The sequence below is a fragment of the Hordeum vulgare genome, chromosome 4H (genome assembly GCF_904849725.1).
Source record: "Hordeum vulgare subsp. vulgare chromosome 4H, MorexV3_pseudomolecules_assembly, whole genome shotgun sequence".
Lineage (NCBI taxonomy): Eukaryota > Viridiplantae > Streptophyta > Magnoliopsida > Poales > Poaceae > Hordeum > Hordeum vulgare.
This window is the reverse complement of record NC_058521.1, coordinates 165859483-165931571: the sequence shown is the minus strand read 5'-3', so window position 1 is coordinate 165931571 and position 72089 is coordinate 165859483.

Genomic DNA, 72089 nt, shown 5'->3' with positions numbered 1-72089 from the left:
GGTCAAATTCCTCAACCTCTAATTTTTTTCAATTTCTTCAAATCTGAGAACGCATATGACCTCTCCAAATTCTTCGCACCTATACTCTGTTCACAGGTACAAAATGTCAGCTAATGAATCTCTAGGTTCTCATCAACTTAACTCATTCGCATCATTCCTCGAAGAAACTTTACCTGTGTCATCACAATCATCAAGAGTTCAGATTCCTCAGCAAAAGCCTCAGTTGAAGAAAATGGAGGATGACCGGAAGCAGAAGGGAGGAAAGAAGCTTGAACAGAACACAACATTTGAAATACAAGACATATATGCTGACTATTGCACTCCGTATTAGGAAACTCATGGTAAAGAAACCATGGCGAAGCGCAAAATAAGGCTTCAGAAAATTGAGCGTAGGTGGGATAAGGAGTGCAAGGAGTACAAATATGTGACTCCAAAATATGCGAAGAAATTCGCCCTCAAGCCACCTTACAAGAGGACTCCACAGGGTGATCAACAAGTTGCTCATCGCTCAAGTGTTGAAACTATTGAGGATTACCCACATGAGAAAGACAAATATTTGTCTAAGTTACAGAAGAAGGTAGAAGCAGTTGTGAAGAAATTCAATGAGGATTCTGCTAGTGCAGCCACTGCTGCCACTTCTTCAGCTGCTGACGCCTCTGCTATAGCAATTCCTGAGAAGAAGACTTTGCTGAAGAAACCCAAAGCCTCAGTGCCAAAAGAACAATTGCCTCAGAAGGCTGCAACGGCAGCAAAATCTTCAACAACACCACAATCTTCACCCCCACAACAGAAGCAGCTCAGTAAGCTTCAACCTGCTCAACCAAGTTCCTCATTACCATCTGCCACTAGCTCTGCTGCAAAGTCTTCACCCACTCTTTTGAAGACTGAAATGACTGCTGGGAGAGGCATCAGGCCAAGTCCTAGCAAAGTCATCAACTTTCCTTCTGTATTAGAAGGAAGTGGAGAATTTGACGAGGAAACACTCCAAGCAATCATCAGAAACAAACAGGAACGTGTTGCACAAGCCTCCGGCAGCTCCATTCCTCTAGCCATGGACCCGCAGGTTTTGCTGGATTTCATCGACCTCTGGTATGAAGATCCAAACACACCGGTTGATGACTTAAAGATTCCCCTTGGTGTCAGCCATATGGTGGCCACTTTTATAAATGAGGCAAAGTAGAAAGACCAGCAAACCAAGCAAGCAAAGGTTACCAAACTCAAGAAGGAGAAATCCCTCAAGCAGAATCTCCTCAAGCTGACGCCTGAAGCACTTGTATCAACTCAGGCTGAACTTAAAACCTTGAAGATAAGTATACAAGTCTTCACTCTGATCGTCAAGGTGTCAAGGTGAATTTCATCAAGGCTGCAACAGCTGTTGTTGATGTATACAACAAGAGAACTGCTCCTCCAAAGCAGCAACCACCACCTCAGTCTAGCTACATTGTTCAGCTGCCTGAGGAAGATGAAACTGATGAACCAACTGCTGAGAAAATTCCTCAAGATATTCCAGCTGAAGACACTGCTCCAACTGAAGAAACTGCCAGGCGTGACACTGAACCAGTGCCTGATGAAATTGTTCCTTCACCACAACCCACAAAGGTGAAGAAAGTGATTCCGTCTGCATCAGACATGAAGAAGACCAAAGCGGCTGAGAATGAAGCCAAAAAGAGAAAAGCTTCAATGGCCTCAGAAACCTGAGAGGCCAAATGCCTGAAGGTTACTTAGTCACAATCTTCATCAGCCCCGGTGGATGCTACCCCTCTGAATGTAGCGCCATCATACATGACCGTTCCCTTCGGAGTTGACTATGTCATCCCTGAAGAAGATGAAGAAATGGATGATGTTGCTGATGATGAAATAATGGATGAGGAAATACAGATAGATGATATTCCTCAGTCCACCACTCCTCCAAAGTCCGCTGAAGAACAAGCGGGTGATGATGACATTGGGTGCAGCACTCCAGTAATCCATGATGATTTCTGGGAAGAAACTCATCCTCGCTCACCAAGGTCAACTCAAATCCCTCCAACTCCTGGTACAATTAAGATCCTCACCGGCTCTGACGGAAGAAGAATTCGTGAGGAGTCTGCTCAAGAATCAGCTGCAGCAGCTGAAGACCATGCAACGACGAATACTGCAACTGCCTCCTCCAACAAGCAAATTCCTCAAGCTGAGGAAAATCCTCAATCCGAGGAAAATGCTCAGACTGAAGAAAATGCTACTGCGCCCAACACTGAAACCGCTATTGTTGTGGTAAACACAGAAACATCAATGGTAGTGGCTACTCCTCAAGAACAGCAGCACAATCTTCAACCGCAGCAAAATCAACCTTTCTCCAAAAGGCCAAAGTTTCAGAAATAGGCATTCTATGAAAAATGCATGTACTTCACTAGAGAAAATCCATATTACAAGCTTCGCATCAGACACAAGAAGTTTTGGACAAGAAATCAGCTTACCTATTATGCTTCTGTGCTTTGTGGGAGAAACAAGATAGTTCAGCATACCCATATTCCTCACTGTGATATGGAGGAAATACCTTGCTTTTTTCCAGCCCTCAACTTTCTTCACGAAGCTGGACTACTGCCTTTCCATACTGACATCGGAGATTGTAACACTGACATCATTCTTCAATTCTACGCCACATTGCACATCTCTGGCGAACCAAAGGATGTCAACACTTGGGTTTTGGATTGGATGACTCAGCACACGCACTACAAAGCGCCTGCCACTGAATTACTTCTAGCTCTTCCAATTTCAATTCCCTCAGAGTGTGCAGCTATGGTGTATGATGGACGTGAACTGCCCAACAGGTTGATGGAAGTCCTCATGAAGCCTTTGGCCAAGGACCAACCCCAAGGACTCAATTTCTGGTACATGACTTGAAGTATGAACCAAGAATAGTGTACAAAATCCCGTCGTATAGCATTGCACCTATCAAAGGGCATGGTGATGAAGAAGATGTCGTAGGCACCATGAAGAATATCATCTTCAATGTCATCCATGGCATACCTATGAATCTTCATGATTTATTTTTGAGGACTTTGACTGACAATGCCTTGTCGCCATTTGAATTGAACATTTATGCGCCTGGGATTATGAGATTCATTAGAAACAGGTCAGACATCAACTATCAAGCTGATTTTCAGAATCACCTTGGATATCTGCCGCCGATCAAAGTCATCAAGAAATCATTTGAACATGTTGAAGGCAAAGGAAAGTCTGTTATCGATGAAGGAAATCGGCCCCATGATGGCCAATTTCGCAAGGCATACTCTTATTCTTCATACGATGACACTGCTACCCAAGATCCTCCAAGCCCAAGTGCCCCTAGAGTTATGAATAACAGAGAGCTACTCCTCAGTCTTCATCAACAGGTCGATCGCAATCACAAGTGGGTGAACCGCCAGTTTGGTGCCATTGTGAAAACCCTCAACGAAACTTAGAATGCAGTGAAGAAAAATCACTATTATCTTCATGAGGTGTTTGATCGCACCTGGACCACCTTGGCTCATCTGAAGACTCAAGAGGAACTTGAGGAATTGGAATTTACTGACTAGTCATGGCCTCCAAAGAAGATATTCAAGCCAATTCCAGTTCCTGACTTGGAGGACAGTTCATTTTCTTCATTTCGCACTGCTGAGTCAGATGAAGAACCAGAAGACACTGCTACTAGTCCACGGAAGAAGCCTGTCTCCAAGAATCCTCACGCCTCTACATCAACCAAGAAGTGAATTTCTTCAAAGGGCGTTAATCCTTAGTTTTGTCCCTTTTGGTCACTTGATGACAAACGGGCAGAAGTATGAGAGTTAGTCTTCAAGCAGGATCTATTTTGGGGCTTATAAACATCATTAAGTTAAAAATCTTGGTTCTTCTGAAGTCTTTTGATGTAGTGAGTTGTAACTTAAGCCCGATGGTGCTCTGACTCTTTTGAACGTTTTTGTTCGCATGCTTATTCCTCAAAGTCTATTCATGCAGGCATGCTAAAATTCGTCAGACACCATTTTTGATCATGCATTTTCAAATTCCTCATATTATATGTCAAATGTATGCATGATTTACAAGATACAGGGGGAGATCTCCATGATATAAATAATCAATGTGCATCTGCTGTACAAAGCAAATTCCTCAAAATATGCACATCTTCAGGGGGAGTCTCTCGGTATCTTGATTTCAAATTCCTCAAACTCAGTACTTACATTTCATATTTTTTCCCCGTTGAAAACTTAACCTAATTGTCATCAACCACAAAAAAGGGGGAGATTGTAAGTGCATCTAGTGCCCTTGGTAATTTTGGTGGTTTGAAGACTTATAGGTTAAGAGACTAATGTGTTTGTAAGTGTACACATGCTCTATAAGTCGCCGAGGAGTTTTAATTATACGATGAATATCGACCCCTAAAAATGTATGTCTTCGGCTGAAGACTTTGCTCTCACCTTGAAGAATTTGATCGCGAAGAATTTGCGATGAAATTGATATTCCTCATGAAGATATTGAAGATGAGGAATTCGGTGGTTCCTGAAGAAAAACTGTCTGAAGACTTTGAAGCATGAAGATTTATTCTTTCCGTTTCATTTTCTTTACTCTTGAGTCATAGGAACACTATACTGTTAAAGGGGGTCGAAGTAATACTACGGAATGAATTTCCTCATGATGCTCAACCTAAACCTAAACCTACCAAAGCCTCAACGTGAGGAATATGAGAGACATGAGGACTTTCACAGTTGAAAGTTCCGACCGTTGCCGCGACACGTGCCACCCCACCGATATTATCCACCCAACGGTCACAATATTTAAGGGCATTTATGTCAAATCATATCGGGATGCTCCCAGGCTATAAACAGCCGCCCCCACAAACACTAGCTGGTCGGCTGCTCCGAGAGAAACTGACACTTGTCATTTAGAGCAACCCAAATTCCTCAAAGTCTTCAAGCGAAAATCATCAAGTGAGGAAATACCCCAAACACCAAACCCCAAACCAAAAACCAACTGATTGAGAATCACTGAAGAAGTTGTTCCTGTGTCAAACTGAAGCCTTTTACCTTTGAGGATTGTGCATCCTCCAGACGGTTAGGCGTCATGGTCTAGAGCATCCAGCAGTCAATTGTGGATTGCCGGGTGACCGAGTGTGTGAGGGTTTGGAAGTCTCCCCTGAAGACTTACCACGAGTGTTGGGCGAGGATTGTGTGTCCTTAGCTCAAGGATAATACGGTAGGGACTGTGTGTCCCGGGTATGTGTGTCCTTTGGTTTTAATACCAAGCCTCTCCAAACTAGACGTACAACTATCACAGCAGTTGGAACTGGGTCATCGACCACTGTCTTCATCGTGATACGGGTTCTATTTCTTCAACTCTTTCATTTCCTCAGAACTGTATGTTGAAGACTTTCATCTGTGTTGTTTGAAGAATTTATCTGAAGACTTTCTCTGAATTTCGTCAACCTCAAATTCTTCATTCGAGATAATTTTCACCTGCGTTCTGTGTACCTGCGTACTGTGCAAACCGATTCTCATAATCTTCACCAAGTAATCTGTTGTAGTAGTCTTTGCACTTCTGATCCTGCGCTATTTCCGTTGCACGTAATTCATCATTGAGGAATTTCCTCACAAGGAATTTCCTCAGCGATGAAATTCTAAAAATCGCATATTCACCTCCTCTAGTCGATATAATGCACTTTCACCATTTCACATGCTTGTCTGCAAAAAATAAAATAAAATAAAAGTTGCAAAAGCAATAAGTCCAATACAAAAAACAATAACAACAATAACAAACAAAATTTTGGTATGCTTACACAAATATGGAAGGGGACAACCATCGTCGGAGATCCCTCAAACTTATCTATCAGCAAAGAAACCCCAAAATTTACAAGGCGAGTCGTGAGCATCCTCTTCACCCAAAATGATTGACCAACTTTGCCAATTGGAATATCACCAAGCTCATTTCAAAAGCAATCACATCCATGTTTTTTTCAAAAGGTGAAACATAAGATACTACCAACATACCAAGAACGAAAAAGGACAAATACTGCGATTGAAAACTGATATTGACATAACAATTCACAAGTTTTTAAAAACATCATACTTCTTCTTTCTATCCCTACGAGCCATGGTAACAACGTCGTACAACTCATTGTTTCTTCGTAGAAGAGCTCGATCAATGCTTGACGGTGGCACAACAGAAAGATCATCATCTGCAATGCAAATATAAGACAAAGAAGCAAAGATGAAGTTCAATATCCAAGAATAAATAATTACATACAACTAGCAATTTAAAAAAGAGTTTAACATAATATGAAGTTCCCTTCACCAAAAAAGGAAATGTACTACCTAACAACCAATTTCCAAGGAAGAAGTTCACTTAACATAAAACATGTGAAGTATATACCATAGTGATTAAAAAATGTGTGAAATAAAAAATGAAGTTCACCTTTCAAAACAAAAAAAAATGCTTATCCTTAGCGTAAGAGTCTTCCTCCTGTTGCTTTTCAAAGACACCCAAAATAGTTTCACTAGTAAATTGCACCGAAAGCATAGTAAACTCACTCGACTACACTCCCGCATAAACATCAACAATGTCTGGAATTTCAAAAGTCTGCAAATCCGCAACGTCCCAAGATGATTCATCGACACGAGGATTCACACTCAAATCATTAGGAAAATCTTCGGTGACATGACAAACATGAGAAATAGCAACACCCTCAATGGAAACAACGTTCTACTCCAACTTTTCAATATCAACATCAACATCCTCGTGTCGTCTAGGAACATAAACATCCTCGTGACGTCCAGGAACATCAACATCCTCATGCCGACCAAGAACATCAACATCCTCGTGCCGGTCGGAAACACCAACACCCTCGTGCCGGCCAGGAGCAACATCAAGATCATATTCTTGAGCCGCAGAAGCTTCTGCACTGCAACTAGCTGCTAATACAGTCAACTTTGCACTCTCATCACCACCAACAACACGGCCCTCATGCATGTCATCATCACGAATAACGGTAACCGGTTCATGCACTCCTTCACCTTTATCTCTAGCCTGCCAAAGAAGTCAAAAAAGTCATCAGAAAAATAATGAAAACAACAACATGCAACTCAGTTAAGCAAAACAATGTAGCTCACTTACAAACAATATGTAGCTCACTTATATGAAAGATCGATGGCTACTTATGATAGACACTGTAGGTCACTTATGTAAAACGATGCAGTCCAGTGACATACAACACGAAGCTCACCAATGTTACAAACCAAAGCTCACATATGTTGAGTAAAAAATTGTGTTTCGGTAAACACAACAACATGAATCTATTTTATACTACCAAAAAATATAGATTACAAAAAACCAATACAAAAATTCATTGCGCCGTACCGTATTAGCTACAACACCAAGAGGGGACGACACATTAGCTAAGTGCTCATCCTTATCAACACACTCGCTCGAGTTCTGGGGTGCATCACAACCTTCAACTCTAGCAGCCTACAACACAATAGACCACACCACAGAGTAATATGGCAAAAAACAAAGGACAAACAAAACTTCAGCTACTAACAATAAGTCCACATATTACAGTTACGAGGTACACAACAAGAAAGGAAAACATAACACAGGAGACACAAGTGATGGGACAAGAATTTGTACATCATTAAAGCCATCGTGCCGAGATGCAACGATATCAGAACTTTGCACTCCACCCTACAACAACAACAACAACAACAAAAATCATTGTCACAAAATAAGAAAGAAATATTAACCGGGAAAAACTACAAATTATGAAGTGGTGAACATGAAAAAAAGGAGGTACAAAAAGGGAAACATACCGTATTAGCGTTAGCACAAGTGTCCTCTTGGTCCATTTGATTGATAATGTGCTCATCATCCTTCTCAAACCGACTACACTTCTCATCCCATGACTCCTTCAACTAAGAGAACGAAGACTGAATATTCATCAATGAAAACTTCAAGCCCTCACGCACACCATGATAAAAGTTGTGACCGACCACAATTTCTTATTGAGGTGGGCCATGGCCAACAGGGAAAAATCCAGCAACTATCCTCAACAAAACACCGGAAGTTGGCAAATCTTCAGTTAATTTGATAACCTTCTAAAGAAGGTCATCGATATCCTCGTGTTTTCTACTGCCAACAAATGTCTAGTTAGAAGACCTTTTAGCATTGAAATTCCGACCAACCGTGAAACCCCGAGTAGGTAGCGTATCACCGAAACCAAGCTGGCTACATATATGCTCATGGAACCTAGCAGGACTGCTAGGACCTGCACCAAAGTTGCCACATGGAAGTGCAATAGGGCAACCATAGACAATATCACCCGACTCCTTCCACCATAAAAAAGATGAAAGGAAAAAAGCAAAAAAGTCCACATGTTAATATGGACTGTTACAAAATATGAAGGCTTAGACAATTATGAGAGGAAAAAACAATTATGACAAACGGATCCACTAACTAACAACTTCCCAAATCTGTAACTTTTCAAATAAATCTTTCCCTTATCAAGAATATACTGACTGTATATCTTCAAAAGGACTTCATTTGTAAGGAAAGATGCACATGGCGTCAACGTGTGCAACACTGAAACTTTGCGAAGGTGCAAGGAATCCAGATACACAATCAGGGGAACAATGGCAGAGCCCTCAGTGCAATTCTGCTTGCTACCTTCTGACAACCACTTCACCGCACCTAATTGTAGCTCATCAACAAGCTGGCAAAAGTCCATCTCTCCCATAGAAAAATAATCCATCTTCTCGACCATGGTCGCAACCTTGCCCAAACGTACTGTAGGCCCGGTTTAGGGCATATTTATCCCTAAGTGGTTTTAGTGATTGATCACAATTCATGTGTGGACTAATCATGTGCATTGAGAATTTTAGATAATTAATATCTAGGCACAAGATAATTCGATGCCCCTCGGAATCTCTCGAAGATGGTTGCTTTCTACGTTTCTCTTTGGTGGTTTTGAGTCGTAGGAAAGCCGTACTATTAAGAGGGGGTCCGCGTCGGAAAGGTGTGGGTGGAATCATCACGTACACTTAGTGCACCACCTTTTCTTTGGCCAGCGGTATTTGCTGTCTATGCAAAAGGGCCAGCGGTAGTATCGCTCTCAGAGCGATAGTAATGTTTTACTACTGCTCCAAGAGCGGTACTACCGCCCTTAGTGCGGTAGTAATTTTTTACTATCGCTCCGACGGACTTTTTCGCATACTTTTCCTCCCGCAGTAGTAGGCACGATAGGAATTTATTACTACCGTGGTTGGTGAGGTACAGAGAGGTAGTACCACTCTTAGGATCGGTAGTACAGCTCATAGAACCGGTAGTACCGCTCCAGAGCGGTAGTACCGCTTGACTATTGTTGTGGTTGGTGGGTAATGGTTGGATCTGAGCCCCCCACTATATAAAGGTATCTTCTTCTTCGAGGAGCTCACCTTTAACCTCTCCAACCTCCATTGTTGCTCCATAAGCTTACTTTTGCCCGATCTCTCTCCTAGCCAATCAAACTTGTTGATTTTCTAGGGATTGCTTGAGAGGGCCTTGATCTACACTTCCACCAAGAGATATTTGATTCCCCCCACTAATCCCTTGCGGATCTTGTTACTCTTGGGTGTTTGAGCACCCTAGACGGTTGACATCACCTCGGAGTCACATGCCATTTTGGTGAAGCTTCGTGGTCTAGTTGGGAGCCTCCAAGCTTTGTGTGTAGATAGCCCCAACCTTGTTTGTAAAGGTCCGGTCGCCGCCTTCAAGGGAACCAATAGTGGAATCACGGCAACTCGCATTGTGTGAGGGCGTGAGGGGAATACGGTGACCCTAGTGGCTTCTTGGGGAGCATTGTGCCTCCACACCGCTCCAAGAGAGATGTACTTCCTGTCAAAGGGAAGGAACTTCGGTAACACATACTCATCTCCACCGGTTCCACCTGCGGTTATCTCTTACCTTTACTTTGACTTGTTGTAGTTGTGGTGTATACTTTGCTTGCACTTATTATTGTTGTAGTTAGCATCATATAGGTTGCTCTCCTACTCGTTCGTATAGAGAACATTTTGTTGCTAACACCAATTTGTTAAGACAAGCTAAAAATTGGTAGTTGTCTATTCACCCCCTCTAGTCAACCATATCGATCCTTTCAATTGGTATCAGAGCTATGTTTCTTTATTAAGGATTTCACCACCTGAAGAGTATGGTTGACGATGGTGGGGATCGGGCCGAAGGGTTAGAGGCCGTGGAGGAGGTTTCGGTCACACGAGACGACTTGAATGAGGCCATGTCTTCACTCAAGACGTCTATGACTACCGAAGTCAAATCCATGATTAAAGAATAACTTGAGGGGATAAAAAATTCTCCCGACCCGGTGCTTGTGGTTAAACCCACCTCATAGGTGTCGGAGGCCAACTCCGATAAGGAAGCGACTATGAGATCCCTCCTCGTCATCACATTCATCGGATTCTGAAAATGCGTTATATCGACTAGAGGGGGGGTTAATAGGAGATTTTTAGAATTTCATCACTGAGGAAATTCCTCACTGATGACTAACTTGTAGCATAAATAGAAAAGGATGAGGAGTGCAAAGTTTCACTACAGCAGTTTTCAAGGTGATGAATATGAAAAAGCAGTTTGCACAGTATGCATGCACAGAAACAACAGGTGAAGAATAACTCGCAAATGAAGAATTTGGGGTTGAGGGATTTCAAAGAAAGTCTTCAGCAAATTCTTCAAACAGTAACAATGAAAATCTTCAACATACAATATGAGGAATTAAAATAGTTTAAGAAATAGAACCCGTTTCACAGTGAAGACAGTGGTTGATGACCCAGTTCCAACTGTTGTGATAGTTGTACATCTAGTTTGGAGCGGCTTGGTATTGAAACCAAAAGACACACAGTCTCGGGACACACAGTCCCGGGACACACAGTCCCTGCCATATTCTCCTAGGGCTAAGAACACACAGTCCTCGCCCAACACTCGTGGTAAGTCTTCAGGGAAGACTTCCAAACCCTCACAAACTTGGTCACCTGGCGATCCACAATTGACTGCTGGATTGCTCTAGACCATGACGCCTAACCGTCTGGAGGATGCAGAGTCCTCAAAGGTAAAAGGCTTCAGTCCCACACAAGAACAACTTCGTCAGTGATGCTCAATCACTTGGTTTTGGTTTGTGGTTTGGTGTTTTGGGGTACTTCCTCACTGATGAATTACTCTCGAAGACTCTGAGGAATTTGGGTTGCTCTTATGACAAGTGTCAGTTTCCAACGGAGCAGCCAACCAGCTAATGGTTGTGGGGGCGGCTATTTATAGCCTGGGAGCATCCCAACATGATTTGACATTAATGCCCTTAAATAGTATGACCGTTGGAGTGGATAAGAACGATGATGTGGCACGAATTACGGCAACGATCGGGACCCTCAACTGTGAGAGTCCTCATGTCTCTCATATTCCTCACTTGAGGCTTTTGGTAAGATTAGGCTTGGGTTGAGCATCATGAGGAAATTCATTCCGAAGTGTTACCTCGACCCCCTTTAACAGTACGGTGTTCCTATTACTTAAGTGTGAAGAAAATAAAACAGAAAGGATAAATCTTCATGCTTCAAAGTCTTCAGATTGATTTTCTTCAGGACACACCGAATTCCTCATCTTCAATATCTTCATGAGGAATATCAATTTCATCGCAATTTCTTCGCGATCATAGTCTTCAGCAGAAGACCAATTTCTTCAGTCGAAGATATACATTTTTATGGGTTGATATTCATCGAATATTTCAAACTCCTCAGGGACTTATATATCATATGTACACTTACGAACACATTAGATACTTAACCTATAAGTCTTCAAACCACCAAAATCACTAAGGGGCACTAGATGCACTTACAATCTCCCCCTTTTTGGTGGTTGATGACAATTAGGTTAAGTCTTCAACGGGGATAAAAATATGAAGTGTAAATACTCATTTGAGAAATTTGAAATCAAGATACAAAGAGACTCCGCCTGAAGATGTGCATATCTTGAGGATTTTGCTTTTCACAGCAAATGCACATTGATGATTTATATCATGGAGATCTCCCCCTAAGTCTTGTATATCATGCATACATATGACATATAGTACGAAGAATTTGAGAATGCATGATGAGAAATGGTATCTGACGAATTCCAGCATGCGTGCATTAATATTTTGAGGAATTAGCATGCGAAGAAAAACGTTCAAAAGCGTCAGAGTACCATCGGGCTTAAGTTACAACTCATTACATAAAACACTTTAGAAGAACCAAGAGTTTGTAACTTAATAAAGTTCATAAGCCCCAAAATATATCCCGTGTGAAGACTAACTCTCAGATTTCTCCCCCTTTGTCATCAAGTGACAAAAAGGGACAAAACTGAGTACTAACGCCCCTTGAAGACGGTCACTTCTTGGCAGTTGAGGAAGACGCGTGAGGATTCTTGGGAGCAGGCTTTCTCCTTGGACCAGTGGCAGTGTCTTGTTGTTCTTCATCAGATTCTGCAGTGCGGAATGAAGAGAAAGAACTGTCCTCAAGGTCTGGAACTGGAATGGGCCTGAATTTCTTCTTTGGTGGCCATGACCAGTCGAAGTCCTGTGTAAACTCCAATTCTTCAAGTTCAGCTGGAGTCTTCAAATGAGCCAGTGTGGCCCAGGTGTGATCAAAAACCTCATGAAGATAGTGATGATTAATCTTCACTGCATTCTGAGTCTAATTGAGGGTTTTCACAATGGTGCCGAACTGGCGTTTGACCCACTTGTGATTGCGATCGACCTTTTGATGAAGACTGAGGAGTAGCTCTCTGTTATTCATCACCCTTGGAGCAACGGGACTTGGCGGCTGTGTTTCAGTATCAACCCATGAAGAATATGCATCTGGTTCACGAAACTGGCCATTAAGGGGCTGACTGCCTTCATCGATCACATACTTGCCCTTTCCTTCAACTGGCTCGAATTTCTTCTTGTTGACTCTGATCGGAGGCATATATCCAAGGTGATTATTGAAATCAGCATGATAGTTGATGTCTGACCTGCGTCTGATGAATCTCATGATCCATGGAGCATAAATCTTCAGGTAAAAAGGTGACATAGCATTGTCCGCCAGAGTCCTCAACAAGAAATCATGAATGTTTATGGGAATGCCATGGATGATGTTGAAGAGGATATTCTTCATGATGCCTACAACATCTTCTTCTTCATCATCATGGCCCTTGATTGGCGCAAGAACACTGCAGAGGATTTTGTAAATAGTCTTGGGTTCATACTTCATTTCATGGACCAGAAAAGTTGTTCTTGGTGGTTGGTCCTTCGCCAAAGGCTTCATGAGGACTTCCATCAACTTATTTCGCAGCTCTGGTTCATCATACATCTTTACAGCCTGTTCTGAAGGAATTGACCCAGGAAGTTCTCGCAGCAGCTCATTTGCAGGGGCTTTGAAGTGTGTGTGCTGCGTCATCCAATCCAGCACCCAAGTGTTGATATCAGTTGGATCTCCAGAGATATGCAGAGTTGCATAGAATTGAAGAATGATGTCGTCGTTCCAATCGCAGATATCAGAGCAATGTGGGAGCAGTCCTCCTTCATGAAGGACGTTGAGGACTAGGGCAAAACAAGGAATTTCTTCAAGCTCAACATGAGGAATATGCCTGTGCTGAAATTTTTTGTTTCTTCCACAAAGCACAGATGCATAATAGTTGAGCTGAGTCCTTGTCAAAACTTCATGTGTCTAATGCGAGGCTTGTCATAAAGATTTTCTCCGATGAAATACATGCATTCTTCATAGAACGCTTCCTTCTGAAACTTTGGCCGCTTGGACAAGCGCTAACGCTGCGTGAGCTGAAGGTTTTGCTGCTTTCCTTGAGGAGAGACAATCATGGCAGTCTCAGGATTGACAACCACAATAGCAGTTTCTGTATTTGGCGTGGGGGCATTTTCTTCAGCATGTTCCTCAGGATGAGGAATTTCATCGGCCTGTGCTTCGGGTTGAGGATTCTGCTCCGGGTGAGGATTTTCTTTTTCCTGAGCATGTGGTTGAGGATGTTGCTCAGGAGGAGGAATCTCTTCATCCCGAGCCTCAGGTTGAGGGTTTTGCTCAGGATTTGGATTTTCTTCAGGATGAGGATCTTCTCCTTGGTTTTCCTCAGCTTGAGGAGCTTTCTTGGTGGAGGAGCCAAATTCTTCAGCTGGTGCAGCTGATCCTTGAGCAGGTTCTTCGAGAGGAATGAAGGTTTGAGGACTTTCATCAATTTGACTTTCCTCGTCTGTGTGTTCCTCAGACTCAGCAGTCTTCATTTCCTGATCAGTCATATGCTCCTTGTCTTCGCTCTCGAAGGGAATCATTTCATAGGAAGGAGCAATCTTGAGAGGCACAGGATCCAACACAGCATTTTCATCAAGAGATTTGAGGCGCTTGGCCTAGTTGATTCTTCTGTTGAGGAAGCTTTTCTTTTCTTAGCTTCCTTTTCTGCAGCCCTGGTTTTCTTCATGTCTGATGCAGACGGAGTCATTTTCTTCACCTTTGAAGATTTTGCTGAAGGCATTTTCTCTTCAGGAGGCGGAGTCGTATCCGTCCTGGCAATTTCCTCAGCTGAAGCATTTTCTTCAACTGGAGCAGATTCATCAGCTAGCTTAGATGCATCAGCTGGAGCAGTTTCATCAGCTAGCTTAGATGCATCAGCTAGAATTTCCTTGGCTATTTCCTCAATAGCCGGTGCATCAACACGGCTTTCTTGAGGCATTTCCTCAGTAGGGGCAGGTTGTTCTTCCTCAACCTCAGGCTGCTGTGGTGTTACTGGAGGGGCAGCCTTTTTGTTGTAATCATCAACTGCGTTGGTGGCGAACTTGATGAAATTGTTCTTGAGACTTTGGCGATCAGATAGCTTGGTGTACTTGTCTGTCAAAGTCTTCAATTCTTCCTGGGTTGACACAAGAGCATCAGGCGTCAGGCTGAGGAGATTTTGTCTAAGGAATTTCTCCTTCTTCAGCTTCGTAGCCTTTGATTGTTTGGCTTGCGTCTCCTTCCACTTGGCCTCGTTGATGAAAGTGGCCACCATGTGGTTGATGCCTGGGGGAAGCTTCAAGTCATCAATAGGTGTGTTGGGGTCATCATACCAGACATTGATGTAGTCCAAAAGGACTTTTGGGTCCATGGCTAGAGGAATGGCACTGCCTGAAGCTTGAGCAACCCTCTCCTGCTTGTTTTTGATGATTGCCTGAAGAGTCTCATCATCATATTCATCACCTTTCTTCTGATGCAGAAGGGACTTTGATGACTTTGCCTGGCTTGGGTCTGGTTCCTCTTCCAGCAGTTACTTTAGTCTTCATTGGTGTTGGTGAAGACTTTGTCTCTGAGCTCGTTGCAGAAGGAACAGAGGAGCTGGAGACAGTAGGCAGTTGCTTCACAATCTGCTTGTGTTCAGGCTTTGAAGCCTTTGGTGTTGCCGAGGGTTTTGGTGCAGATGCAGGTGCATCCTTCTGAAGCAATTCCTCCTGAGGCTTTGAAGCCTTTGGTTTCTGCGGCATAGGCTTCACTTGAGGAATGGTCGTGCCAGAAGTCTCAGCGGCAAAGGAGGTGGCTGCGGTAGCAGCAACAACAAATTCTTCATTAAATTTCCTCACAACGGCTTCTGCTTGCTTCTGAAGCTTTGACAAGTGTTTTGTCTTTTCCTCAGGATAGTCATCAATCGTCTTGAGGCTAGAAGGATGGGCATCCTGATAATCCTCGAGAGGAGGCCGTTTGCCAGGTGGCTTAAGAGCAAATTTCTTCGCGTACTTTGGAGTGACGAATCTGTATTCTTTCCACTCCTTAGCCCACTGGCGTTCTATCTCTTGAAGCCTTATTTTCCTCTTGGGCATTGTTTCTTGCTCATATGGTGTGCAGTATTTCAAGTTTATATCATCAGGGATATCGATGGCAGTGTTCTGTTCGAGCTTCTTGCCACCCTTTTGCTTCCTTTCATCTTCCATTTTCTTCAGCTGAGGCTTTTGCTAAGGAAATTGAACTCTTGAGGATTCTGATGACACTTGCAGATTTTCTTCAAGAAACGGTGCAAATGAGTTAAGTTGATGAGAACCTACAGATTCATCAGCTGACATTTTTGTACCTGTGAACAGAGTATAGTTGTGAAGAATTTGGAGAGGTCATATGCGTTCTCAGATTTGAAGAAATTGAAAATTTTAAAGTTGAGGAATTTGACTAGTGGGTTGAGGAATTAGTCTAAGCACTCTGATCTTGGGTTCCAGAGTTGTACAGATTCGAAAATTTGCACAATTGAGGAGTCTCATGAAGACTTTTAGATGCTTAGTGAAATTCATCAACAGTTGAGGAATAAGCAGTGTTTGCGGAATGGAGACTGATAGACACTTGAGGAAAAACAGATTTCACGAATCTAAGGTAAAATAGTAGATTGAAAGGGATTGTAAAAATAGGGTTTTATTTACCCTATATAGTGCGCACGAAGAACAGAGGAAGAAGCAGCAGTAGATGCTCTTCGGTGCGAGTCCACTACACCCTAACTTGGCAACAGAGAACAGCTACGGCGGCAGCGGACGAAGACGTTCCGATTCCATTGTGATTTCGGCGACGGAGAGGTCGAGGCAGTAAATATTTCCTTGCCGACGACGATACTTCTAGCGATGGCGCTAGGGCTTTGCTGTAGCGGAGAGGAGGTCAAGAGAGAACGAAGAGTTTTGACCGGAGGGGGGTAAGAACATATTTATAGCTCAGGTGAAAACTGTCCGGTTGATTTTTTCGGACCGAACTACCCCTGCCCTTTACGTCTCCGCAGGACACGTGTAGCAACCGTTTAAAGCAGTGGAGATCGTGCTTATCTGATCGTGGGAAGTGGGGTTCACTTACTGTGTAACAATATAAAAATCATTTTTTGAGGATTTGAGGATTTTGTTACACAATCATCAGCTCACAAGGACGCAATGAGGATTTTGAACAAAGTTTCAAGTAGAACGCGTATGAAGAATTGAATAGAATGGGTGAGTATAGCATAGAGGGGAAGTAGGGTCCGATCACATTCACTTAGATGAAATATCAAGTTGAAGAAATAGCTATAAGTGAATACTGTTGAGGACTTTGAAATCAGAGTCTATATATATATATATCTAGGCAAATGAAAATCATCAAGTGTTTTTGAAGATTTTGATAAACTTGAGGATTTTGTGACAAAGCATCATGTTGATGAATTATATCTTTGAAGAAAACATTTTTGAAGAACAACTTTGAAGAAATTCAACTTGAGGAATTTCGAGTTGGGTGGTGGCGTGACCCACCGTATAAGAATGTTTATTTCAGACGCCGCATACAATTGTCATAGGGCCCTGAGAATCAATTTCTTCGTTAATTTATTCACACTAAGAGTGATATTATTCATTGGTTGAAGAAAATCGATTCTTCGTGTGTTGCACATCTAAGTCATCAATTTTGCATAAGTGTTAGGATGTGTCCATGTTTTTACAAAACATTTGAAGATTCTAAGATATTTAGCTCACACCGCAACTTGCAAAACCTTTTCTCATCCAAGGGCTTAGTGAAGATATCTGCTAGTTGATCGTCAGTCTTCACATGGTCGATGAGGATATTGCCCTTGAGGACATGGTCCCGAAGAAAATGATGATGAATCTGGATGTGCTTATTCTTTGAGTGCTGTACCGGGTTGTATGCAATCTTGATTGCACTCTCATTGTCGCAGTAGATAGGCACATTCTTCATGTTGATGACGTAGTCCTTGAGGGTTTGCTTCATCCATAGCAATTGAGCACAACATGAAACAGCAGCAATGTACTCAGCTTCAGAAGTGGAGAGAGAAACACAGTTCTGCTTCTTTGAGGACCAGCACACTAGCGATCTTCCGAGGAAATGACATGTGACACAGGTTGACTTGTGATCCACATGGTCACCAACATAGTCAGAATCAGAATATCCCACAACATGAAGATTTGAGCCCTTGGGGTACCATAATCCTAGTGTTGGTGTGTGAGCTAAGTATCGAAGAATATGCTTCACAGCCTTATGGTGTGATTCCTTCGGTTTCGCTTGAAAACATGCACACATGCAAACACTAAGCATTATATCTGGCCTAGATGCACACAAATATAGTAAAGAGCCAATCATGGAGCGATATACCCGCTGATCGAATTCTTTACCATTTTCGTCATTGCAGAGGTGGCCGTTGGTAGGCATGGGAGTCTTGGCACCTTTGTATTCATGCATGTCAAATTTCCTCAGAACATCCTTGCGGTATTTCTCCTGTGATATGAAGATCCCATTGCGTTGTTGACGAATTTGAAGACCTAAGAAGAATTTTAGCTCCCCCATCATAGACATCTGATATTCTTCACTCATCATGTAAGCAAATTCATCACTGTATCGTTTGTCAGTACAACCAAATATGATGTCATTGACATATATCTGGCACACAAATAGTTCATTAGCATAGGATTTAGTGAAAAGAGTTGGATCGAGTGAACCAGGTTTGAAGCCTTTCTTCATGAGCAATTCCTTCAATGTATCGTACCATGCCCGAGGGGCTTGCTTGAGACCATAGAGCGCCTTTTTTAGTCTGAAGACTTTGTCTGGATTCTTTGGATCCTCAAAACCTGGGGGCTGAGCAACATATACTTCTTCCTAAAGCTTACCATTGAGGAATGCACTTTTCACATCCATTTGATATAAGATAATGTTATGATGATTAGCATAAGCAAGCAGTATCCGAATAGCTTCAAGTCTAGCAACAAGTGCAAAAGTTTCATCGAAATCAATTCCTTCAACCTATGCGTAGCCTTGGGCTACAAGTCGTGCCTTATTCCTCACCACTTGACCATCCTCATCTTGCTTGTTTCAGAAAATCCACTTGGTGCCGATGATATAGTGCTTGCGAGGATCTCGTCGTTTGACGAGCTCCCATACGTCATTCAGCTTGAATTGAAGAAGTTCGTCTTGCATGGCTTGGATCCGCTCCGGTTCCATGAAAGCCTCGGCAACTTTTGAAGGTTCTGTGATAGACACAAAGGAAAAATGCCCACAAAAGTTAACCAAGTGTGAAGCTTTTGAGCGAGTGAGAAGACCTGGCGCGTTGATGTCATCGAGGATTTTGTCAAGTTCTACTTCATTTGCAATCCTCGGATGAGCTGGTTGAGGATTTCGTCTGGGCTGAGGAATTGGTTCTGGAGCAATTTCCCCAGGAGCATCTTCTTGATTTTCATCAGTGTTGTAAATGATTTCTTCATCAATTTCCTCAGTGGGAACAATGTCTTCAGTAGCTTTGAGCTTTATTGCTTCCTCAGGAGACAACTTATCTAGATCAGGAGGCAATTGCTCTCTTTGCGAGCCATTAGTTTCATCGGACTGCACATCTACAGTTTCAACAACCTTGTTGTGATAGGTGTTGAAGACTCTATAGGTGTGCGAGTCCTTTCCATAACCAAGCATAAAACCCTCATGTGCCTTAGGTTCAAACTTTGAGCTATGGTGAGGATCTCTAATCCAGCATTTTGCACCGAAGACTTTGAAATAACTTACATTGGGTTTCTTGTCAGTGAGGAGTTCATATGAGGTTTTCTTGAGGAATTTGTGAAGATATACCCTGTTGATGATATGGTATGCAGTATTGATTGCTTTAGGCCAGAAACAACGAGGAGTCTGATATTCTTCAAGCATGGTTCTTGCCATCTCAACCAGAGTCCTGTTCTTTCATTCGACGACACCATTCTGTTGAGGAGTATAAGGAGCAGACAATTCATGAGTAATACCAAGTTCATCACGATAATTATCAAGACCGGTGTTTTTGAATTCTGTTCCATTATCACTCCTGATGTGTTTGATCTTGATGCCGAAGTTCATCGAGGCCCTTGAGGAAAATCGTTTGAAGACTTCCTGCACTTCAGTTTTATACAAAATGATATGCACCCAAGTGTATCTGGAATAATCATCAACTATGACAAAGCCATATAAAGATGTTGCATTTGTTAGAGTGGCATAATGAGTATGTCCAAATAGATCCATGTGAAGCAATTCAAATGGACGAGTAGTGGTCATGATGGTCTTCGAGGGGTGCTTGGATCTGGTCATTTTCCCAGACTCACAAGCACCGCAGAGGTGGTGCTTGAGGAATTTGACTGATTTGATGCCGATGACATGCTTCTTCTTCGCGGGCGTGTGCAAATTCCTCATGCCTGCATGACCAAGTCTTCGATGCCACAGCCACCCTTCTGAGGTTTTTGCTAGTAAGCAAGTGGGTGGTTGAGGACCTGTAGAGAAATCAACAATGTACAAATCCCCTCTTCTAACACCTTCGAAGACTTTGGATCTGTCAGATTCCATGATGACAACACATCTATATCTTCCAAAGATAACAATCATATCAAGATCACAAAGCATTAAGACTGACATGAGGTTAAACCCAAGGGATTCAACAATCATCACTTTGTCCATGTGCCTCTCCTTGGAAATAACCACTTTGCCAAGTCCCAATACCTTGCTTTTACCTTTGTCAGCATAAGTGATTTGCTTCAGGGGTGATGGAGTTAGTGGCATATTCATCAGCAAGCTTTTTTCACCAGTCATGTGATGTGTGCAGCCACTATCAAGAACCCACTCGGTACTCTTGGGTTTGTCATCCTGCACATGAATTAGTACAGCTTACCATCTCATATGCTTCAGACTTGAAGAATATGATATCAATTTCATCAGACAGGAATTTCATCATAAACAGTAATTATAAGGATGTGTGAAATATTTTTATTTCATCAATATTAGCTTGCGTTCCATCAAGCATTTTCCTTAGGTCTCCAGCAAATTCTTCAGATGATGATTTTCATCTGGAGACCTGACCTGCAGAAGTGATTAGTTCAATTTCTTCACCACCCACATCTTAAGGGGTGGTAAAGCATTCATCATCCTGCGAGCACCATATGAGAAAGGGGCATTGAAGCTAATGCACTTTTCTTAATAGTAGGGTGGTTAAAGTATTCAAATGAGTATGCAGAAAATTTGTTTTAGGATTTATGAACATAATGATTTGAAGAATAACACTCAAATTCATGTTCCTTGTAATTTCCGTGCATGTTAGAAGTATTAGCACGAGTACGAGCATAGTTTTGACAGTTGAGAATTTTAATCCTCTTGAAGACTTTGGTCCTCCTGAGGAAGTTGTTCTGGGGTTCAAATTCTTCAAAAGTGGTGTCATGACGACATTCACCTGAAGATTTTCAAGGCAACTTTTGGGAACCTAGATTTTCCTCAGGGGAGGCCCATTCCTGCAGTTAGTTCCAACATATCGAGCAAATACTTCACCAGGTTGATTTTTGAACAGTTTATAGTTGGAGTCAAATGACTCATCTGAGGAATAGGATAATTCACATGCAAAGCCTGTTAGATTGGATGGATCAAAAGGAGGCCCTTTAGCAGCAACCCATGAGGTTTTGGGATACTGCTCAGGTTTCCAGTATGATCCATCAGCATTCAATTTCCTCTCAAAGGCAATTCCTTTTTTCCTCGGGTTCCTGTTCAAGAATTGCTTTTTGAGCACATCACAAAGGGTTTGGTGTCCTTTGAGACTTTTGTATATGCCTGTCACATACAATTCCTTCTGCCCTGCATTTTCATCAGTGACATTTGTGGTTTCCTCAAGTGAGGAATTTGACACTACAGGAGCAGTTGAAGAATTTGTAGCAATAGAAGCATTTGATGATTCTGGTGAAGAATTAGCAGTTTCACGTTCGATGCATTTAAGACATGGAGGAATGAATTCAGCCTGAGCAGCACTGATCTGTTGAGCTAGTAATGAATCATTTTCCATACGAAGATCATCATGAGAAATCCTCAGCTTCTCATGATCAAGTTTCCTTTGAAGAAAATCGTAGGAAAGTTTCTCATGATCAGCGAGGAGTGTAACATGACGATCTTGAAGATTATCAAATCTGGACTGAAGACTTTTCATATCTTCAGTGAGAATTTGGGTAAGATTCATTTCATCATTCAACAGATCATCGCTTCTGTCTAGCAGTTCCTGAAGCTTTTTTAGGGCAGTTCGTTGTTTAGTAGCAATGTAAGCAAGTTTACTATAACTGGGTTTTTTATAATCATCAGGTTCACATGCACTTGAATCAGAGGAGGAAGCATCATTGGGTAGATTTGAACATTTTGCCATGAAGCAATAGGTTGGAGCAAACTCATCAGCATAGTCATCAGTGTGGATGGTGTTATCGTTTTCTTCAAGGTTGAAGATTGACTTGCTGACGAATATGGTTGCAAGTGCAAGGCTAGCCTGTCCAGATTCTGAGTCTTCATCAGAACCCTCCTCTTCATCACATTCCTCAGATTCTGCCTCATAATCCATTTCCTTGCCAATAAGTGCCCGAGTCTTTCTGAAACTAGTCTTCTTGTGCAATGAGGACTTTGAGGATGAGGATTTTGAAGATTTCTTCTTTTTCTTCGAGTCATCGGAACTTTCATCCTTGTATTTCTTCTTCTTTGATTTCTTTCCCCAACAAGGACAATCGGCAATGTAGAGATCTGATTTCTTGCATTTGTGGCAGGTTGTTTTTTTGTAGTCCTCAAATGAAGATTCTGATTTCCTCATATCTCTTCTTGAAGATTTACTAAACTGGCCACGTCTCGTAAACTTCTGGAATTTCCTCATGAGCATTGCAAGCTCCTGTCCAAATTCTTCAGGATCACCAATGCTACCATCCGAGTCTTCTTATTCAGATGAGGAAATTGCTTTGGCTTTTAATGCACTAGGTCTACAATAGCTTGGTCCATATAGATCTCTCTATTATTCTTGTTGGAATTCATGAGTATTGAGTCTTTCGAGTATATCAGCAGGATCAGGCATCTTGTAGTCTGGTCTTTCTTAAATCATTCGAACTAAAGTATCAAATGAAGAATCCAAAGATCTTAGCAGTTTCTTCATAACTTCATGATCAGTAATGTCTCAAGCTCCCAGTGCTTGCAGTTCATTTGATATGTCAGTGAGGCGATCAAAGGTATCTTGGTAGCTTTCATTGTCAAGCCTCTTGAAGCGATTGAAGAGATTGCGAAGAACATCAACACGAGAATCACGCTCGGTTGAAACTCCTTCATTAACTTTGGACAGCCTTTCCCAGATAAGTTTTGTTGAGACCAAAGCACTCACTCTGCCATACTGACCTTTGCTCAGATGGCCACAGATGATATTCTTCGCTTGAGAATCAAGTTGCTTGAATTTCTTCACATCAGCGGCAGAGACAGTAGAAGTGACGATAGGGACACCATGCTCCACAATATACCAGAGATCATTGTCAATAGCTTGTATATGCATCTGCATCTTGGTCTTCCAGAAGGGAAAGTCCTTTCCTTCGAAAGTAGGACATCCTGCAGTAACCTTGATCATGCCCACAGTCGACATAGCTAAAACTCCAGGTGGTTAAACCAAAATCACACAGAACAAGGAAGTACCTTGCTCTGGTACCAATTGAAAGTGCGTTATATCGACTAGAGGGGGTGAATAGGAGATTTTCAGAATTTCATCACTGAGGAAATTCCTTTTGCGGAAATTCCTCACTGATGACTAACTTGCAGCGGAAACAGCAAAGGATCAGGAGTGCAAAGTTTCACTACAAGAGTTTTCAAGGTGATGAATATGAAAAGCAGTTTGCACCGTATGCAGGCATATAGAAAACAGGTGAAGAATAACTCGCGTGAAGAATTTGGGGTTGAGGAATTTCAGAGAAAGTCTTCAGCAAATTCTTCAAATAGTGACAATGAAAATCTTCAATATACAATATGAGGAATTAAAAGAGTTGAAGAAATAGAACCTGTTTCTCAGTGGAGACAGTGGTTGATGACCCAGTTCCAACTGCTGTGACAGTTGTACATATGGTTTGGAGCGGCTTGGTATTGAAACCAAAAGACACACAGTACCGGGACACACAGTCCCTGCCCTATTCTCCTTGGGCTAAGAACACACAATCCTCTCCCAACACTCGTGGTAAGTCTTCAGGGCAGACTTCCAAACCCTCACAAACTTGGTCACCTGGCGATCTACAATTGACTGCTGGATTTCTCTAGACCATGATGCCTAACCGTCTGGAGGATGCACGGTCTTCAAAGGTAAAAGGCTTCAGTCCCACACAGGAACAGCTTCTTCAGTGATGCTCAATCACTTGGTTTTGGTTTGTGGTTTGGTGTTTTGGGGTATTTCCTCACTGATGAATTACTCTCGAAGACTCCGAGGAATTTGGGTTGCTCTTATGACAAGTGTCAGTTTCTAACGGAGCAGCCAACCAGCTAATGGTTGTGGGGACGGCTATTTATAGCCTGGGAGCATCCCAACATGATTTGACATTAATGCCCTTAAATTATATGACCGCTGGAGTGGATAAGATCGGTGATGTGGCGCGAATTGCGGCAATGGTCGGGACCCTCAACTGTGAGAGTCCTCATGTCTCTCATATTCCTCACTTGAGGCTTTTGGTAGGATTAGGCTTGGGTTGAGCATCATGAGGAAATTCATTCCGAAGTGTTACCTCGACCCCCTTTAACAGTACGGTGTTCCTATTAATCAAGTGTGAAGAAAATAAAACAGAAAGGATAAATCTTCATGCTTCAAAGTCTTCAGATTGATTTTCTTCAGGACACACCGAATTCCTTATCTTCAATATCTTCATGAGGAATATCAATTTCATCACAATTTCTTCGCGATCAAAGTCTTCAGCAGAAGACCAATTTCTTCAGTCGAAGATATACATTTTTAGGGGTCGATATTCATCGAATATTTCAAACTCCTTAGTGACTTATATATCATGTGTACACTTACGAACATATTAGATACTTAACCTATAAGTCTTCAAACCACCAAAATCACTAAGGGGCACTAGATGCACTTACAATCTCCCCCTTTTTGGTGGTTGATGACAATTAGGTTAAGTCTTCTACGGGGATAAAAATATGAAGTGTAAATACTCATTTGAGGAATTTGAAATCAAGATACAAAGAGAATCCCCGTGAAGATGTGCATATCTTGAGGATTTTCCTTTTCACAACAAATGCACATTGCTGATTTATATCATGGAGATCTCCCCCTAAATTTTATATAATAGTCTTTCTCAATTTTATACATTGTAATACTGGCAAGAACCCTTTCTTGGACTGTTCCATTTTGAACTTCTTCAAAACTTTATCAAGGTATGTGCTTTGTGAAAGTCCTATCACGTGTCTCGATCTATCCCTATAGATCTTAATGCCTAGAATGTAAGCGGCTTCTCCTAGGTCCTTCATAGAGAAACTTTTATTCAAGTAATCCTTTATGCTCTCCGAAAGCTCCACGTTGTTTCCAATCAGCAATATGTCGTCCACATATAATATTAGAAACGCCACAGATCTCCCAATCACTTTCTTGTAAATACAAGATTCTCCAACCACTTGTATAAACCCAAATGCTTTGATCACCTCATCAAAACGCTTATTCCAACTCCAAGATGCTTGCACCAGTCCATAAATGGATTGCTGGAGCTTGCATACTTTGTTAGCATTCTTTGGATCGACAAAACCTTCGGGTTGCATCATATACAACTCTTCCTTAAGAAAACCGTTAAGGAACGCCGTTTTGACATCCATCTGCCAGATTTCATAATTGTAAAAGGTAGCTATTGCTAACATGATTCGGGCGGACTTAAGCATCGCTACCGGTGAGAAAGTCTCATCGTAGTCAACTCCTTGAACTTGTGAAAAACCCTTTGCCACAAGTCGAGCTTTATAAACGGTCACATTATCGTCTACGTCTGTCTTCTTCTTATAGATCCATTTGTTCTGAATAGCCTTGCACCCTTCAGGTAGTACTTCCAAAGTCCATACTTTGTTATCGTACATGGATCCTATCTCAGACTTCATGGCCTCCAGCCATTTATTGCAATCCGGGCCCACCATTGCTTCTTCATAATTCGCAGGTTCATTGTTGTCTAACAACATAATTGTTAAGACAAGATTACCGTACCACTCGGGAGCAGTACATGATCTTGTTGACCTGCGAGATCCGATAGCAACTTGATCCGAAGTTTCATGATCATCATCATCAACTTGCTCCTCAACCGGCGCCGCAACAACAGGGGTTTCTCCTTGCCCTACGCCACCTTCTAGAGGGATTAGAGGTTCGACAACCTCATCAAGTTCTATCTTCCTCCCACTCAATTCTTTCGAGAGAAACTCCTTCTCAAGAAAAGCTCCGTTTTTAGCAACAAACACTTTGCCCTCGGACTTGAGATAGAAGGTATACCCAACTGTCTCTTTTGGGTAACCTATGAAGACGCACTTTTCCGCTTTGGGTTCCAGCTTTTCCGGTGAAGCTTTTTGACATAAGCGTCACATCCCCCAAACTTTAAGAAACGACAACTATGGTATTTTGCCATACCACAGTTCATATGGTGTCGTCTCAACGGGTTTTGATGGTGCCCTATTTAAAGTGAATGCAACTATCTCTAATGCATAACCCCAAAACGATAACGGAAAATCGGTAAGAGACATCATAGATCGCACCATCTCTAATAAAGTACGATTACAACGTTGGGACACACCATTACGATGTGGTGTTCAAGGCGGTGTCAACTGTGAAACAATTCCACATTATCTTAAGTGAGCACCAAACTCGAAATTATAATATTCACCCCCACGAGCAGACCGTAGGAACTTGATCTTCTTGTTATGATGATTTTCAACTTCACTCTGAAACTGCTTGAACTTTTCAAATGTTTCAAACTTGTGCTTCATCAAGTAGACATAACCATATCTACTCAAATCGTCAGTGAAGGTGAGAAAATAACGATATCCGCCGCGCGCCTCCACACTCATCGGACCGCACACATCGGTATGTATGATTTCCAACAAGTCACTTACACGCTCCATTGTTCCGGAGAACGAGTCTTAGTCATCTTGCCCATGAGGCACGGTTCACACGTGTCAAGTGAATCAAAGTCAAATGACCCCAAAAGTCCATCGGTATGGAGTTTCTTCATGCGCTTTACACCAATATGACCTAAGCGACAGTGCCATAAAAACATGGCGCTATCATTGTTAACTCTAACTCTTTTGGTTTCACTACGTATATGTGTATTATTGCTATCAAGATTCAATATGAACAATCCTCTCACATTGAGTGCATGACCATAAAAGATATTACCTATAGAAATAGAACAACCATTATTCTCTGACTTAAACGAGTAACCGTCTCGCAATAAACAAGATCCAGATATAATGTTCATGCTTAACGCAGGCACTAAATAACATTTATTTAAGTTCATAACTAATCCTGATGGTAACTGAAGTGAAACTGTGCCGACAGCGATTGCATCAACTTGTAACCATTTCCCACACGCATCGTCACTTCATCCTTCGCCAGTCTTCGCTTATTCCGCAGTTCATATTTCGAGTTGCAAATATGAGCAACATAACCGGTATCAAATACCCAGGCACTACTACGAGAGCTGGTTAAGTACACATCAATAACATGTATATCAAATATACCTGATTTTTCCTTGGCCGCCTTCTTATTAGCCAGATACTTGGGGCAGTTGCGCTTCCAGTGACCCATACCCTTACAATAATAGCACTCCGTTTCAGGCTTAGGTCCAGCTTTGGGTTTCTTCGTCGGATTGGCAACAAGCTTGCCGCTCTTCTTTGAATTACCCTTCTTTCCTTTGTCGTTTCTCTTGAAATTAGTGGTCTTATTCACCATCAACACTTGATGCTCTTTACGGAGTTCTGACTGTGCGACTTTCAGCATCGCGAATAACTTGTCGGGTGACTTGTTCATACCTTGGATGTTATAGTTCAACACAAAGCTCTTATAGCTTGGTGGCAGTGATTGAAGAATTCTGTCAGTGATAGCCTCTTGCGGGACTTCAATCCCCAGCTCAGCTAGACGGTTTGAGTACCCACACATTTTGAGCACATGTTCACTGACAGACGAATTCTCCTCCATTGTGCAAGCATAGAATTTATCGGAGGTCTCATACCTCTCGATCCGGGCGTTCTTCTGAAAGATAAACTTCAACTCCTGGAACATCTCATATGCTCCATGACGCTCAAAGTGATGCTGAAATCCCGGCTCTAAGACATACAAGACTGCACATTGAACTACTGAGTAGTCCTCCTTGTGTGCTAACCAAGCGTTCTTAGCATCTTGGTCAGCCGCGGCGGGTGGTTCATCTCCTAGTGCAGCATTAAGGACATAATTCTTCTTCTCAGCTTGCAGGAGCAACTTAAGATTACGAGCCCAGTCTACAAAGTTGCTTCCATCATCTTTCAACTTAGGTTTCTCTAGGAACGTATTAAAATTCAGAGTGACTGTCGCGTGAGCCATTTATCTACAACACAAATATTTCAAAGTGGACTTAGACTATGTTCAAGATAATTAGAGTTTAACTAATCATATTACTTGCTAAACTCCCACTCAAAAAGTACATCTCTCTAGTCATTTGAGTGGTACATGATGCAATTTCACTTGCTCAAATCCGATCATCATGTGAGTTGAGGATAGTTTCAGTGGTAAGCGTCTCTATGCTAATCATACAACTATACGATTCATGCTTGACCTTTTGGTCTCATGTGTTCCGAGGCCATGTCTGCACATGCTAGGCTCGTCAAGATTAACCCGAGTGTTCCGCTTGTGCAACTGTTTTGCACCCGTTGTATGTGAACGTTGAATCTATCACACCCGATCATCACGTGGTGTCTCGAAACGACGAACTGTAGCAACGGTGCACAGTCGGGGAGAACACAATTTCGTCTTGAAATTTTAGTGAGAGATCACCTCGTAATGCTATCGTCGTTCTAAGCAAAATAAGGTGCATAAAAGGATTAACATCAAATGCAATTCATAAGTGACATGATATGGCCATCATCATGTGCTTCTTGATCTCCATCACCAAAGCACCGGCACGATCTTCTTGTCACCGGCGCCACACCATGATCTCCATCATCATGATCTCCATCAACGTGTCGCCATTGGGGTTGTCGTGCTACTTACGCTATTACTACTAAAGCTACGTCCTAGCAATATAGTAAACGCATCTCAAACACAAACGTTAGTTTAAAGACAACCCTATGGCTCCTGCCGGTTGCCGTACCATCACGTGCAAGTCGATATTAACTATTACAACATGATCATCTCATACATCCGATATATCACATCACATCATTGGCCATATCATATCACAAGCATACCCTGCAAAAACAAGTTAGACGTCCTCTAATTGTTGTTGCATGTTTTACGTGGATGCTATGGGTATCTAGTAGATCGCATCTTACTTACGCAAAAAACATAATGGAGATGTGCAAATTGCTATTTAACCTCTCCAAGGACCGCCTCAGTCAAAACCAATTCAACTAAAGTTGAAAAAACCGACACACGCCAGTCATCTTTATGCAACGAGGTTGCATGTCAAGCGATGAAACCAGTCTTTCGTAAGCGTACGAATAATGTCAGTCCGGGCCGCTTCAATCCAACAATACTGCCGAATCGAGAAAAGACTAAGGAGGGCAGCAAATCGAACATCACCGTCCACAAAACCCTTTGTTTTCTACTCGAGATTACATCTACGCATGAACCTAGCTCATGATGCCACTGTTGGGGAACGTCGCATGGGAAACAAAAATTTCCTACGCGCACGAAGACCTATCATGGTGATGTCCATCTATGAGAGGAGATTTGGATCTACGTAACCTTGTAGATCGCACAGCAGGAAGCGTTAAGAAACACGGTTGATGTAGTGGAACATTCTCACGTCCCTCGATCTGCCCCGTGAACCGTCCCGCAATCCGTCCCACGATCCGCTCCGATCTAGTGCCGAGCAGACGTCACCTCCGCGTTCACCACACGTACAGCTCGTTGATGATCTTGGCCTTCTTGATCCAACAAGCAAGACTAAGAAGTAGATGATTACTCCGGCAGCGTGACGGCAATCCGGTGGTGGTGAAGGATCTACTCTGTAGGGCTCCGCCCGAGCTCCGCAGAAATACGATCTAGAGGTAAAACTATGGTGTCTAGATCTGAGTTGCATGTGGCAAAAGTTGTCTCAAATCAGCCCTAAATCACCACTATATATAGGAGGGAGGGGGAGGAGACTTGCCTTGAGGACCAAGTCCCCAAGGTGCGCCGGCCAAGAGGGAGAGGAGGAGTCATACTCCAATCCTAGTCCAACTAGGATTGGAAAGTGGAGTCCTTCTTTTCCTTCCCACCTTTCTTTTTTCCTTTTCTTTGGTTTTTTCTCTATGGCTCATATGCCTTCTTGGGCTGTCCCACCAGCACACTAAGGGCTGGTAAGCCACCCATAAGTCCTTTGGGCTTCCCCTGGGAGGGTTGCCCCCCTCCCGGTGAACTTTCGGAACCCATTCGTCACTCCCGGTACATTCTCGGTAATGCCCGAAAACTTTCTGGTAACCAAATGAAGTCATCCTGTGTATCAATCTTCTTCTCCAGACCATTCCGGAAACCCTCGTGACGTCCGTGATCTCATCCAGGACACCAAACAACACTCGGTAACCACACATATAACTCAACTATACTAAAACATCGTCGAACCTTAAGTGTGCAGACCCTGCTGGTTCGAGAACTATGTAGACATGCCCCGAGGTACTCCTCGGTCAATATCCAATAGCGGGACCTGGATGCCCATATTGGATCCTACATATTCTTCGAAGATCTTATCGGTTGAACCTCAGTGTTAAGGATTCATATAATCCCGTATGTCATTCCCTTTGTCCTTCGGTATGTTACTTTCCCGAGATTTGATCGTCGGTATCCGCATACCTATTTCAATCTCGTTACCAGTAAGTCTCTTTACTCGTTCCGTAATACAAGATCCTGTGACTTACACTTAGTCACATTGCTTGCAAGGCTTGTGTGTGATGTTGTATTACCGAGTGGGCCCCGACATACCTCTCCGTCACACGAAGTGACAACTCGCGGTCTTGATCCATACTAATTCAACGGACACCTTCGGAGATACCTGTAGAGCACCTTTATGGTCACCCAATTACGTTGTGACGTTTTATACACACAAGGCATTCCTCCGGTGCCAGTGATTTATATGATATCATGGTCACAGGAACAAATACTTGACACGCAGAAAACAATAGCAATAAAACGACACAATCAATATGCTACGTTCATAGTTTGGCTCTAGTCCATCACATGATTCTCCTAATGATGTGATCCAGTTATCAAGCAACAACACTTTGCACATAGTCAGAAAACCTTCACTATCCCTGATCAACTGGCTAGCCAACTAGAGGCTTTCTAGGGACATTGTTGTGTCTATGTATCCTGCTACTGCGACAACAGACCTTCCCTGGCAACGGCGCCAGGAATCCTGCTGCTATGGCTACGCCTATAGGGACTTCCTTGGCAAATATGCAAAGGATTTCCCCGCGGCCATGGAGCCTTGCATTGGTGTTCCCTTGAAGAGGAAAGGGTGATGTAGCACAGAGGCGGTAAGTATTTCCCTCAGTTTGAGAACCAAGGTATCAATCCAGTAGGAGGAGCGTTCAAGTCACAAGTACCTGCACAAACACAAAGAGCTTGCACCCAGCACTATGAAGGGGTTGTCAATCCCTTATAGATTGTTTGCAAAGTGAGAACTGAAAGCAAAATGTAAAAAAGCAAAATAAAAATGAAAGTGGAGACAATAGTTGTGAATAGACCCGGGGGCCGTAGTGTTCACTAGTGGCTTCTCTCATGAAAGCAAGTAGACGGTGGGTGAACGAATTATTGTCGAGCAATTGATAGAACCGCGCAAAGTCGTGACGTTATCTAAGGCAATGATTATATCTATAGGCATCACGTCCAAAACAAGTAGACCGATACTTTCTGCATCTACTACTATTACTCCACACGTCGACCGCTATCCAGCATGCATCTAGTGTATTAAGTCCAACAGAACAGAGTAACGCCTTAAGCAAGATGACATGATGTAGATGGACAATCTCATATCTACGATAAAAGCCCATCTTGTTACCCGTGATGGCAACAACACGATGCGTGCCTTGCTGCCCCTTCTGTCACTGGGAAAGGTCACCACACGGTATGAACCCAAAACCAAGCACTTCTCCCATTGCAAGAATCATAGATCTAGTTGGCCAAACAAAACCCAAGACTCGGAGAGACTTACAAGGATATCAAATCATGCATATAAGAAATCAGCAAAGACTCAAATATAATTCATAGATAATCTGATCACAAATCCACAATTCATAGGATCTCGACAAACACACCGCCAAAGAGGATTAAATCGGATAGATCTGCATGAAGATCATGGAGAACTTTGTATTTAGGATCCAAGAGACAGAAGAAGCCATCTAGCTACTAACTATGGAACCGTAGGTCTGAAGTGGACTGCTCACGAGTCATTGGAGAGGCGATGATGTTGATGTAGAAGCCCTCCAACTCAAAAGTCCCCTCCGGCAGGGCACCGGGAAGGGTCTCCAGATGAGATCTCACGAAAACGGAAGCTTGCGGCGGCGGAAAAGTGTTTTCGTGGATGCCCTGATTTATTCTGCGATTTTAGGGAATTTATAGGCCAAAGAGCTAGGGCAGGGGAGCGCCAGGGTGGCCACAAGCCTGGTTGCCGCGGGGCCCCCCTGGCCGCGGCAACAGGGCTTGTGGGCTCCCTGTGGCCCCCGTGCCTTGGCCCTCAAGCCTCCCGATCTTCTTCTATTGTGGAAAATTTTATTTCGGGGATTTTATTCCATTAGGACTCCGTTCCAAAATCAGATCTGAAAAGAGCCAAAAACACAGAAAAAACAGGAATTGGCACTTGGCACTGAATTAATAAGTTAGTCCCAAAAAAGATATAAAAGGTATATAAAACATCCAAAGTTGGCAAGATAACAGCATGAAACCATCAAAAATTATAGATACGTTTGAGACGTATCAAGCATCCCCCAAGCTTAACTCCTGCTCGTCCTCGAGTAGGGAAGTGATAAAGAATGAATTTTTCATGCTTTCATGCTACCTAGCATAGATGTCCTTTGTAACTCCTCTTATGTGACGTGAATGTTCAGATCCATTAGATTCAAAACAATAGTTTGCTATTGACGTGGAGACAATAATAATTCAAGCAAACTAGCAAGGTAATCATGAACTTTCAAAATAACTAGGCCAAAAGAAAGTTATCCCTACAAAATCATATAGTCTGGCTATGCTCTATCATCCTTGCACAACGAATTTAAATCATGCACAACCCCGGTATTGGCCAAGTAATTGTTTTCACACCTTTACTTTCTCAAACTTTTTCAACTCTCACGCAATACATGAGCGTGAGCCATGGTTTTAGCACTATAAGTGGTGTGGAGTGTGGTGGAGGTTGCAAGACAAACAAGGAGAAGATGGTCACATTGACTAGGCATATCAATGAATTATGGAGATGCTCATCAATAGATATCAACGTGAATGAGTAGGGATTGCCATACAAATGATGCACTAGAACTAAGAGTATGTGAAAGCTCTTAAAGAAAACTAGTGGGTGTGCATCCAACTTGCTTGCTCACGAAGACCTAAGACAATTTTGAGGAAGCCTTTCATTGGAATATACAAGCCAAGTTATATAGTGAAAATTTTCCCACTAGCTATATGGTGGTGACAAAACGAGAGACTCTCAATCATGAAGATCATGGTGCTTAATATGAAGCACAAGTGCGGAAAGGAGATAGTAGCATTGTCCCTTCTCTCTTTTTCTCTGATTTTTTTGGTGGGCTCTTTGGCCTCTCTTTTTTTTGGTGGGCATCTTTGGCCTCTTTTATTTCCACACATGGGACAATGCTCCATCAATGATGATCATCACACTTACAACTCAAATCTTAGAGCAATGATGACTCTATATGGAATGCCTTCCGTAGTGTACCGTGACAATGATCTAGCATGGCATAGACATCAATGGGAACATCATGCTAGCTTTCTTATGATCATGCAATGTCAATGTAGTAGTGGTGGCACATGTCATGGTGGTATTTGCATGGCAATATATCTCGGAATGGCTTTGAAAAAGCCATAGTAGGTAGGTATGGTGGCTGTTTTGAGGGAGGCTAAAGGTGGGTTTCGTGCACCGGCGAAAATTGCACGACACTAAAGAAGATAGTGATGGTGGAAGGTGAAAGTGCATCTAAACCATGGAATCAAAATTAGTCATGAAGAACTCATATACTTGTTGCAAAAGTCTTAGCAGTAATCGAAACAAAGCATTCAACGCATACTCCTAGGGGAAGGGTTGGTAGGTAGAAACCATCGCGTGATCCCGACCGCCACACAAAGGATGACAATCAATAGACTAATCATGCTCAGACTTCATCACATAGCGGTTAACCATACGTGCATGCTACGGGAATCACTAACTTCAACACAAGTATTTCTAGATCCACAACACCTTACTAGTATAACTTCAATATTACCACAACCACAACTCAAAACTAATTGAGATGAATCAAACTTCTCTAACTATTCAATGCACATGAAGGTGGAAGTTTTCATATCCCTTTGGATAACTACCCCTTTTGAGACTACTATCATAGCATAGATCAACTACCAAGCCACGCACCGCTGTGCTCTAAATATATAAGTGAAGCACACAGAGCAAAATCAACTAGCTCAAAAGATATAAGTGAAGCACATGTGAGCTGAATTGTCTAACCAAGGGATATAAGTGAAGCTCGACAAAATCACGGTGAGTGCATGTCTCTCTCTCTAGGTGTGCAGCAAGGATGATTGTGACACAACAAAAATAAAAGACTCCTACGATAAAAGACGCTCCAAGCAAAACACATAACATGTAGTGAATAAAAATATAGCCCCAAGTAACATTACCGATGGATTGAGGACGAAAGAGGGGATGCCTTCCTGGGGCATACCCAAGCTTAGGATTTTACGGCATCCTTGAATCAACTTGGGGTGCCTTGGGCATCCCCAAGCTTGAGCTCTTGCCACTCTTTATATTTTTGTCCATAAGAACTTCACCCAAAACTTGAAAACTTCACAACACGAAACTTAAACAGAAACTCATGATAACATTAGTATAAGAAATCAAACCACCACTTCCTTAGGTAGTGTAGCAAACTTAATTTCTACTCATGTTGATGTTGGGTTACTGTATTTTCAATCTTCCATGGCTAATACCCCCCGATACTATCCATAGTTTCATCAAAATAAGCAACCAACTCAACAAAAACAGAATCTGTTAACAGCAGACCAGTCTGTAGCAATCTGTATACTTCGTATACTTCTGGTACTTCAAAAATTCTGAAAAATGATGACAATCTGAAGAATTTGTTTAGCAATCAGCAGCAAAAAGAATCAACTCAAAATCTCTTACAGTAAAAAATGAAAATTCTTTTCGTGAGCAGAAAGTTTCTGTCTTTTCCAGCATGACCAAACGATCATCCCCAAGACTAATCATAACGGTTTTGCTTGGCACAAACGCAAAAAGAAACACAAAAAACACAATCATAACAGAATTATGAAAGTGTGGAAAACACAAAACAGAAAGAAAAAGGATAGATTCGTTGGGTTGCCTCCCAACAAGCGCTATTGTTTAACGCCCTTAGCTAGGCAAAAGGTGACGGAATCACGTATAGTCATCTTTGGTGCGCAAACCATAAGTAGCGTGATCATTTATCATCTTAAGAGCTTCATCTTTATTGGATGACTCACCACTAGCTTTAGGAACAAAAACAGACTTGACGGTCTTTTTGAGAGTGAGATTTGGAGTATTTTGCACAGCGGCAAAAGCGGAACCCAAGTTGGTTATGACATCTTCTAGTTTGCCAATTCTATAGGAATCATTAACTATAGGTTCCTTCTCCCTTAAATTTTTCAAGACCACTCCCCCTTTGGATCCGTACTGAGTAATTTGATTGTGGATCTTTCTGTCCAAACCCTCAATAAGTTTAATTGTGGCAGTTTTGTTTTCAATAGCGTCAAGCCTTTGCATCACGTGTTCCAAGGTCAAGGTAGTTCCATTAACCATGAGCGGGGGTGAGCCTACCAAATTCATGATAGCTCCATAGGAGAAAACAGTATGGCTCCCCAAAAAATTCCCGCCTACGATGGTATCAAGGATATACCTATTCCAAGGAGAGATTCCAACATAAAAACTGCGAAGAAGAACGGTAGTGGATTGCTTACGAGTAGATCTACTTTGAGCATTACAAATCCTGTACCAAGCGTCCTTTAAATTTTCTTCCTCATTCTGCCTGAAATTGAGAACTTCGTTCTTAGGGGTATCGTTTGGAGTAGTGGGTCTAGCCATTGATGGACTATCCCACACACAAACGAGTAAGAAGTAAGCGAGTGAAGCGGCCAAAAGAGAACGGCAAAAAGGCAAAAGGAAACGGCAAAGGAGAAAGGCAAAAGGCAAAAGGAAACGGCAAGGGATAAAGGCAAATGAAAACGGCAAATGTGAAGTGGGGGAGAGGAAAACGAGAGGCAACTAGCAAAAAAGGTAAATGCAAGAGATGAGTTTGTGACACCTACTTCGATAGATCATGACTTGATCTCTCCTCCCCGACAACGGCGCCAGAAATCCTTCTGCTACTGCGACAACAGACCTTCCCTGGCAACGGCGCCAGGAATCCTGCTGCTACGGCTACGCCTATAGGGACTTCCTTGGCAAATATGCAAAGGATTTCCCCGCGGCCTTGGAGTCTTACGTTGGTGTTCCCTTGAAGAGGAAAGGGTGATGTAGCACAGCGGCGGTAAGTATTTCCCTCAGTTTGAGAACCAGGGTATCAATCCAGTAGGAGGAGCGTTCAAGTCACAAGTACCTGCACAAACACAAAGAGCTTGCACCCAACGCTATGAAGGGGTTGTCAATCCCTTATAGATTGTTTGCAAAGTGATAACTGAAAGCAAAAAGTAAACAAAGCAAAGCAAAAGTGAAAGTGGAGACGATAGTTGTGAATAGACCCGGGGGCCGTAGTGTTCACTAGTGGCTTCTCTCATGAAAGAAAGTAGACGGTGGGTGAACGAATTACTGTCGAGCAATTGATAGAACCGCGCAAAGTCGTGACATTATCTAAGGCAATGATTATATCTATATGCATCACGTCCAAAACAAGTAGACCGATACTTTCTGCATCTACTACTATTACTCCACACGTCGACCGCTATCCAGCATGCATCTAGTGTATTAAGTCCAAAAGAACAGAGTAACGCCTTAAGCAAGATGAGATGATGTAGATGGACAATCTCATATCTATGATAAAAGCCCATCTTGTTACCCTTGATGGCGACAACACGATGCGTGCCTTGCTGCCCCTTCTGTCACTGGGAAAGGTCACCACACGGTATGAACCCAAAACCAAGCACTTCTCCCATTGCAATAATCATAGATCTAGTTGGCCAAACAAAACCCAAGACTCAGACAGACTTACAAGGATATCAAATCATGCATATAAGAAATCAGCAAAGACTCAAATATAATTCATTGATAATCTGATAACAAATCCACAATTCATCGGATCTCGACAAACACACCGCCAAAGAGGATTACATCGGATAGATCTCCATGAAGATCATGGAGAACTTTGTATTAAAGATCCAAGATAGAGAAGAAGCCATCTAGATACTAACTACGGACCCGTAGGTCTGAAGTGGACTACTCACGAGTCATTGGAGAGGCAATGATGTTGATGTAGAAGCCCTCCAACTCCAAAGTCCCCTCCGGCAGGGCACCGGGAAGGGTCTCCAGATGAGATCTCGCGAAAACGGAAGCTTGCGGCGGCGGAAAAGTGTTTTCGTGGATGCCTTGATTTTTTCTGTGATTTTAGGGAATTTATAGGCCAAAGAGCTAGGGTAGGGGAGCGCCAGGGAGGCCACAAGCCTGGTTGCCGCGGGCCACCCCTAGCCGCGGCAACACGGCTTGTGGGCTCCCTTTGGGCCCCCTGCCTTGGCCCTCAAGCCTCCCGATCTTTTTTTGTTTTGGAAAATTTTATTTTGGGGATTTTATTTCGTTTGGACTCCGTTCCAAAATAAGATGTGAAAAGAGTCAAAAACACAGAAAAAACAGGAACTGGCACTTGGCACTGAATTAATAAGTTAGTCCCAAAAAAGATATAAAAGGTATATAAAACATCCAAAGTTGACAAGGTAACTGCATGAAACCATAAAAAATTATAGATACGTTTGAGACGTATCATATCCACACATGTATCTATGTTTTCATTCAATACAATTATAGCATGGATAATAAACGATTATCTTTAAACAGGAAATATAATAATAACTATTTATCATTGCCTCTAGGGCATATTTCCAACATGATGACCCAGTTCCAACTGTTGTGACAGTTGTACGTCTGGTTTGGAGCGGCTTGGTATTGAAACCAAAAGACACACAGTCCCTACCATATTTTCCTTGAGCTAAGGACACACAGTCCTTGCCCAACACTCGTGGTAAGTATTCAGTGCAGACTTCCAAACCCTCACAAACTTGGTCACCCGGCGATCCACAATTGACTGCTGGATTGCTCTAGACCATGACGCCTAACCGTCTGGAGGATGCATAGTCCTCAAAGGTAAAAGGCTTCAGTTCCACAGGGGAACAAATTCTTCAGTGATGCTCAATCACTTGGTTTTTGGTTTGTGGTTTGGTGTTTGGGGTATTTCCTCACTGATGATTTACTTCGAACTCTTTGAGGAATTTGGGTTGCTCTAAATGACAAGTGCCAGTTTCTTGCGGAACAGCCAACCAGCTAATGGTTGTGGGGGCGACTATTTATAGCCTGGGAGCATCCCGATATGACATGACACAAATGCCCTTTAATATTATGACCGTTGGTGTGGATAAGATCAGTGATGTGGCGCGCATTGCAGTAACGGCCGGGACCATCAACTGTGAGAGTCCTCATGTCTCTCATATTACTCACTTGAGGCTTTTGGTAGGATTAGGCTTGGGTTGAGCATCATGAGGAAATTCATTCCGAAGTGTTACCTCGACCCCCTTTAACAGTACGGTGTTCCTATGACTCAAGAGTGAAGAAAAATAAAACAGAAAGAATAAATCTTCATGCTTCAAAGTCTTCGAACTGATTTTCTTCAGGACACACCGAATTCCTCATCTTCAATATCTTCATGAGGAATATCAATTTCGTCGCAATTTCTTCGTGATCCAAATCTTCAACATCAGACCAATTTCTTCAGCCGAAGATATACCTTTTAGGGGTCGATATTCATCGTATAAATCAACCTCCTCAGCGACTTATAGATCTTGTGTACACTTATGAACACATTAGATACTTAACCTATAAGTCTTCAAACCACCAAAATCACTAAGGGTACTAGATGCACTTACATGAGATTTGCGCCCTGGCGAGGATGTGAGGAAGGATGCCCTCATGGCGGCGCAGAGGAACAACATCATCTTCTTCCCCATTGTGCTAGCGGGTAACAAACTTATCTAGAGGTACACCCTGATGTGGGGGAACAAACCATGGTGCATCATGTGGCGGTGGTGATTCCCGGCGATTCCTAGCCCAACGCTGATAACTAACCGTTCGTCACGGTGTACTTCTACTATGGGTTGGTTCCCCTTCCCCGCCTTCTTCACAGACCTGATGTTGACATATGGATTCAGGCTGTTAGATTTCACGCCGAATGCTATAACCACCTTGTTGGTCTTCACGCGTTTTTGTTAAAATTTAATAGGAGTAGTTCCCAATGTGTCACTCTTTTGCCACTTTGATTATCCATGCATAGAAGGGGAGTCCCGCTTTGGTAGCATCACATGGATCCCTTAGGCCACACGCAAGGAGGTATACCCCCAGTCAACTTGCACAAGAAGTGGGAGGAGTGGCGAGCCGAATGGTGCTACATTGTGGACAAGGAGCCCCCGGTGTTCTACAAGATCCAGAAGTCCAAGCCAATCCATAGAAAGTAGTGGATTGCACTTGCTACTCACAACAAGAAGCCCGGGATCATCATCACCCATATGCTCCGTCTGAGGTCTACCGAGCTGACCATAAATATGGTGTGCGCACATTTCCTTGCCACGCGCATCGCCCCTTTAGAAGACCGGATGTGCTTCGCCTAGGAGTACGACAACACTGTCGACATGGTGCGGCTGCACCCACGACTCCATGACAACCTGACATCACTACCGCTCTCGACCCTATGCCACTAGATTTTTCACCCTGACAGGAAGTTCAAGCCACCGGCAACTGTCATCCCACTCTGCAACAACTCGCCAAGGATATGATCCTAGCGATGATTTCTGTGTGCAAAGCACATGGGGTTGATCCCACATGGAAGCCGTCGGGAAAGGAGGTACCACAGGAGTGGTTAGACAACCTGAGGAAGGTGCGTGTCAGGGATGAATGGAAGATGATCTACAACACCATCGAGGAGGAGGTCGAGGGGATCAGTAGGAGGGTTGTGGAGGTGGGTTTTGATGTGGGTGGCAGTAGTTCTGGCTCTGTCGCGCTTGATGAGGAGGAGGAGGAGACTGTCAGCCCAGTGGGACCCAGGGTACCATGACCCGTCTGCCTGTGGCCCCGAGGATGATGCTTGGGCCAGCCCACACCAAGTGACTCCGCCTTAGCCGCTGTACAGGGAGCTGCCTCACGAGGGGTACGCCTTGTGAGGCCTCCTGCCACGTGGCCAGGCCTCACTGAGACTAAGGAGCGCTAGGACACCTTGCGAGGCCCCACCCACGAGGCTACCTCATGGGCGTTGGCGTACGACTCTTGCCGTGGGGTCTTGCGCCCATCATATCGTAATGCACCCATGTGGAGAAGGACGCCAGAGACCGCGCCAGCCAACGTGTACATGGAGATTTTCCTCTTTGGTGATTAAGGTGTAGCGCCCACTCTCCTTCCAAAAGCAAGTTCCCAAAGCTTGCCTTTTCAGTGAAAGAAGATCAGGGCGGATTGGTGCACTGGGATGGAGGACATCACTTCACAAGTTCTATTCGTGACCTCATGGATACAAGCGATATGGAGCTGTACAAGCACCAGGGCTCTCTCTCTACCAGCGCTGCCTTCGGCAAATGTGAGCTCGCTCCCACTCTTGTGGAAGCCGCATCCTCCATGTTGGCAGACACTCCTACCCACTCTCATGGAAATCCCATGCTTTGTGTTGGATGACATCCTACCCACTCTCGTGGATGACCCATCCTCAGCGCTAGCGGCCTACTTAACTGAGGGGCACTCGGCCGTAAAATCCTCAAGCTAACCCGTGTTGAACATGAGAGCATGTATCTTTATGTTATGTAATGAACTTGCTTCATGCATTAGTAAAGTTTACTTCCTTCACAATTTTGTGTTCTTACAGCCGAGTATGCCTCAAGAAGGGGTCATGCTCGTGATCTCCCCCGTGTCTGTTGTGCGAGCTGGGTCTGGTCACGATGTCTGTGCTCGGGTCAGTCCTTGCAACACTTCAAAACCCAAGCGACCGACCTCTGGCTCGCGGGCCCGCTCCCGTGTACGTCACCTCACCAGGTCCTTGGTGCTCTTTCGTGCTCGCGCAACACCCATAGGCGACCCTGCGAGCATGCCCGACTATTCCCTGGTGCACGATAGTGAAGGCCTCAGGAGCCCTACCCTCGAGAGGCCTCACGAGCGGCGCCTCATGGCCAGAGGACTTTGCAAGGGAACATGCCTCATGAGCCGCTCCCTGCAGGAGTTTGCTCCAAGTCGCATCCCTCGGAGGAGCTAAGTCTGAAAACACCCCTCGGCTTTCCGCCCCCTCTTCTTCTTCCTCTCAAAGCATCCCATTTTCCTTGTCACGAGCCGCCTCCACATCACGCGGGGGGGGGGGGGGGGGTACCCTGGGCACCGCAATAACACCCCGATATTCATGCTACACCAATCTCCCCCTAATGGTGCCATGTCATGACCTTTTTGCTAATCCAATTGTCACTTGATCAAAATTCAATTCAAACTCAAACTTAAAATAAAGTAAAAATAATATTTATTCAAACAACAAAATAAAAATATTTGATGTGTTGCAAATATTCACTAACTAATTTTCATGAAGAAACCAACATAATTTGAATTCCCCAATTGCCCCTAGAAATATTTAAAGTGGCCCAACACCATTAAATTTGGCCATTTTGAAGTAAACAAATACTTATGCTTTTCAAAAATATGTCAAACTTCATGGAAAACTCCAAAATATCGCATAGTCATTATGAGACAATTTTCGTGTTTAACAAAATTTAAGTTTTGTGAAAGAAAAACTCAACACAGTAATGTAAATGAAACTAATAGACAAAGAACGGTAAAAGAAAAATAGAAAAGGGGCACTATGCACTTAGGCCAACTAAGAACTGTGCAGTCCAACCCAACCTGGGCCTTCTTCCACCTCGCTACAGGGCAAAGAGGGGAAACCCTATTTCACGCTCTATGCGTCAAATAGCCGGGCGAACGAACAGGGTCGAGGCAAACTCGACCGGGCCATCTCCCTCTGCTGGCAGTTCCAGTTTCTGTTTCATTTTTTTTGTCCTTTTTCTCTTTCGTTTTTTTCCTTTTTTTCCCTTTTTTCTTTTTTCTGCTTCTGTTTCGCTTTTTCCTTTTTCTCTATGGTTATTTTTTTAACCTAAGTTCACGTTTCAGATTTTTTTATGAAACTCAAAAAATGTTCTTGATTTAATAAAAATGTTCTAAATTTCAAATATTTGGCGTTTCTCAAAAACATTCCTAGCTTAAAAAATGAACGGGACTTTAGAGAAATGTTCAACATTTTCAAATAATGTTCTCCATTTTAAAATAAAATGTATTTATTTTGAAGAAATGTTACTGTTTCCTTTTTAATTCTTTCCTTCACTTTTGTTCCTTTTTCCTATTCCTATTTTTCTGTTTGACATTTTATAAAAAATTTGAATTTCAAAAAATGTTCTCGTATTCACAGTTTATACTTAAATGTCCGTGCTTCAAAAAATGTTCCTGCTTCCAAAATGTGTTCATCGTTTGAAAAATAGTCGTGTTTCAAAAATTGTTCTTCTATTCAAAAAACTGCATGATTTTTTTAAAAGTTCCTTTTTCCATAAATTGTGCACAATTTGTTTTTAAATGTTCTTCTTTTCACATTTTTAAGAAAATTGTTCCTGTTTTACGAAAAATGTTTGTATTTTTTTAAAATTTTCTTCACAAATTGAAAACTTGTCCAAATTTTGTTCGACAAATCTAAAATTATTCATGATTTTAAAATGTTTTCCTAATCACAATTTTGTTCTCAAGACTCCAGAAATGTTCGTGTATTTTAAAAATTGTTCGCGCTTCCAAATTTGTTCGCGTTTTTTCTAAATTGTTCTTAGTTTCAAAATTAGTTCTCAAAATGCAAAAAATGTTCATGCTTTAAAATTTTGTTCGAGCTTTCAAATTTGTTTGGGGGTTTTCAAAATTGTTCTCCTAATCAAAATTTTGTTCTCAAGACTCAAGAAATGTTCGTGTATTTTAAAAATTGTTCGCGCTTCCAAATTTGTTCACGTTTTTTCTAAATTGTTCTAAGTTTCAAATTTTGTTCTCAAAATGCAAAAAATGTTCATGTTTGGGGGTTTTCAAAACTGTTCTCCTTTCAATTTTTTGTTCTCAAGATTCAAAAGATGTTCCTGCTTTAAAAAATTGCTTGAGCTTCAAAATTTGTTCACTTTTTTAAAAATTGTACCATGTTTCCAAATTTGTTCTAAAAATTCCAAAAATGTTTGTTCTTTAAAAATTTGTCCGCACTTTCATATTTTTTCGGGGTTTTTCGAAATTGTTCTCCTTTTCCAAATTTTGTTGTCAAGATTCAAAAATTGTTCGTGCCTTAAAAAATTGTTCACGCTTACAAATTTGTTCATGTTTTTGTAAAATTCTTCTCGATTACAAATTTGTATTGAAAATTCAAAAAAAGTTCATGTTTAAAAATTTGTTCAAGCTTTTTCAAAATTATTCTTGTTTTCAAAATTTTGTTCTCAAGATTTAAAAAATAGTCATGCTTTAGAAAATTGTTCACACTTCGAAATTTGTTCATGATTTTTCAAAATTGTTATTCAAATTCGAAAAATATATTTTCTTCAAATAAAAAAGAAGGTAAAAGGAAATAAAAAAACGAACCAAAAAAAAGAATATAAACAAAGAAGGAAAAAGTAACAGAAAGAAAAGAAAGAAAACTGGGCCGGCCCAATCGGGACGCTCCCCTTTACGGCGCAGTGCTGCCTCCCGCGGTGAGCGGCAGGTAGAAGCTCCCGCAGAGAGGTGTGTGGCGCACATCCAAGGCGTCATGGTCGTGCGTGTCGTTCACATCGCCTTTGGACCTATAACTACTACACAGAAATCCTAACTCCCATCTCGTCTGTTCCCCTCCCTTTTGTCTATTGCCCTCCAACTCTCTAGATCGAATTCGAGCTCGCGAGTTCGCGCGATCACCGCTGCCTCACCCATGTTGACACATCCACCAGCCTCTTTGGCGTGCGGGAGAACGTCCTGCAGGTTGGTCAAGCTAGCGTCTGTTCTGGGCATCGGAACTACGAGGGGAGCTGCATAGACGACGCCGTCATCTTCTTCTTCATCCGCTCGTCGCAATCTCGCCATTGTCGCCATCTCTTCAGTCCACCACGACCCTCTCCGAGCAGGCCAACGGACTCATCGTGAGTCCCTTCTCTGATTCCCCCTTCTTCCCGCTCGGTTCCACCGTCGTAATGCCCTTCACCGTGCTCGGCCGCCATGGCAGGGCGCTCGATTCTACTGGGCGCTCCGTGCTTCGCCTCGCGTGGACGAACCTTGCAATGAGCCATGCCGTCCGCGTGCACCCCGTCGCTGCCAGCTGCTCCCCTGCGCTATACGCACGCGTGCCACGCCTGCTCTCCCACGCCCGTCTGTTACTACCGCTGTTGTTTACGTTGTGCTACTCCTTGCGCTGCTAATTGTTGATGGCTGCTGCCGCTACTGCATTGCTGCTTCATGTTGTGCTGTTGCCTACCTCCTGCTGATGCGGAATTTTTGTTCAAAAAGACCACTAACCGAATGGTATTGTCAAAAAAGACCACATACGGTATGAAATGGTAGAAGAGACCCCCACCTCTCGTGGCGGCAGGCGCGCCAGGTGACACGTGGCGCCTGCCGCCACGGACAAAGGCGGTTGGGCCCTGCCGCCACCACGCAAGGCGGCCGGCCGCGTAGGTGTGACATGCCGCCACCACTCGAGGCGGCCGGCCACCACTTAGTCGCTGCGTCGTGCCAGCAAGCATGCATGAGCTCATGCATTGCTGCGTGGTGCAAGCAAGCATGCATGCATAAGCGGCTGCGTAGTGCAAGCAAGCATGCATGCATAAGCTATCGTTGTGTGATGCAGGCAAGCATGCGTGAGGTGGCCGATCGCCTCGGTTGGTGGCGGCAGGTCACACCTGTGCGGCCGGCCGCCTCGCCTGGTGGCGGCAGGGCCCAGCCGCCTCCGCCCGTGGCGGCAGGCGCCACGCGTCACCTGGCACGCCTGCCGCCACGAGAGGTGAGGGTCTCTTCTGCCATTCCATACCGTATGTGATCTTTTTTGACAATATCATTCGGTTAGTGGTCTTTTTGGACAAAAACTCGCTGATGCGTGCAATGCTACTGCTAGATGCCGCTGTACTGCCCTGCTGAAGCCCGTCGGTGTCGTTGTGCCATGCATGCTGGCCCTGTCGTGCCCAGCCGAGGGCATGGCACGTAGGGCCCGGCCTTGTTAGTTGGGTATTAGCTCGTGTTGGTTTTATTAGTAGATTAGTTAGATGTCCTTGTGACATGTAGGCCCTTTTCATTAAAAGTCTAATTAAACTCTATTAAATTAACAATAGTAGATGACATGCGGAGCCAATGGTAGTTTAAAGAAAAACAAATTTATAAACAAAATACTCCCTTCGATTCTTAAATATAAGTCTTTCTAAGAGTTTCATTAATGGACTACATACCGATATATATAGACATATTTTAGGATATAGATTCATTCATTGTGCTTCGTATGTAGACACCTAGTGAAATATCTTAAAAGACTTATATTTAGGAATGACATGTGGCGCCCTAGACTATTCATATGTTGACTAGTCAACATTTGACTGGGTCAACCCAACCCCACTAGCCCCACTGTCATACACTACGGCTCGAATAGCACTAGGTGACAAAAGTAATTTTTTTGTTTTATTTTTGAATTAAACGAATCATGTAAATTAAGAAAATCTTTTAAACTTTAGAATTTCATATAAAATACTCCCTCCGTTCCAAAATAAGTGACTCAAAAATGACTCTACTTTGTAGTAGAGTCGTTTTTGAATCACTTATTTTGGGATGGAGGGGGTAAACCGTAAGTCAATGAAAATAATTTGTACATGAAAGTTGCTTAAAAAATTTCCACAAAACCGAATACGTCGTCCGTTCATGTGTCACATGCTCCTAGCATGATGAACATGAACATTTTGACGTTAGGATCACTTGTCCGGTAGTAGCCAAAGACCTATTTCGTGAAATATTTTCCCGCTCCCTCCATGATGTGTAGTAGTGCGTTAGCCCATCCCTATCACTGCATATTGACATGCCATGCATCGTGTTGCACCTGCCTGCTTTTATTTATTGTTTCTTCCCACTCTTCTCTGTGGTAGACGCCAAAGCTGACGCTGCTACCGGGTACGACTACACCCCTGATGACATGCCTTTTGCAGCAGAGCAACAAGGCAAGCAAAACCCCCTTGAAGATCCCTATATCGCCTATTATTTCTCCCTCTTGCTTGCATTAGATTTTGCTACTGTTGTAGATAACTCCTATTCTAATGCTTAGCCTATTTTGGATAAACTACTGTTGTACCCTACTTCATATCAAATGCATAGTATAAGTGTATTAATGATCTCCAGTGACCCCACTTAGTCCCAGTTTCCCCTGCTTCATCATCGGAGACTCGACGACTTGAAGAATCGGAGACTCAAAGACTCGCTCAACCTATCGAAAATTCATGAACCATCGCATCACCTCACAACCCCTTATTGTACGACTCTCTAGAGCTACCATCGAGTACCGAGGGTGATACGTCGTAATGTACTCCTGATGTTAACTCTATAGTGTAGTTATCCAGAGGTGGATTACGGAGGGTGATTCCTCCTTCACCACTTCTTATAACGACTTTGTCGTGTAACCCCTCAAGTGTGAACCATCGGGCGTGATTCCCCTTGGTCACCTTGACGGTTACTCGATTAGAATCCGTCGAGGGTGATACCTTGGATTCCTCTGATGTTATAGACACATTTACTTTCACTTTACTAGTGAAACATGATGAGATGGGTGGTGCGGGTGGATTCCCATGTGATTGTGACAAGACATGGCTAGGCATTCTTGGCCCTTGACACACATCCTCGAGAAGGGGAGACGGGGCCACATATCATGGATCATTGATCATCACCGCAGTTAACAAGACACTAATGGGTTGGGCATTTGATTTGAGTTGGTCAATTGACATATACACACTAACCTTCACGCGGGAGAAGTTATGGGTACTCAGCATCGTTGTATCAGCCGAAGCTCTTCGGATGTCAGCAATGGAATTACGCATTCCCGAGTGGTCCGCGTAAACATTGATCTTGTGTAACATGTGTGTAGAGTCGTGGACTGATCTTGGCCACCCTCACAACATGCTAGAGTGCAAAGGGCGATGGTCCCAAGACCCCTGTGCACTTTGGATTTAGACCGACGGGCTAGCCTCTCTGTTGAGCCTAGGTAGGATGACGATGTGTTGATATCCCAAGGCCGATCATGACCTAGAAAAGTATGTTCGGCCAGAGGTATCAAGCATGTTGGTAAATGTGGTGCACCCATGCACACACGATTGAACTATTGGAATAGCCGTGTCCACTAGAATTGGAGTTGTATCCCGATCTAATACAACTAGAATTGTGACTTAAATTGGCATGTTGGTTCCGAGATTTCTCTCTCGACGTACTTAATAAATTTGTTGCAACATGATTACTACATGTGTGTTACAAATCTACACTCTTCTAATGTTGCAAGACACTAAAGATGCTAGTATTCGATAGAGCTAGACCTTCTCTCTATTCTGGCATTGTGCAGTCAGTACAAAGATATAGCCCCATTCCTTTGATACTGATGCATACTTAGCATAGTTATGATGTTAGTCTTGCAAGTACTTTGGATGAGTACTCACGTTGCTTTGATCCCATTTTTCCTCTTGATGCGATTTCCGCGACCAGATGATGGAGCCGAGGAGCCAGTTGATCCCTCCAACGACTACTACTACCACGACGGAGCGTACTACTACATGGAGGCCGCTGAGTAGTTAGGAGGCTCCCAGGCAGGAGGACTTGCCTTTTTAATCCGATCTTTTATTTGTGCTAGCCTTCTTAATGCAAAACTTGTGTACTTATGCATGTACTAAGAAATTTTCTTCTTCCGCCGACTCGTTTGTATTCAAGATTATGTATTCGAGCCCTCGAGGCCCCTGGCTTCTAATATGAATCTTGTATGACTTTAATTTGTGTATAGAGTTGTGTTGTGATATCTTCTCGTGTGTCCCTAATGTTGGTCATACGCATTTGCGTGTATGATTAGCGTACGATCAAAATGAGGGCGTCACAAGTTGGTGTCAGAGTCAACTGCCTATAGGTAGCCCCCTTTCCAACTCCTTGGCCGAAGTTGACTTTAATAGTTCAAAAGCTTTTACTAACATTGTTGTGTGGCTTATGGGCCCACATCTCAATTGGGTGGTATTATGATCTTCTATTCTTCTCCTATATTCTGGGTACTTGTAACGACTAAGATGCGGTCCTTTCCGATTTAGGGAACGAGGACCCAAAATGGAAAGAAGCGCATCTAAGCGTTTCGCAAGCACGGTAACATAGCACATACATAATAATAGAATGACAATTAGGGATTCAACTGCCATCTCAGAAATAATATCAGAGTTTACATCACACATTTATTCAAACAAGGTAGTTCCGCTTCTATGTCTTCTATGTCTTGATACTATTGAAGCTCTTTGCATCTTTACAATTGAATACTCTTGTGTTATAAAACAATTGTTTTCTCAAGTGTGTTCCTACTATTAAGATGCTCAAGAACTCCAAGGTAAGTATATGCATCCTTGTCGGGAACGTTGCATGGGAAACAAAAAATTTCCTACGCACACGAAGACCTATCATGGTGATGTCCATCTACGAGAGGAGATTAGATCTACGTACCCTTGTAAATCGCTCAGCGGGAAGCGTTAAGAAACACGGTTGATGTAGTGGTACAACTTCGTGATTCAAATCACCGTTGTCCCATGATCCGTCCCACGAACGGTTCCGATCTAGCGTCGAACGGACGGCACCTCCGCGTTCAGCACAAGTACAGCTCGATGATGATCTCGGCCTTCTTGATCCAGCAAGCAAGACAGAGAAGTAGATGAGTTCTCCGGCAGTGTGATGGCGCTCCGGTGGTGGTGACGATCTACTCCTGCAGGGCTCCGCCCGAGCTCCGCAGAAATCCTATCTAGAGGTAAAATTATGTGGAATAGCCTTGAGTTGCATGTGGCAAAGTTGTATCTCAAAAAGCCCTAAACCACCAATACATATAGGAGGAGGGGAGGGGATAGCCTTGGGGCACAAGGGCCCCAAGGGTGTGCCGGTTGCCAGGGAGGAAGACTCCTCCTCCAATTTGGTTTGGGAAGGAGGAGTCCTCCTCTTCCTTCCCACCTCCCTCTTTCCTTTTTTTTCTTCTTTTCCTTTGGTATTTTACATGTGGCGCCATAGCCCTCTTGGGCTGACTCCACCATCCCACTAAGGACTTGGTGCACCATCCTAGGGCCTTGGGCTCACTCCTGGGTGGGTGGGCTCCTCCTAGTAAACACCCGGAACCCATTCGTCACTCCCGGTACACTACCGGAATTGCCCGAAACTTTCCGGTGACCAAATGAAACCATCCTATATATCAATCTTCATTTCCGGACCATTACGGAAACCCTCATGACGTCCGTGATCTCATCCAGGACTCCGAACAACATTCAGTAACCACACATATAACTCAACTATACTAAAACATCATCGAACCTTAACTGTGCAGACCCTGCGGGTTCGAGAACTATGTAGACATGACCCGAGACACTCCTCGGTCAATATCCAATAGCGGGACCTCGATGCCCATATTGGATACTACATATTCTCCAAAGATCTTATCGGTTGAACCTCAGTGCCAAGGATTCATATAATCCTGTATGTCATTCCCTTTGTCCTTCGGTATGTTACTTGCCCGAGATTTGATCGTCGGTATCCGCATACCTATTTCAATCTCGTTACCGGCAAGTATCTTTACTCGTTCCGTAATACAAGATCTCGTGACTTACACTTAGTCACATTGCTGGCAAGGCTTGTGTGTGATGTTGTATTGCCGAGCGGGCCCCGAGATACCTCTCCGTCACACGAAGTGACAAATCCCAGTCTTGATTCATACTAACTCAACGGACAACTTCGGAGATACCTATAGAGCACCTTTATAGTCACCCAGTAACGTTGCGATGTTTGATACACACAAGGTATTCCTCCGGTTCCAGTGAGTTATATTATCTCATGGTCATAGGAATAAATACTTGACATGCAGAAAATAATAGCAATAAAAGGACACGATCAATATGCTACGTTCATAGTTTGGGTCTAGTCCATCACATGATTCTCCTAATGATGTGATCCAGTTATGAAACGACAACACTTGCACATAGTGAGAAAACCTTGACTATCCTTGATCAACTCGCTAGCCAACTAGAGGCTTGCTAGGGACATTGTTTTGTCTATGTATCCACACATGTATCTATGTTTTCATTCAATACAATTATAGCATGGATAATAAAATATTATGTTGTAACAGGAAATATAATAATAACTATTTATCATTGCCTCTAGGGCATATTTCCAACAGCCTCCCACTTGCACTAGAGTCAATAATCTAGTCCTCACATCGCCATGCGATTTACATTGTAATAAATCTAACACCCATACAGTTCTGGTGTTGATCATGTTTTGCATGTGGAAGAGGTTTAGTCAGTGGGTCTGCTACATTCAGATGCGTGTGCACTTTGAAAATATTCACGTCATCTCCTTCGACGTAGTTGCGGATGAGGTTGAAGCGTCGTTTGATGTCCCTGGTCTTCTTGTGAAACCTTGGTTCCTTTGTTGTCACAGAACAATGTTATTGGATTTAGTGCGCTCGGAACAACTCCAAGATCCGTCATGAACTACTTCATCCAGACACCCTCCTTTGCTGCCTTCGAGGCAGCCATGTACTCCGTTTCACATGTAGAATCTGCTACGACGCTTTGCTTGGAACTACACCAGCTTACCGCACCCCCATTAAGAATAAACACACATGTACTCCGCTTCACATGTAGAATCTGCTACGACGCTTTGCTTGGAATTGCACCAGCTTACCGTACCCCCATTAAGAATAAATATGTATCCGGTTTGCGACTTAGAGTCATCCGGATCGGTGTGAAAGCTTGCATCGACGTAACCCTTTATGACGAGCTCTTTGTCACCTCCATAAACGAGAAACATTTCCTTAGTCCTTTTCAGGTACTTCAGAATATTCTTGACCGCCGTCCAGTGATCCCCTCCTAGACTACTCTGAAACCTGCCTGCCATACTTATGGCCAAGCTGACGTCTGGTCTAGCGCATAGCATTGCATACATGATAGAACCTATGGATGAAGAATAGGGGACGAAACTCATTTGTTCTCTATCTTCCGCAGTTGTTGGGCACTGAGTCTTACTTAATTTTATACCTTGTAACAATGGCAAGAACCCTTTCTTGGACTGTTCCATTTTGAACTTCTTCAAAACTTTATCAACGTATGTGCTTTGTGAAAGTCCTATCAGGTGTCTTGATCTATCCCTATAGATCTTAATGCCTAGAATGTAAGGAGCTTCTCCTAGGTCCTTCATAGAGAAACTTTTATTCAAGTAATCCTTTACGCTCTCCAAAAACTCCACGTTGTTTCCAATCAGCAATATGTCATCCACATATAATATTAGAAATGCCACAGAGCTCCCACTCACTTTCTTGTAAATACAAGATTCTCCAACCACTTGTATAAACCCAAATGCTTTGATCACCTCATCAAAGCGTTTATTCCAACTCCGAGATGCTTGCACCAGTCCATAAATGGATCGCTGGAGCTTTCACACTTTGTTAGCATTCTTTGGATCGAAAAAACCTTCGGGTTGCATCATATACAACTCTTCCTTAAAAAACATTAAGGAACACCATTTTGACATCCATCTGCCAGATTTCATAATCGCAAAATGCAGCTATTGCTAACATGATTCGGACGGACTTAAGCATCGCTACCGGTGAGAACGTCTCATCGTAGTCAACTCCTTGAACTTGTGAAAAACCCTTTGCCACAAGTCGAGCTTTATAAACGGTCACATTACCGTCTACGTTCGTCTTCTTCTTAAAGATCCATTTGTTCTGAATAGCCTTGCGGCCTTCAGGTAGTACTTCCAAAGTCCACACTTTGTTTTCGTACATAGATCCTATCTCGGACTTCATGGCCTCCAGCCATTTGTTGGAATCCGGGCCTACCATTGCTTCTTCATAATTCACAGGTTCATTGTTGTCTAACAACATGATTGATAAGATAGGATTACCATACCACTCAGGAGTAGTACGTGATCTTGTCGACCTGCGAGGTCCGATAGGAACATGATCTGAAGTTTCATGATCATCATCATCAACTTCCTCCTCAAACGGCGTCGCAACGACATGGGTTTCCCCTTGCCCTGCGCCACCATCTAGAGGGACTAGAGGTTCGACAACCTCATCAAGTTCTATCTTCCTCCCACTCAGTTCTTTCGAGACAAACTCCTTCTCAAGAAAAGCTCCATTTTTAGCAACAAATACTTTGCCCTCGGATTTGAGATAGAAGGTGTACCCAACTGTCTCCTTTGGGTAACCTATGAAGATCCACTTTTCCACTTTGGGTTCCAGCTTTTCAGGCCAAAGCTTTTTGACATGAGCATCACATCCCCAAACTTTAAGAAACGACAACTTAGGTCTTTTGCCATACCGCAGTTTGTATGGTGTCGTCTCAATGATTTTGATGGTGCCCTATTCAAAGTGAATGAAGTGGTCTCTAATGCATAACCCGAAAACGATAACGGCAAATCGGTAATAGACATCATAGAGCGCACCATTTCTAACAAAGTACGATTACGACGTTCGGATACACCATTACGCTGTGGTGTTGCAGGCAGTGTCAAGTGTGAAACAATTCCACATTGTCTTAAGTGAGCACCAAACTCGAAATTCAGATATTCACCCCCACGATCAGACCGTAGGAACTTGATCTTCTTGTTACGATGGTTTTCAACTTCACTCTGAATTGCTTGAACTTCTCAAACATTTCATACTTGTGCTTCATCAAGTAGATATATCCATACCTACTCAAATCGTCAGTGAAGGTGAGAAAATAACGATATCTGCCGTGCGCCTCCACACTCATCGGACCGCACACATCGGTATGTATGATTTCCAACAAGTCACTTGCACGCTCCATTGTTCTGGAGAACGGAGTCTTAGTCATCCTGCCCATGAGGCATGGTTCACACGTGTCAAGTGATTCAAAGTCAAGTGACTCCAAAAGTCCATCGGAATGGAGTTTCTTCACGCGCTTTACACAAATATGACCTAAGCGACAGTGCCACAAAAACATGGCGCTATCATTGTTAACTCTACATCTTTTGGTCTCAATGTTATGTATATGTGTATCATCGCTATAAAGATTCAACATGAACAATCCTCTCACATTGGGTGCATGACCATAAAAGATATTACTCATAGAAATAGAACAACCATTATTCTCTGACTTAAACGAGTAACTGTCTCGCAATAAACAAGATCCAGATATAATGTTCATGCTTAACGTAGGCACTAAATAACAATTATTTAAGTTCATAACTAATCCTGATGGTAACTGAAGTGAAACTGTGCCGACGGCGATTGCATCAACCTTGGAACCATTTCCCACGCGCATCGTCACTTCATCCTTCTCCAGCCTTCGTTTATTCTGCAGTTCCTGCTTCGAGTTGCAAATATGAGCAACAGAACCGGTATCAAATACCCAGGCACTACTACGAGAGTTGGTTAAGTACACATCAATAACATGTATATCAAATATACCTGATTTTTTCTTGGCCGCCTTCTTATCAGCCAAATACTTGGGGCATTTTCCCTTCTAGTGACCCAGTCCCTTGCAATAATAACACTCTGTTTCAGGCTTAGGTCCAGCCTTGGGTTTCTTCGTCGGATTGGCAACAAGCTTGCCGCTCTTCTTGGAGTTACCCTTCTTGCCTTTGCCGTTTCTCTTGAAACTAGTGGTCTTATTGACCATCAACACTTGATGCTCTTTCCGGAGTTCTGACTCTGCGACTTTCAGCATCGCGAATAACTCGCCGGGTGACTTGTTCATCCCTTGCATGTTATAGTTCAACACAAAGCTCTTGTAGCTTGGTGGTAGTGATTGAAGAATTCTGTCAGTGATAGCTTCTTGCAGGAGTTCAATCCCTAGCTCAGCTAGACGGTTTGAGTACCCAGACATTTTAGCACATGTTCACTGACAAACAAATTCTCGTCCATCTTGCAAGCATAGAATTTATTGGAGGTCTCATACCTCTCGATCCGGGCGTTCTTCTGGAAGATAAACTTCAACTATTGGAACATCTCATATGCTCCATGACGCTCAAAGCAACGTTGAAGTCCCGACTCTAAGCCATACAAGACTGCACATTGAACTACTGAGTAGTCCTCCTTACGTGTTAACCAGGCGTTCTTAACATCTTGGTCAGCCGTAGCGGGTGGTTCATCTCCTAGCGCAGCATTAAGGACATAATACTTCTTCCCAGCTTGCAAGAACAACTTAAGATTACGAGCCCAGTCTACAAAGTTGCTTCCATCATCTTTCAACTTAGCTTTCTCTAGGAACGTATTAAAATTCAGGGTGACTGTTGCGTGAGCCATTGATCTACAACACAAATATTGCAAAGTGTACTTAGAGTATGTTTAAGATAATTAGAGTTTAATAAATCAAATTACTATACGATTCATGCTCGACCTTTCGGTCTCATGTGTTCCGAGGCCATGTCTGCACATGCTAGGCTCGTCAAGTTTAACCCGAGTGTTCCGTGCATGCAACTATTTTGCACCCGTTGTATGTGAACATTGAGTCTATCACACCCGACCATCACGTGGCGTCTCAAAACGACGAACTGTCGCAACGGTGCATAGTCGGGGAGAACACAATTTCGTCTTGAAATTTTAGTGAGAGATCACCTTATAATGCTACCGTCATTCTAATAAAAATAAGGTGCATAAAAGGATTAACATCACATGCAATTCATAAGTGACATGATATGGCCATCATCTTGTGCTTCTTGATCTCCATCACTTAAGCACCAGCATGATCTTCTTGTCACCGGCGCCACACCATGATCTCCATCAACATTTCGCCATCGAGGTTGTCATGCTATATATGCTATTACTACTAAAGATACGACCTAGCAATATAGTAAACGTATCTGCAAACCCACTAACGTTAGTTTAAAGACAACCCTATGGCTCCTGTCGGTTGCCATAGCATCGACGTGCTAGTCGATATTAACTATTACCACATGATCATCTCATACATCCAATATATCACATCACGTCATTGGCCATATCATATCACAAGCATACCCTGCAAAAACAAGTTAGACGTCCTCTAATTTGTTGTTGCATGTTTTACGTGGCTGCTATGGGTATCTAGTATGATCGCATCTTACTTACGCAAAAACCACAACGGAGATGTGCAAATTGCTATTTAACCTCTCCAAGGACCGCCTTGGTCAAAACCAATTCAACTAAATTTGAAGAAACCGACACCCGCCAGTCATCTTTATGCAACGAGGTTGCATGTCAATCGATGAAACCAGTCTCTCGTAAGCGTACGAGTTTTGTCGGTCCGGGCCGCTTCGATCCAACAATACCGCCAAATCAAGAAAAGACTAAGGAGGGCAGAAAATCGAGCATCACCGTCCACAAAACCTTTTGTGTTCTACTCAAGATAACATCTACGCATGAACCTAGCTCATGATGCCACTGTCGGGGAACGTTGCATGGGAAACAAAAAATTTGCTAAGCACACGGAGACCTATCATGGTGATGTCCATCTACGAGAGGAGATTAGATCTACGTACCCTTGTAGATCGCTCAGCGGGAAGTGTTAAGAAACGCAGTTGATGTAGTGGTACAGCTTCGTGATTCAAATCATCGTCGTCCCATGATTCGTCCCACGAACGGTCCCGATCTAGCGCCGAACGGACGACACCTCCGCGTTCAGCACAAGTACAACTCGATGATGATCTCGGCCTTCTTGATCCAGCAAGCAAGACGGAGAAGTACATGAGTTCTACGGCAGCGTGATGACGCTCCGGTGGTGGTGGCGATCTACTCCTGCAGGGCTCTGCTCGAGCTCCGCAGAAATCCTATCTAGAGGTAAAACTATGTGGAATAGCCTTGAGTTGCACGTGGCAAAGTTGTATCTCAAAAAGCCCTAAACCACCAATATATATAAGAGTAGGGGAGGGGCTAGTCTTGGGGCACAAGGGACCCAAGGGTGCGCCGGCCACCAGGGAGGAGTAGGACTCCTCCTCCAATTCGGTTTGGGAAGGAGGAGTCCTCCTCTTCCTTCCCACCTCCCTCTTTCCTTTTTTTTTCTTTTCCTTTGGTATTTTACATGTGGCGCCATAGCCCTCTTGGGCTGACTCCACCAGCCCACTAAGGACTTGGTGCACCACCCTAGGGCCTCGGTCTCACTCCCGGGTGGGTGGGCCCCTCCTAGTAAACACCTGGAACCCATTCGTCACTCCCGGTACAGTGCCGGAATTGCCCGAAACTTTCCGGTGACCAAATGAAACCATCCTATATATCAATCTTCGTTTCCGGACCATTACGGAAACCCTCGTGACTTCTGTGATCTCATCCGGGACTCCGAACAACATTCAGTAACCACACATATAACTCAACTATACTAAAACATCATCGAACCTTAACTGTGCAGACCCTGCGGGTTCGAGAACTATGTAGACATGACCCGAGACACTCCTCGGTCAATATCCAATAGAGGAACCTGGATGCCCATATTGGATCCTACATATTCTCCGAAGATCTTATCGGTTGAGCCTCAGTGCCAAGGATTCATATAATCCTAAATGTCATTCCCTTTGTCCTTCGGTATTTTACTTGCCCGAGATTTGATCGTCGGTATTCGCATACCTATTTCAATCTCGTTATCGGCAAGTCTCTTTACTCGTTCCGTAATACAAGATCCCGTGACTTACACTTAGTCACATTGCTTGCAAGGCTTCTGTGTGATGATGTGTTACTGAGTGGGCCCCGAGATACCTCTCCGTCAACAGAGTGACAAATCCCAATCTTGATTCATACTAACTCAACGGACACCTTCGAAGATACTTGTAGAGCACCTTTATAGTCACCCAGTAACGTTGCGACGTTTGATACACACAAGGTATTCCTCCGGTGCCAGTGAGTTGTATGATCTCATGGTCATAGGAATAAATACTTGACACGCAAAAAACAATAGCAATAAAACGACACAATCAATATGCTACGTTCATAGTTTGGGTCTAGTCCATCACATGATTCTCCTAATGATGTGATCCAGTTATCAAGCGACAACACTTGCACATAGTCGGAAAACCTTGACTATCCTTGATCAACTGTCTAGCCAACTAGAGGCTTGCTAGGGACATTGTTTTGTCTATGTATCCACACATGTATCTATGTTTTCATTCAATACAATTATAGCATGGATAATAAACGATTATCTTTAAACAGGAAATATAATAATAACTATTTATCATTGCCTCTAGGGCATATTTCCAACAATCATATCCTTGTTTAGGATGATCTCTAGTCTCTTGCAAATATTGTTTGCAAGAGTGAGCCTTGAACATGAAAACCTTTCATTCACATATGTTTGAGGCATATAGCCAAGGTGCACATGACTCATCATGTCCATTTCTATAATGTGTGTATCCATGCATTCCAAAGTAACTATACTTTGAAGGGGATTGCACACATTTAGGGTGAGCTTGTATCTGTCATGTATCCTTCAAAGCTATCATACTTTACTGCCCATATTTATTTGAAGCTTTAGTTGTATGTGGTCATCCATTACCAAAAGGGGGAGATTGAAAACACATATGCTCCCTTAGTGGTTTTTATAATTCGTGACAACATACCTTGTCTCTTGGACTAGTACTTTTACGTAGTGTATTGCAGATATAGTCCACATAGAGGATTGGCTAAGGATTGTGAGGAGAAGCCCCAACAAAGGAAAGGAATATGATTGGCCAAGCTTCAAACATCAAGACTCTACATTTTACATTTTGTCAGAAATCACATTTGGGTGCATAGGAAATCCAATACTATTAATAGAGGATGATGTGACTATGATGATCTGGTTGCTAAAGTGCTTGGAGATTAGCCACCAAAAATACTAGTGAAATTCTCCCACAAATATTTTGTCCAAACCTCAAAGTCAATATTGGTGCCACCAATATTTACAAATTGGCTCTATCAAGTTTTACCCTAGACAGACCCTATGCCATACCCAAGCACCTTGTTACCACCAAGTTTGGTTTCGGTCAAATAAAAAAACTGTGACCAACTCCCTAGTTAGCCATTTCCTAAAATCAAACTTTTCGATTTTTACAAGCCGGTGCCACCGAGTCTGGGAACTGGCTAGGCCAGCTAAAATCGGACCCTCCGAGATTCATATATTGGTCTCACCGAAAAGCCTAAAGTTGCCACATTTTGCACTAGTCGGCGCAACTGAGGTTTTACTTCGGTTTCACCAAGTTGGGTAATGATGTTTTAACTGTTGGATTTTTGGAGATGCATATAAATACCCCTCCACCTACCTATCATTCATAGAGGAAGCACTCAGAATGAACCAACACTTGCCCCATCCATTTCCTGAGAGAGAGCCACCTACTCATGTGTTGAGATTAAGATACTCCATTCCTACCATATGAATCGTTATTTCTAGCCTCCCCAAGTTTCTTTCCACCCAATCAATCTCTTCTACCCAAGCCAAATCTATGAGAGAGTGATTGAGTGTTGAGGAGACTATCTTTTGACTCACAAGAGCAAGGAGTTCATCATACTACCACATCTATTACCTTTTGGGGAGTGGTGTCTCCTAGATTGGTTAGGTCTTTCTTGGGAGCCTTTGACTTCGCATGGAGTTGAACCAAGAAGTTTGTAAGGGCAAGGAGATCACCTAGTTCATGAAGATCTAGCTCGAGTGAGGCTAGTCCTTCGTGGACATAAGCCATGGTGGAATAGACAAGGTTGCTTTTTCGTGGACCCTTCGTGGGTTGAGCCCTTTGTAGACTCTTGCGGTCATGACCCTTCGTGGGTTGAAGTCTCCATCAACATGGACGTACGATAGCACCACCTATCGGAACCATACCAAAAATCACTATGTCCTTTTGTGTTTGATCTTCCTAAACTCTACTACTTACTTTCATGTGTATGTATTTACTTTCCGCTGCTATACTCGTAAACTTGCATGTATAGGGTGTGCTTGACTTGCCATAATTACTAAAATCTGCCAACCATTCAAATTGGGAACATGTTAGGTTTTAATTTTGTCAAGTAGTCTATTCAACTCCCCCCTCTAGACATCCCTTCTAGGGACCCGACAGACGCACATCCTCAACTCCAATAGAGACCGACGACAAAGAGGAGGAGGATGATAGATAAATGCTGGTAACCGACCCGTCGGAGGATCCTATAGGGGTTGATAAACCTGAGGTTTCCGGGGATGAGTAGCCTGAGGCTGCGGGGAGCCAGAATTCAAGGAATTCCATGTCCCGCCATTCCGAAGAAGAGGTCTCGCGTCCTTCGCAAGGCCGCCACTGGAGAGATAGTTTGTACTTCCCCGCCACCACAATATGAAGAAGAGGAGGAGGACCCCGACTCCAACATCTCCTACCCACGGCAAACGAGGCAGACTATCATGAAGCGCTTCCGCCAAGGTGATAGGATCTTCGAGCTCTGCCGCGCTAGCGATGCGCTCTAGAGTGCCTACTCCACCACCTGCCCCTGCCGCTTGTAGGAAAGGGATTTGGGACCTTTCTACCTTCAACTCGTCGGAGGAGGAGGAAGAATAAGCGCTTGTCCTTGTATTTGTATTGATCTTGTGAATTTTGTTCACTAAATCTCATTGTTGGTTTTTTTTGCAGGTATGAGGAGATCCTTGTGGAGCATGATGGGGTTATAGTCCTAGGGTAGGGTCATAGGCCTGTCATGTAGGTCCTACCCAAGGACTACCCCTCGCAAAGGACAAGACCCTTAGTCAGTTCTGACTGAATTAAGGAGTCCCCATCATCCAGTCGGTAACAGGTCCTCGACCATCCAGTCGGAGATTAACATTCAGAGGATATCAAGCTAACCGACTGGATACCACTCGGTACATCGCAACCCCCCTGGAGGGAAACGGTCGTACGTTTCCAGGTGCATTTATTGGCATTTAGGGCGTACGTTACGTGTAACGTACGCATTCAATCCCCACTACTCCACCCTGTACCGGAACCGTTGTGGAGGGCAGCACACTTTATATAAGCCACCCTACCCCACTGGTAGAGGGGTTAGCAACTCATTGTATTCCATATTTCCACTCGACAACAAGCTCCCTGAGCACTGAGACGTAAGGCTATTACCTCCACCGTAGAGGGGCCTGAACTCATACAACCTCGCCGTAGCTAAGGCTCTGCCCATCCTTTTCGTACCCTACACGTCTACTGTCAGGCTTATACCCACGACAGTTGGCGCCCACCGTGGGGCAGGCGTCTAAGCGACTTCCGGTGAGTTTGCGACTACTTCCTTTCGTCATGTCGTCCGGTGGAGATTCGAGCATGGGTCACCAGATCTTCTTCGGCGCTCTCTCCTTCATCGTCGACGATTCGGCGTGGCTTCGGGATGCGCCTCTCGACGTCGAGGCGCTTCCCCGTCGCGGGGCTACGCACTTCCGTGCCGACGCCCGCGGCATTCTTCTTCTCCAGCAGTCGGCTCCGATGTCGACCTACACCACCGTCACGCGCCGCATCAAGCGGTCCCGCCGTCCGCGGCTCCAGCGTTGGGTGCGACACGCCCAGGCGCGCCAGAACGCATCTTCACAAGTGGCGGTTCTTGAGTCAGTTGTGGTTGCCCCGCCATCCCAGCGCTCGGGCTCGGTTCCGACTGAGTTTCCTTTCGAGTACGCGGGTCGCGGGCCTGCAGCAGAAGTACACATGGCCAATTCCCATGAAGACCCCCGTCAAGCTGGCCGGAACAAGCACGAGATTGGCGAAGCGTCCGGCGTGCGTCGTCCGCCTCGCCGTTCTGCCAGTCGGCACACTCGGCGGAGCAACGTGGAGCTGTTCCGCACACCCCTCCTCAACTTGGCTGCGGCTGCCAAGATAGTCGATTCCCTCCAGCCGACTGATTCAGAGGCTGGTAGAGGGATCGAGCAGATCCGAGCCCTGTTGCACACGGCGCAGCAGCAGAATTCGGCGGTCTCCCAGTCGCACAACAGGATCTATAATAGTTCTGTTCATGCGAATACTCGGTCAGTTCACAGCCCAGGTTCCCATCAGCGGCACAGAGGAGGCAGCCGTTCCATAAATCACGAAGATCGCCGCCGTTCACGCACCCCTCCGCGGGGTGGGCCCTACGGGCCCTGACATCATGATGATTGGCGTTCAGTCGGCGGCACTTACGACCCAAGGCCCGACGCAAGAGGGCACATCGCCCAACGGAGGGTCGACACGGGCCGAGCCCACCGCGATGGTCATGATATTGACCGTTCGAGTGGAAGCAGGACCATCGTTTCTGGTCCCGAGTGTTTCAGTCGAGCCATCCGTTCGGCTGACATCCCTCCCAACTTCCGATTGGCGACGGGAATTAGCAAGTTTACAGGGGAGTCCAAGCCAGAAACATGGCTGGATGACTACCGAGTGGCAGTCCAGATCGGAGGAGGAGACGACCATGTCGCCATGAAGCACCTCCCTGTGATGCTCGACGGCTCGGCGCGAGCGTGGCTGAACTAGTTGGCCCCCTCAAGCATCTACAGCTGGGCAGATCTGGCCCGGGTGTTCATCAGGACCTTCGAAGGGACGTGCAAGCGCCCTGCTGGTCTCGTGGAGCTCCAGCACTGCGTCCAGAAGCAGAATGAGCCCCTGCGCGACTTCATCCAGCGTTGGACAACTCTCTACCACACGGTGGAGAATGTCACTGAGCATCAAGCAGTCTGCGCCTTCAAGGCAGGCGTTCGGTATAGGGATCTGTACCTGAAGTTCGGCCGAACAGGTGACATCTCCATGAGCAAGATGATGGAGATAGCAACACACTATGCAAATGGCGAAGAAGAGGACCGCATCTGAAGCGGCAAGCACAAAACAGTCGCTGATGGAGATGGGGGCAACACTCGGAAGCAGAAGCAGAAAGCTCCGACCGCTCTGCAAGCAGAAGCTGCAGCCGTAACCAATGCCAAGTTCAAGGGCAAAGGGAAGGCTCAGTTCACCCCCAAGAAGAAGCAGTTCAATAACCCCATCCTGGACCAGCCATGTCCGGTTCATACGAAGATGGATGAAGAGGGCAACCCCATATATGCGAAGCATACCACTCGACAGTGTTGCCTCCTGATCCAGGGGTTCAACGAAGGGCAACCGAGTGAGAAGGACCATGAACAGGATGAGGAGGATAAGGAGGATCCGTTCCCCCAAGTCCATGCAACCCTCATGATTTTCGCTTACGTCGAGAGCAAGAGCCGACTGAAGCTGGTGAAGAGAGAGGTGAACATGGCCACCCCTACCAACCCCAAGTTCCTCAAATGGTCTCAGACTGCAATCACCTTCGACCAGTCGGACCATCCGGCACATGTACCCACCCCGGGGAGACAGGCTCTGGTCGTCGACCCGGTGGTAGAAGGAGTCCGACTGCGCAAAGTCCTCATGGATGGCGGCAGCGGCTTGAACATCATGTACACCGACACACTCAAGGGGATGGGCATCCCGATGTCCAAACTCAGCGAGAGCAGCATGCAGTTCCATGGAGTCGTCCCTGGACGGAAGGCCAAGTCACTCGGCCAGATCGCGTTGCACGTCGTTTTCGGCTCCGACAAGAACTTCCGCAAGGAAAAGCTGACGTTCGAAGTGGTCGACTTGTAGAGCGCTTATCACGCAATTCTGGGTCGCCCAGCGTATGCGCGTTTCATGGCCCGTCCATGTTACGTATACCTGAAGCTGAAGATGCCAGGCCCGAAGGGTGTGATCACCATCACAGGCAATCGGCAGCGGGCTGAAGAGTGTCTGCAGCAGGGATCAAGAATCGCCGACCAGCAGATGGCCGTCGTCGAGCTGGACGAGTACAAGAAAACAGTCGACCCCGCCGACCTGATGCGCTCGAAGAAGCTAGCTTCAGAGTCTGCATTTCAGTCGGCGGGAGAGACGAAGAAGGTCAGCATCCACCCGACGGACGCCACTGCTGCCCCGACGAACATCTCCACCACCCTCGATCCTAAATAGGAAGCCGAGCTCACCCAATTCCTCCGTGAGAACTGGGACATCTTCGCGTGGAAACCCTCTGACATGCCAGGTGTACCCAGGGAGTTGGCTGAGCACCGACTGCACGTGGATACCACCGCTCGGCCCGTCCGAGAGCACCTGCGCCGGTCCGCCGCGCACAAGAGGAAGGCAATCGGGGAAGAGGTGGCCAAGCTGCTGGCGGCCAACTTCATTCGCGAGGTTCACCACTCCGAGTGGCTCGCCAATGTTGTCATGGTGCCCAAGAAGGACAAGTCGCTCCGAATGTGCATCGACTTCAAACATCTCAATAAGGTCTGCCCGAAGGACCATTTTCGCTCCCCCGCATAGATCAAATTGTCGATTCGACTGCGGGTTGCGAGCGTTTGTCATTTCTGGATGCCTATTCGGGCTATCATCAGATCCGTTTGTATGGTCCCGATGAGTTAAAAACAGCCTTCATCACCCCATTCGGGTGCTTCTGCTACATCACTATGCCATTCGGTTTGAAGAATGCAGGAGCTACCTTTATGCGCATGATCCAAAAATGTCACCTCGACCAGATCGGTCGGAATGTGGAGGCGTATATGGATGATATCGTAGTCAAGTCACGCAAAGGTTCCGACCTGCTGACTGACTTGGCAGAAACATTCGCCAACCTTCGTAGGTACGATATCAAGCTCAACCCCGCCAAATGTTCATTCGGCGTTCCCAGCGGAGAGTTACTCGGTTTCTTCGTTTCCGAACGAGGGATCAATGTCAACCCCAAAAAGATCGGGACCATCGTCCGAATGGAGAGGCCGGTCAGAATACACGACGTTCAACGGCTCACAGGTTGTCTAGCGGCTTTGAGCAGGTTCATCAGTCGACTCGGCGAGAAAGCGCTTCCTCTATACCGACTCATGAAGAAATCAGATACCTTCGAGTGGACAGACGAAGCCCAAGTCACATTCGACGACCTCAAAGTCCTACTTTCCACCCAGCCGGTTCTTACTGCTCCGCTCAGTAAAGAGCCCCTTCTTCTGTATATCGGCTACAAATCAAGTCGTCAGTACTGTTCTTACAGTCGAACGAGAAGAAGAAGGCAAAGCATACAAAGTTCAGCGGCCAGTGTACTACGTCTCTGAGGTCCTGACTCCTTCCAAGCAGAGGTATCCCCACTATCAAAAACTTATCTACGGGATTTACATGACTGCGAAGAAGGTTGCCCATTATTTCCAAGACCACTCGGTGTCTGTCGTTTCTGATGCTCCATTGTCGGAAATTCTCCACAATCGAGACGCGTCAGGCCGAGTGGCGAAGTGGGCGATGGAGATGATGTACTATGATATCAAGTTCGAGGCCAAGGAAGCTATTAAGTCTCAAGCTCTGGCTGACTTCATAGCAGAATGGGTAGAACAACAACAACCGACCCACATCTACTCGGCCCATTGGACAATGTTCTTTGATGGGTCCAAGATGTTGAATGGCTCCGGCGCTGGCGTTGTGATCATATCGCCAAAGGGTGACAAGCTCAAGTACGTGCTTCAGATACACTTCGATTCTTCCAACAACGAGGCAGAGTATGAAGCTCTCCTCTACGGGTTGCGTATGGCCATCTCACTCGGCGTCCGTCGCCTGATGGTCTACGGCGATTCGGATTTGGTGGTCAATCAAGTGATGAAAGAGTGGGATGTCAGGAACCCCACCATGACTACATACTGCAATGCAGTGAGGAAGCTTGAGAAGAAGTTTGAAGGGCAAGAACTTCACTATGTTCTGAGACTGAAGAACCAAGCAGCGGATGAGTTGGCAAAACTCGGATCCACTCGGAGACCAGTCCCGAGTGACGTCTGCCTCGAGCACCTCCACCTTCCCTCTGTCAAAGAAGATCCTTTTACAGAGGAACTAGTACAACCAAAGAGTTCAACAGATCCGACTGAAGTCGATGTACCTGTTGTGGTTGATCTGGTCATGGAGGTTCTTGCTGTCGTCCCCGATTGGACTGTGCCGATCATCGCATATATCCTGAGGCAGGAACTACCAGAAGACGAAGTCCAAGCCAGACAGATAGTCCGCAGGTCGAAGTCATTCACTGTCATTGATGGCCAATTATACAAAGAAAGTATCTCAGGCGTTCTTCAACGATGCATCTCCCCAGAGGAAGGGCAGCTGATTCTGGAGGATATTCACTCGGGGACCTGCGGTCATCATGCTTCTTCGAGAGCAATCGTCGCCAAGGCATTCACGGTTGGTTTCTTCTAGCTGCAGGCTAACGAGATGGCTAAAGATATGGTTGACCGATGTGAGGGCTGCCAGTTCTACTCCAACAAGTCCCACAAGCCGACATCTGCGTTGAAGACGATCCCCCTCGTGTGGCCGTTTGAAGTGTGGGGATTAGATATAGTCGGCCCATTCAAGACAGGCCAAGGTGGATACACACATCTGTTGGTGGCAGTCAACAAGTTCACGAAATGGATCGAAGCCAAGCCCATCAAGAAGCTCGACGCCTCAACAGCCGTCAAGTTTGTCACGGACATCATCTTCAGATTCGGTGTACCTCACAGCATAATCACGGACAACGCGACAAACTTTGATTTGGACAGATTCAAAGGTTTCTGTACAAGCCAAGGTATCCGAGTGGACTTTGCTTCCGTGGCGCACACGCAGTCCAATGGGCAAGCAGAGCGGGCGAACAGACTTATTTTGCAAGGCTTGAAGCCCAGACTCCTGCGAGAGATAGGACATGCCGCTGGCGCTTGGGTTACCGAGCTACCTTCAGTGCTTTGGGGACTTCGCACAACCCCAAACAGATCTATAGGGCGATCACCGTTCTTCCTCGTTTATGGAGCAGAAGCGGTCCTTCCGAGTGACTTGCTTCACAATGCGCCACGAGTCGAACTCTTCTCCGAAGCTGAAGCAGAACAAGCAAGGCAAGACGGAGGGGATCTTTTAGAGGAGGAGCGCGAGATGGCACTGACTCGCTCAACCATTTATCAACAAGATCTGCGGCGTTTTCACGCGCGACACATCAGGTGTCGTACATTCCAAGCAGGCGACCTGGTGCTCCGAGTAGATCAGCAAAGACCTCACAAGTTGGCTCCTGCCTCGGAAGGACCCTTCATCATCTCCAAGGTGTTGAACAATGGGGCATACAGACTCTACAACGTCGACAGGGAGACAGACGAGCCGCGAGCATGGAACGGAGATCTCCTGAAGCGCTTCTACACGTGACCGTCGACTGAAGCAATGTAAAGAACAAGTATTGGTGAAATAATATAAAGCAGATTGAGTTTTTTGCAGGTTCAAAGTTCTTCCGAGGTCGCAGACTCCAGTCTCAAAAAAAAAATCTCCGAGTGTGCACATCACGTCACACTCGGGGGCTTAGCTGCGATCCAGAATCGCCTAAGTATTAACTTTCTCCGAGTGTGCACTTAACGTCACACTCGGGGACTTAGCTGCGATCCAGAATCGCCTAAGTAATAACTTTCTCCGAGTGTGCACTTAACGTCACACTCGGGGACTTAGCTGCAATCCAGAATCGCCTAAGTATTAACCTTCTCCGAGTGTGCACTTCACGTCACACTCGGGGGCTTAGTTGCGATCCAGAATCGCGTAAGTATAAACTTTCTCCGAGTGTGCACTTCACGTCACACTCGGGGGCTTAGCTGCGATCCAGAATCGCCTAAGTATTAACTTTCTCCGAGTGTGCACTTAACGTCACACTCGGGGACTTAGCTGCGATCCAGAATCGCCTAAGTATTAACTTTCTCCGAGTGTGCACTTAACGTCACACTCGGGGACTTAGCTGCGATCCAGAATCGCCTAAGTATTAACTTTCTCCGAGTGTGCACTTAACGTCACACTCGGGGACTTAGCTGCGATCCAGAATCGCCTAAGTATTAACCTTCTCTGAGTGTGCACTTAACGTCACACTCGAGGACTTAGCTGCGATCCAGAATCGCCTGAGTATTAACATTCTCCGAGTGTACACTTAACGTCACACTCGAGGACTTAGCTGCAATCCAGAATCGCCTAAGTATTAACCTTCTCCGAATGTGCACTTAACGTCACACTCGGGGACTTGGCTGCGACCCAGAATCGCCTAAGTATTAAATTTCTCCGAGTGTGCACTTAACGTCACACTCGGGGGCTTAGCTGCGATGCAGAATCGCCTAAGCACCCACATGCATTCGACTGTATCCTACAGGTACACTCGGGTAATCGGAAATTCCACGGACCCTCAATGAGGCTCATGCAGATGTCAAGACAATTGACATGTTCCGAATGTTTGCCTTTGGCTTCACCAAGAAACGCCAAACAAAAACTCGAGTCAAAATTGCAACAGAAGAACAAAAGATTCGATTCAAAGTTCAACCAATGATAGTGGCTCGGTGTGGATCAAGCTTACCCACACCGAAACAAGAATGTGATAGCCAACAGCAGTGGCCAAAGTTTCTTACAGATCAACACTCGGCATACTGAGGATAAAAGTGTTCTTACGCATCATCTGGATTAACACCAGGACTGGAGGGCTCTACGAACGTGTCCAGATCAATACCGTCGGTGATGCGGGTGGCACTTTCAAGGAAGGTTTCCATGAAGTCTTCGAATCGAAGTTTCTTTGTGTTGGCCACCTTCAACGTCTTCAACTTCTCCTCGCGCGCCTCCTTGCAATGGACTCGGACCAGGGATAGAGCAACATCTGCACCACAACGAGCTGCAGATTTCTTCCACGACTGCACTCGGTTCGGAATCTCCTCCAGTCGAGTCATCAGGTTCTCCATCTCCTGCCGCGACTCATCTTCTGGCCAAAGCTCCTTGTCAATTCGGCCGACGACTTCTCTCAGTCGACCGATGAAAGGACCAACTTTGCCCACACGGATGTGCGCACGGAGCAGATCCCGATTGGCATCCTTGCCGAGTGGAACGTTCTCGAGAATCGACCGCTCCACATCAGCTGCTTCAGCTTCAGCGTCAAAGCAAAAATCTGCGACAACAGGACAAGCAAACAATAAGCGCCGAGTGTGACGCGCATAACACAAGCACTCGGAAAAAGCAGGACTTACCAGCCAGACGCGTCATCATCTGCCGAGCCCAGTCGCTGACATATTTCTCCTGTGCTCTGCATCGTTTGTTCATCACGTTCATTTGTCCCATCAGAGCAGTCCTTTGTTTCCCCATCTTTTCAACTTCTTTAGTCAACACCTTGTTCGCTTCACGCGCGTGCTCCAATGACTTCTCTCGCCCCGCGAGAGCATCCTTCATGCCAGCTATTGCAAGCAGCACCGCATCAAGCTCACCATCTAACTGATTCTTCTCCGCCTGAGAGTCTCATAGGCTGTTCCCATTTCACAAGTTTTCTGCCAACAAACACCAAGGGACAATCAGAAAATCCAACAACAAAAGTCTAAGTTCTTCAGACCCCTGCCGACACAAGCAGTCGACAGCGGCCTCGGGGACTACACCCAGTGGGTTCACTAAGAGTGACCCCACTGGCATGCAACTCAAGCAGGCCCGCCCTATTGAGATGCATGTTACCACCTACGCCTACGAGGCCAATACTACCCGACCTGAGTACAAATTACTCTCGGGGACTCTTACAGTAAGTGCACTCCTAGTGCCACAACTATTCGCACTCAGTCATGTTATTTACAGACCTGACCAAAACAAAGACAATATGTATAAAGACAACTGCCGGTGCAAGCACTCGACAGAAGTCTCGGGGACTACACCCACTGGGTTCACTCAGAGTGAACCCATTGCAAACAACAGATGCTATCCAAAAACACCCAGTGGGTTACAAGAGAAAAGTAAATACTTACTAGCCCACTTACTCGGATATCATCCCGCAGCTCCAAGCTCCGCTGGTACAAGGACGCGATGGAGTCGTAGGCCCTCTTGGCTTCTCCAGCCATCAGCTCCGCCTGCACCATGGCTCCCTTGGCCGCTCCCACCTGCTCCTCCGGGAGACGCTGGATGTTGAACTCGACATTCGACGAGCCTGGCATCATCAGAAGTTCCTGAGGCATCCCAAGGTCCGCTCCAGTCGGCACCTCAACCACCAGCGCCGGTTCAGTCAGCGGCAGCGCGTTAGTCGGCAGCACGTCGGCAGCGAGAGTAGCAACAGGCGGAGCAACCTCAAGAACAGGCTCCACAGCTTGTTCAGCTCTCCCCTGATCACCCTCGTCCACGCAAATCGCCCCTGATAGCCGAACGGCGCGAGATCTCAGAAAAAGAAAGAGGCAGAACCTATGATAGAATTCGAGACGCGATAGAATAAAGCACTCGAAGTCACTACAACGCACCTGGCTGGAACGAGACGACGTTGTCCGTGTCCATGGGGTCCTCCTCCTGGCACGCCGGAGAGGTGGCAGAAGTAGCGACTCTGTCGGGTGAAATCCATTCGACCAATGAACAGGAATTCACTCGGATATCAGAAGAAATTAGAAGATCGATACACTTACGTGGAGGTGACGGGGACAACAACCCTCATCCGCGGCAGAGCCTTCCGAGGTTTGGACCCACTCGGTTGGCCGCCTTGGAAGGATGACCCGCAGGCTCAGCGGCAGCATCCCTGACCCTCTTGGTGCTCCGAGCACTCGGGACCACCGGGCAGTGGGCGGAGCACTCGAAGATGCTGGAGGGGCCGAGGGAACGGCAGGCTCGTGTCGGCGCTTGGTCCGATGCTCTGTTTGCGGAGGCGGCGAGTCCTGCTCTTCGTCTTCCTCCTCTTCCTCGCTAGTCTCTTCCTCCGACTCCCCGCTGTCGGAGACATATTCGGCGCTCTCCATGCTGCCTTCCTGGCTGCCTTCCTCATCCTCGGCCGGGTTCCCGTTCGAGACGGGAGAAAACCAGTTGGTCCACTCCTGCATAAAATTCAGTCGGCGACATCAGACGTCACACAGAGATTCAAGCAAACGATAAGATTAAGACAGTTAGGAGCACTCGACAAGTGCCACTCACCTGATTCGGAGGAGGATTATCTGCGCAGAAAGGCTTCACTCGCCGAGATCCTTTGGGATTCTCGCAGGGGCCTGTGATCTGGAGCACCCACGAGGTCACCTTCTCCTCAGTCACGCCCACAACGTTGGTCCGAGTGGAATCGTCGGGCCCCGTATAATGCCACATGGCGTGGTCGCGAGCCTGCAGGGGTTGGATACGCCGACCGAGGAAGACCTCCAGCAAGTCTATGCCAGTGACCCCTCTCCTGACGACATCTACAAGCGCCCCGACCAGAGGCTGGATGTCGTTCTTCTTCGCCCTCGTGAGCGCGAGTTGCTTAGGTGGGGCGGGCCGATCTAAGCTAAAGGGAGGCAGCCCTGTCGAAGCATTCGGACAGGCGATATCCTGGCAGTAGAACCACGTCGACTGCCAGTTCCTGACCGACTCACTTAGCTGGAGGGCAGGATAACTGCTCCGACTCTTTTTCTGGAAACCTAGGCCCCCGCAGAGCTGGAGAAGATGTGTTTTATCATCCGACTGGCTGAGTCATTTGATGGTTTGGGATCTAGCAGAAAATATGTGCTTGAACAGCCCCCAATGGGGAGGACATCCAATAAAACACTCGCACAGAACTATAAAAGCAGAGAGATGGCCAATGGCGTTCGGGGGAAAGTGGTGAAGTTGTGCCCCGAAGTGATTCATGATGCCCTTGAAGAAAGGATGCGGGGGCAAGGAGAAACCTCGATAGACGTGGCTGAGCAGCAAGACGCGCTCCCCCTCCCGGGGCGCCGGCTCGACCTCGTTCTCCGCTGGCAGCCTCCAAGACTTGTGCATGATCATCCCGTGCTCAACCAGTTGCAGCAGATCCCCCTCCATCATCGTGGAAGGGAGGAAGTCGCCTTGAATCCACCCCGGCGGTAGTGGCCGCTGTGTGACAGCCCGATGCCGACGTTCCAGAAGATTCCCCGCTCTTTTCGTTTTCGTCGTGTGTCTATTTTTGTTTTGTCGCATCATCATCGCATCATGCGCATCATCTGCATTGCATCGGCATCCCGTTGCCGCCCGTTTTCAAAACTTGAATCCGTTAGTAGTTGCCGGTCCTCGTCGTTGTCCGTTCTAAGTCCGACCGCACACGCACGCGCCCGCGACACCGTCGAAACCCTGTTTTTAAAGTGCGTTTAAAACTTTCTCTGATCGAGGTGAAACTTGGCACGCGGTCGTGTTTAGTTATAGCTAGGCCGCCTGCCGAATTTCGTCGCGATCGGAGACCGTCTGGTACCCGAACGGTCGCCCGTAGCGGTACCGTCTTCGGTTATTCGTCGGACGTCTGACGGTGGTTTTAATTCGATGCCGCGCCGCACCACTTCCCTCTCATCTTAGCCAACGCCACTCTACACACCTAACCCTAACCCGCCTCTCCGATCGGACCGCACGAACGCGACCGGAGGGTCGAAAACCCCCCAAATACCCCCCTAACCTAGCCCCATCCTATAAATAGACGCCCTAACCTGCCTAATATGGCTAACCCTAGCCTCGGCCTCAAAAATCGCGCCATCCAACCCGGCCGCCGCCACCTGGTCTCTCTCCTCCC